A 72,089-nucleotide genomic window follows, 5' to 3' on the forward strand; every position below is an offset into this window, starting at 1 on the left:
TTGTGCCACGATAACTGATTTGGAATTCCATGATGAAACACAATGTTAAAGTATTTTGTTGATGTTTTTGAAACATAACACATGGTTTCCAGGCAGCGATATTGCCTCTGAATTTGTGTCATGCTTTAGACATTTTCAAATGTGAGTTCCAAATCAAATATAGCAGCACAAGAAGAATTTGAATGTTAAGAAAGATTTTTATGGTTTTGTTTTGAAACAATAAGACATTTTCACATCACTTCAGATAGTGAAAAAGAATTTGATTGTGTGTGAAGTTTCAGCCAATTTGCCAAAAATAATTTACCCGAATGGAACAACGTCAGTTATAAATGGCAGAACTCTAAAAAGGTCAAAGGTCAGATGTAGATTTTTATTTTGTTGAAAAATTAGTTTAGTCCTAAATTTATGTAAAATGTAAAATCAATTATTTTTTTCAAGCTGTGAATTCACAATTTCCATAGAGGGCTGAATTAACCTATTCAAGGACCCATTTGTTACTTTGTTGACAGTTTATCAGTCATCATATGCCATTAAATGTGTGAATTATCAGTTTAAGAAAAAGTGACCTTTATGTATAGGCCATGTGATTAAGTCTACATCACATGGTATGTGTACTTTTATGAGAAAATTGCACATCAATTCAACTGAAGAAACAGAAGGTTGTTAAATTTGGCCTTTAGGATATATACACACATGCTGTATTTCATACAACATTCAGCAATTTGCAGTGTTAATGAAAAAAGAATAAGCTTATTAATGCTGTTGAAACAAATCAAAGCATTTATTCTGTGTCAATTATGCCATCCATGGACCATGAACTCCACATGTATAGAATTTGTGAAATGTTTACTGTGAAGGACCGTTGCAGTCCCTAAATAGGTTAAAACATTTATAACTACTCCTTTGAGCCAAATTAATCCATATAAATATATCAATTTCAATATGGGACCACAGTCAAACAGTCGTTTTGGTGGTTTTCCCCCCATATAATTTAAATTGCTGCAAGCTGCAGCACTTGGAAAATGTTCGAGCCCACAATGCAGTTTTCTGTGCATAAATCACACCATAATACTGCCTTTAAATAGTTACAGACAGATAATTTATTCTTGGCACACACTGGACGCCATACCTATGCCAGTGCGAGTGTGAGTGTGTCATGCTTCGTTGCCAGCAGTCATTATTTGCTGACAGCTCTCGAGTCACTTTACTCTTTATTGTTCCTTTTCATGATTTAAAACACTAGTTTTACACCACACTCACGGCATGGCGATTATTCTCAAGAAAACACGGCAAGTGAAGATATTGTTAAATATGTTCGGAAAAAAGGACTCTGGTTATGACAAAATCACTACTGTTTTTTGAAAAACTGAAATGTACTAACCAACCATCATGTTTTTCAGAGCAGATGCAGATAGGACAGAATCCAAATGAATCGCTCTGTTCTGATCGGCAACTCAACTTAACTTAGTTAGTTTTTAGTAAGTATAAACATGCTACACCTAATTCATCACAACAGCTTGATTTTCCACTAATTGTGGCTATTTGTTTAAATTTTACCCTGTGTGATTTATGTAATGCTCAGGCTGGCTCGGAGTATTCTGATAATTACTCTAACATAACAGAAATCAAAATCCAACTGCGATCCCCTGCCTGCGATTCACCAGAAATGGCCTTATCCAAACTGAGCTGGCACTCATTTTCGCCACGGTTTAAATGAAAGCACGCATGGTTTAAATTAAAGCATTGTGCCCCAGCTATTCACTAAGAGCCGAATGCTAATGAAAACCAACTCTGCTCTTTTATAATTCATTTGTACCATTATCATATTAGCTTCAGCGTAATGACAGGATGTCTTTAAAGGATTTGGTCTATGACTAATGACAATATCTGTGCTCTGAAGTAGGTCAAACAAAGTAGCCAATTACGGTTCTTCCCATTACAATGATGAAAGCTAGAGATTAGCTATGCTTAGTTTTGGATAAATTGTTTACTAATAAACATAAGGGTTTTTTGAGTCCCTCTTGCAAACAATGAAACAAATAATTTAATGTTTTTTTAAATCCACTTAATGATGATATTGTGATTATGAAAAGGTACAGAACTCAATTTTTCCACCTTGGAAAAAAACTAGTTTGTAATTTTACGCACATAATTCTTTCAGTGTATTCATAAGGCCATTATATACATCCAGTAAAATAATCTATTTTGACATGTTTGTTAAGAATTTTTGAACTTTTTATGGATATTGTTTTTGGATACAGTTTTTCTTCATATCAGTTTCATCATGTGTCTCTTCAATCAGTCAGTACTTTGATCTGCCATATAAATGTTGAGTTTTTGTCCAAATGAAAAGTGTTTTTTTCTCTCTCTTCAGGTTTCAATATGAATACCTCATCATCGGTTAGAGTGCTTCACTTTTGAGCAAATTCTACCACCCATTTTTGCAATACAAGTAGATGTACATGTCCTCTGGGTGGCAGCATGTTTAGAACGTGGAGTCTCCCAAGCCTCTAAGGGAAAACTGACACACATGGATCCAATATAGGCAAACCTTCATACAGTAGAAGCAGACGACATGGAGCCATCCTTCGTTCAGAGGAGGAAGTTAGTGGTGTTCATGTCTGCTACTGTTTTTCATTTGCAGTCACAAAACTTTTGAACGACTTCCAAACAACTTCCCCTTTCATAAACGCAAAGGTGTACCTCCAGCCAATGTGATTTGTAAAGATTTTCAGATTGCAACTGATGTCTGATTATTCAAAGCAATTGCTCTTTCATTTTGCCTTTCAGAATTAGAGACATTACTTGTTAGTTTGCCTTCCTTAAGTAAATGAGAATGTTCGGCCCGTTAGCAGATTTTTACTAAACCTAAAAACTAGCATTTTCACTAGCACCACTATAAAAAGTATTTAAAAAAATTCTAATATTTATGTTTTCCTTTACTGAACATTTTCTTTGAAACAAAAAAAGAGGAAACATTTACTTTTTTTTGTTTTTAATGCAATATATAAATCTCTAAATTACACCAAACAATTTTTTTTGCAGCTATAATGTAACTTTGTTGCAGCTATAAATTCATTAACATGCATTTGCTGTAAACAGTAACAGTGATTTGTTTAGAATATAATAAAGGTCAAATAAAATGTTACTAATGAAGATATCAGTAATCTATAAAGAATATGCAGAAAAAGTGTGTCAGTAAGTGTTCAAATGCACCGTCATCTGCTGGACTGAAAATTAGGGGATTCTAAGTTATGAATGCTGAGTAATCAAACCCAATCAAATCTGGCATGAACTAAGTCCTTTAGAACTAGTAAGCATTTTCTGCCACTTAGCCCTTAATGTACCCAAAGTATATTTGGCTTTGACAATTCAATACAATCTGTGGTTTCACAGATTTACAGTGACATGTCATAATAGTCGTCCACATTAATTGGTGAGATGCTGAACAGAGGCAGACACATTTGGGTAACACATTGACTCCTAAAGTGTGGCGAGCAATTTTGCAAGGGTTACATCCATGAAGGAATGTAGGTAACATACTTGTCTCAGTCCAATGCCACAGACTGCTCTTTGACCAACTAAAACAAATAGTGTTCAACTGCTAATGTTGAGCCAGATAAAATAAATCAATCAGCTTGTTTTCACTGTTTTCACTGTTTCCACAGATTTAGTGAAAATGTAAACTTGTCTTTGCATATATTTTTGTGCCAGGCCAAGCTTAAAATTAGGGTTTACAGAATATGAAAAGGAATACCACTGTAAACACACTGAGTATGTTTAGCTCTCAGTAATTTTAATATATCTCTGACACCTACAGCAACAAAAGGTGTATTATTGCCATACTGCAGTTAACTCTGCTTTATTTGAACATCCACAATGATAGTAAAAACCAATCACAGTGTTGTGTGCCATATAAAATGTATAGTTTCGACATGTACTGCAGCGCTCTATATAGGCGACGGTGAGCACGGGCAGAGTTTCACACAGAACTCGTGTTTCTCTGTTAGCCGCAGTGACTGAGCAGTGCAGAGTTCTGGAACATTCCAGGAGAGACTCAAAGAAGAACATACACAGTGGGAGTTTGGACCCGGCCCAAGATAAATAAATCCAGGTTTACATTTTATGAGTAAATGAGATCATATCTAGTCGGCCCTTGAAGGTTATGAGACAAAAATGCATGTCTGTGCTGCTGTTAAATCAAGATATTTCATTTAGATTTGATATCTCATCATGTCTACAAGGCATATGGTTTGTGTGGGTGTTTGGGGTATAGAAATATGGCAGTGATGATGTTGCTGACATCTGTGGTTAAGGGTTTCGCAAGTGTCGTGTTGATTAATAAATCAGCTGGTTCTTAGTAGTAAATTTGTTGCATTAGGCACTTCTGAAGAGCTCTGTCTAAACACACACAAAGCATTTTCTAAACGGTATACCAGATAATCTAATATTTGAGCTTTTGAGTAGCTATTGAATGTTTGGATGTTTTTGCATTTCAGCGAATGCTCTTCATTTATGGCAGAGGGGTCAAGAAAATAAGTTTGCATTGATTTTAGCTGTGCCTGTGACGGCTACCCACCAACTGTTCAATACAGGTTTATGTAACAGTGAGTACATAAACATTTATGAGACTTGGATTTACAAGTGTCTATATGCAAGGTCAGCAATGTGTCTCACATGTTCTTTGATATTTGACATTCAATTAAATGAAGTTTCAGTGGGCATGATGAGCTGTTGTCTTAATGAGGCACATTCATGTTTTATTGATCATAAGATGCTGCAGATTATTCTAAGTTTTTGTTTACCAAGTCTCATCTTTGATCTTTAGACAACCACTCTAGAGCTTTTCTCTCCCGAAATGTTTCTATATACAAACCCTGATTACCTTGGCAACAAGAGAAGGTGCTTGATCAAGCACAAGGTCCACATAACTGGCCCCAATAAATACTTTGCAGCACTTAATTTAGTTCCATGCCGTGGGCCATTAGCTCCTACAGTCCGTCACTCAGCAACTGTGCGGCTGATGGAGAGAAAAGGCACAGCAGTGTCAATTTAATTAAATCCAGCTTGGCTGGGTGTGGCTGTTCATCAGCAGCATGTAGCACATTTCTGACAGGACCAGAAATTACTATTCATGCCCCTTTGCACAAAATGTTATTTTAGGTTATATATATAGTTCCTGAGTTTATTCTATTATTAAGATAAATTAGTGGACTCACAGTGCACAAGAACAGAAGACAAAATTTGGGAACCCTAGTATTAATTAAAAGTAAATTGACAATAATTTATTATTGTTTTAAATGTATTTATAGACAATATTTTGAAATGCAAGATAATTTACACTCTTTGACAACAGAGGCCTTTTAAGAAACATATTAAGAAACATTGTGCTTCACTCTTTCTTTTTAAAATAAGAAAAATTATAAAATGATCTGTAGAGTTAGCAGACTATGAATTACCTACAATATTTACAAGAACATAACATCACATTGTACTTGACTTCTGGGTAAAAAAATATATAAAAATCAGTTGCAAAGATAAACTGAACCAAAAACAGCATTTTTGTGTAACGAGATTGAACGCCCCCTTTTTTACTTGACAGGATGTCTTTAAAGGATTTGGTCTATGACTAATGACAATATCTGTGCTCTGAAGTAGGTCAAACAAAGTAGCCAATTACTGTTCTTCCCATTACAATGATGAAAGCTAGAGATTAGCTGTGCTTAGTTTTGGATAAATTGTTTACTAATAAACGTAAGGGTTTTTTGAGTCCCTCTTGCAAACAATGAAACAAACCGATTTAGCTAATTTAATGTTTTTTAACTCCATTTAATGATGATATTGTGATTATGAAAAGGTACAGAACTCAATTTTTCCACCTTGGGAAAAAAACCTAGTTTGTAATTTTAAAAAAGGTGATCACACACACACAAACAAAATATTATTCTGATAAACAGATTTAGAGTAATAACTCTAAGGATATATTGCTTATTTTCAGTAATCATTAAGATATCTGATAACCCTCATAACCTTAAAATAATAACCCTCATAACCTTAAAAAAGCTACAGCAACTCCATTTAAAAACATGAATTCTTCAAGAAAATACCCCGTATAAAATGACAAAAGCTAAAGACTTACCATTTGTGTATTACTGCATTTAAATATCTTATTTAAAATCCATGGCAACAACAGCACTTTTATAGAATCAGGTTGCATATATATATATATATATATATATATATATATATATATATATATATGTGTGTGTGTGTGTGTGTGTGTGTGTATATATATATATATAACACATATATATAAGTGTTACATATATATATATGTAACACTTTACAATAAGGTTAATTAGTTAACATTAATTAACTACTTTAGTTAACATGAAGTAAGCATGAACAATACTTCTACAGCATTTCAACATTTACTAATGCATTTTTAAAATCAAAAGTTGTGCTTGTTAATATTAGTTAATGCACTGTGAATTAAAATTAACTAACATTAACAAAGATTAATAGCTACTGTAATAAATGTATTGTTCATTGTTTATTCATGTTAGTTAATACATTAACTAACATTAACTAATGGAACCTTATTGTAAAGTCTTTACCACACACACACACACACACATGCATACATGTGTGTGTGTGTGTGTGTATATTTATATTCATACTTTAATACATTTCAACTTACAAATTATATCCCATAAACTTGTCTAGTTTAATGTGGTGTTTTTCAGCATGTTTCTTTATGTGCACTGAATATTTGAAATGGGAATTCTCTCTAAACAAATAATCCATTGTTTAAAATAGATTTGTTTAAAAAAGACATGTCAGACATTCAGTTGATTTACACATTATCCTCTCAGATTCCGCTAAATTGCGCTTATGTTTTACTTCTATGTTTCCTGTGTTTTTTTCAGCATAAGTCTGCTTCATAAAGTTATCAAATAAGCAACATTAATTAACTACTTTAGTTAACATGAAGTAAGCATGAACAATACTTCTACAGCATTTCAACATTTACTAATGCATTTTTAAAATCAAAAGTTGTGCTTGTTAATATTAGTTAATGCACTGTGAATTAAAATTAACTAACATTAACAAAGATTAATAGCTACTGTAATAAATGTATTGTTCATTGTTTATTCATGTTAGTTAATACATTAACTAACATTAACTAATGGAACCTTATTGTAAAGTCTTTACCACACACACACACACACACATGCATACATGTGTGTGTGTGTGTGTGTATATTTATATTCATACTTTAATACATTTCAACTTACAAATTATATCCCATAAACTTGTCTAGTTTAATGTGGTGTTTTTCAGCATGTTTCTTTATGTGCACTGAATATTTGAAATGGGAATTCTCTCTAAACAAATAATCCATTGTTTAAAATAGATTTGTTTAAAAAAGACATGTCAGACATTCAGTTGATTTACACATTATCCTCTCAGATTCCGCTAAATTGCGCTTATGTTTTACTTCTATGTTTCCTGTGTTTTTTTCAGCATAAGTCTGCTTCATAAAGTTATCAAATAAGCAAGCGTGTTCTCTTTAGTCATGGTTTGTGAGGGGAGCATATATACTGTCACAAAACACATCTTCATTCATTTAGAACAACAAACAGACATCATAACACAGTCCACAAGACTATGTAACTCCAGAGATAATGCCATAATTTGTATTCATTAACCAAGCAGGTTTGATCGTTCTTTGTTTTAACTACTTGAGTATTATGGCTGTGAAACAAGCATCAAAGCACTGTGTGGGGCCCCACAGGCTTCAGCTGTATTAAAATCACAATCTGTCTAATTACAGGTATGCACAGTGGTGAGAAAAGGAGAATGTTTTCTACAGAGATGCCTTGAAGGCTTTGTTAATACACTGACTGGAATAAATTCCTCATGCAAGGAACTCAGGTGCCACATTTCCTGTGCCGAGAGCCTTTTGAAACAGCCTTCCAGGTGAGAGTGAGACCGTGACTCAAGTTGTCTGCACTCGAGTCGTGAGTAAACATCATCTCGCACTTGATCCTGCATTAAACCCAATAATGAGGCCAAGCACTAGGCATTAAGATCACAGAGCGCTCGTCTGCCCTCAGTCTCATGCTGCACAGATTTTTGACTCAGTTCCGTGGGAGATGAGAGTGTCTGCATGGGTGCCGTTAGTCACCACGGGCAATCGCATTTACAAAAGGGGCTTTCTGAACAAACATGATGGTGTGCGGCCTATCATGCAGCAGTTTTTTTGAACGTGAACCATCTCAATTCAATGTCTCAGAGGCTTTATTTATTGGTTGCTGCCACCAAAGGATTATAAAATGTTAATGTTAATATGCAAAAAATTATCTATAAACTAATTTGTAAAGTGAATAGAATGAAATGCATCACAAAATATAATTTCCACTTTTAAAGTGTTGAAGCTGGACATGAATTATTTTGCAGTTCATCATAACATTCACATCGAGTGATTTCTTTTTCTTTAAGCTAATTTGCAAATCAGCTGCAATTTCACTCCACAAACAAAAGTCCATCTTCAACAGCTTGTGCTTTAAAAATAGTTACTTTTAGTTACCTGTTACAGATAGTTTATAGTTTGCACATAAATCGACATAGACATGAGAGATACAATTTCAGGAGCTCTTGTGCATCTTGTGCATTGTGTGACCCCGTGACTGCAGGGTTGTGTTTTTATTTGATGCTTGGGAAAAGAGCACCACTTGGGTGGCTGGAGCCCAGGCAGAATCCCGAAGTCTAACTACCCTTTAATCCTTAATCCTCAACCCAAACCTGACCCTATACTGCATTCATTCGCCTTTAGTTGTCGGATGTCTGTCTCAAACATCCTTAAAACCAAAACGTTACGATTTTCGTGTTGAATAAAAAATAGTAGCCTACAGGTTTTACGTTATTCCTAATTAGTTGTTACTATTAAATCACAGTTACTTTATTAAATATTCGATACTTATCATAATGTTTCCATATTTTTAACATGAAACAAGGGTAGTCTGCAATACCTCTCGAATTGAGTCCAAAGGCTGATTTCCTAGCCTTTCCCACAGTCATCTGCATTATTAATCTTCGATACTTTACTGTAGGTCAGATAACAGCGAATGATTATCTGTTTTCAATTGTACTGTACTTTCGACTCTTATGTTGAAAGGTAAGGAGTGTCTTGCTTCCTTTATCATGATAAAGATTAAATAATTTTAGTGTTGGGCATGAAGTGCATAAAAAAAACCAAATTATTTTAATAATCGGGTGATCTATAAACGCAGTGTTGCCTGCTGCATCGTGTTTATTTTAATTACATATATTAACTGCCTGGGAAAAGACCATTATATCAATGAAAAAAAGGAAAATAATAATAATACGTATATATAGGCCTATATACAGTGGGTACGGAAAGTATTCAGACCCCCTTAAATTTTTCACTCTTTGTTATATTGCAGCCATTTGCTAAAATCATTTAAGTTATTTTTTTTCCTCATTAATGTACACACAGCACCCCATATTGACAGAAAAACACAGAATTGTTGACATTAATGCAGATTTATTAAAAAAGAAAAACTGAAATATCACATGGTCCTAAGTATTCAGACCCTTTGCTCAGTATTTAGTAGAAGCACCCTTTTGATCGAATACAGCCATGAGATAAGTCGCATGGTAAAAAAAATATAATTTTATTACGTATAATAAAAATTATACATCAGATTTCCTTGCACTGAGTTCAGGCCCAAAGTCAGTTTATTGCTGAACTTTGATCTTTATTACAGGTAAGATGGTTATCATCAGCTCCATGTAAAACGCCTTTCATATTTCGTTGTGATTGTCACTGTATAAGGAACCACTATGATCAGGTGAGTTTCAATGAGCTTCACTGTTATATATGGATATTTGTTTTCTTTAATCTAAAAGTATGAGCTTCAACACTCATGTTTTGTTTCCCACATTAAAGGTTTTCTGTTCTAGTCTGCCTATCAGTGCTGCTGTTTAGCACTTCAGCCAAGCCATACAGGCCCAGGGTAGGTTTCACTTCTAATATGAACACTCTTAATTTACAGCAAAATATTTTGACTGTCTTAAGTTACAAAAGAAAAAAAATAAACAATGGCTATAGTCGCTTTTAATTACAACTGTTTTTTACAAGGACTGCTGCCCTGACCCTTCTTGCCATTTTGAGCAAGATGAAAAGGATGTAAAGAATTTAATATTAATTTTAATGAACTTTCTAATATATAAATCTGTGATTTCTGATTAAGCAGCACCCTTTCATCATTTAATTCAATTACTTAAAATGATTTTTTTAAATAATCCATATGCTAATGTTTGACTTGTTGCTTTTACATATAAAAAATGTATAAATTAAAAATTTACTTTTACATTTGTCCTGCAGGAAAAAGTGTTGGGCAATGCAGTTCAGAACACTATAGTGTAAGTATTGTCTTGCCTTCTGCACACTGTAAAGGGTATGTACATATTCTAGGTATATATAAAATCTGAAATTTTTTTTTTTTTTTTTTTTTTTACAAATCATTGAAATTAGATATTTGTTTTCCATTGTAGTTTTGATCATCCCAATAAGAAGATGATCCTGGGAATGAAGGAGGTGGAGCCACCACAGGACATGCACATTACAGATTTTGACATCAATCCCAACATGTTGATTTGGAAAGCCGTAAAAGAAGAAATACAGCAGAAATACGACAGACCTGAAGAGGATAAAGATGCTCTCTACCACTCCTTTGGCATAAAACATCCAGCTGATGCAAAACAGCCTGAAAACTTTCAGCTACTGGAACACAATTCGGTACGGATGTCTGACAAACCAGAAGAAGATAGAGATGATCTATACCATGGCATGTCACTGGAGAAGGATGTCATTAGAGGTAATGTAAGGCCCATGTACTCAAGCCCTGAAGTGGACAAAGACGACCTGTACCACGCAGATGTTAAAGGACATCAGTCTGACCAGCAGGCTCTTCCGATGAATATATTCCCCTTTCGCCCCAAAAGGGTGCACACAGAGCCAGAGATAGACCTGGATGACCTTTATCATAAGCAATGATAGAATAAGTCATATCATGTCTAAATGATTTTAAAACTGGATGTTAATTCATTATGCATATTTAAATGCTCTCTATTTTTTTTAAGTCTTGAAATGTGTTTTAACCTGGTTTCTTTTTAATATTGCTAATATTGAACATAGAAAAAGAAAGTTTATTGTATGTCTGTTTAGCAATTCATCAATACCAAGAAGACAGTGACCATAATTAATAAGCCATATGGATCGCTTACTGTTTTTTGAATCATTTTAAAATAAATGAGTAAATGAAATACATTTTTAAATAAAATAATTTTAAAAAAAAAGAAAAAAAAGTTGAAAGTATTTATTAAGGCAAAGTATAAGAAAAGCAAACATTTTACATTTCCATATTCCTAACGAGAAAACATTCACAGAGCTCAGTTCAGCTGTTAATTCAAGGAACAGTGGGCAATAAAATGAAATGCTGCAGGTGGGGATTGAGCTTCACACCTGTTGCCCAGGAAAAGCTACATTTGACCAGGTATATTTGAACTTTAAGATCAAATGTTTAAATGTTAAACAGAGCTGACTTTCATTTCACAAAGCTTTCATAAAAAAAAAACTAAATACATTTGATACAGTTGAAATGCATTTTCAAATTGTATTTTATTGTATGATTTTCTCTAATCTATTTATAAGAGAAATTGTCTTATTACTTATTTTGCATCACACTACAGAAAATATGAACAGAAAATTCTTTGAACTTTTTGAAAAATTATGAACAGTAATTTTTGTAATCAAAATCTAAACGGATGGCATTAAATTAATAACAAATATTTTTATATATACAATCTTTCTTTTATAAAGCTATTTTGTATATGCCTTATCTATAGGAATGTTGGTGTAATAACTCTACTAAACTGTACTAAGCAGCATTCTTTAGCGTTGTTCACCAGGAGGAATGACACCTTTCTTGATTATGAGATTTCCATACAGTGCAGTCTCCCTGTCAGACAGATTTAAAGATCATCTATTATTATTATTATTTCTTAAATATAAATATAAGATATTTTAATAGTTAAAAAGATCCACCATAGATCATAAATAAAAATGCTCACCCAGTTGCCACTACAGCAAATGCCTTCTTAGCACGCTCATAAAATGCAAAACGCTCAACAAACTTGAGGTTACCCTGAAAGAAAAAAATTAAGACTGTTTGTTAATGTGATAATTAGTGTATGGTTTATAGATAGATAGATAGATAGATAGATAGATCTATCTATTTTTTATCTGAAGTAAATTTGAAGTGAAATATTATTAAGATAATATTTTACGTCCTGGACAAATGATTTCTATTCCCTTTGTAAAACTAGGTTGGTCAAATTTAATTTCAGCAGTGATGAATAGTCCTCATCATATGAGTTATGACCTTTTATGGATATAATAGCTTACATCTGATCCTGCTTGTTTCAGGAGGTCAGAGTACTGGTCCCATACCGGCACTTTCAGCCCCTTTAATTTGTCACTCTGCACAAGGTCCATGACAGCTGCCTAACAAATCAGACCTTATTCAGTGACAGACACCACCTACAATTATGATAAGTTACATACATGAACAAACAGAGTGTAAATTTGTGGTTGAGCCATTAAAAAAATAAAAGATGCCAGAGAATGGTGCAAATGTTATCACCCACCGAATCCTCATAGGTATCAAGAGGAAAAAGCTTCAGTATTGCCTTCAGAAGTTCTGGTATACCTACACCTTAAAAAGTAAAACCACATACTTGATTAAACAACTAAATGCAAAGCTATCAGTGACAAAAATGTCAGTTGGCTGTTCAACTAATGCATATTAAGAATTATTTTGGGCTGAGTAGATCTGGAATTACAATAATAAGTTTATCAAATTGTCAGTTATCATTACTTCTGTAAAACCATACAAATTAGCGTGAGATTTCTTTCAAACAGTACAAGAAATGTGCAAAATCTTTTTAATATTTTTTTTTAACTATGAAAGAGCATGTAATCATTTTTAACAGTTTTATTGTATGAAAAATTCCTACTACATTTTGTAAAAGTATAAACATACCATCCGCTCTTATCTCCACTGGACCACATTTACAAATAGATGAGGCTGGAAAATTAGCGTCTGCAAGAACTAAAAAAAAAAGTGATGCATGACAATCCATACACGGAGTTCATTTCTTATAACTGTATTGCCCTGATGTCTGCGCTCATATGACAAGCCAGATCCACGCAGTGCTACAGCCGGACATCAGCGGGAGTCGAATATGCGGATATGTGCTTTGGCTTACAGATAATAAAAATGTGACTTTTTTATGGTTTATAGATAGATAGATAGATAGATAGATAGATAGATAGATAGATAGATAGATAGATAGATAGATAGATAGATAGATAGATAGATAGATAGAAATAAAAATGTGACATTTTTATGAGAGACAGTCTACAAAGTTTTCTGGGTGACATGTTGATGATCGAAATGAAAGCGCAAGTTGCGGAGCGCTGCAAAAGCAATATCACTTCCCGCTTTACTGCACGAACTAGGATTTATCCGTGGCGTTTTTAAATCGTATCTAACCTTGTATAAACCCATGACAGGATATATTTATCCAAACAGGTATATCGTCTTATAGACTATTCATCCAGACATCACGTGCGTGACACAAGAACGTCAGGCTTCAGAAGGTTTAGAGAAACATTGATCTGATTTCGTTTACGACTTACCAAGTTCATCTCCATGGCCCATTTGCGCCAAAACATACAATAATTCAGGCGTAAGTATGGACGGGATTCCTTTTAGTATAACCATTTCAAAGCAGTGACAGAACACGGGAGAGTTTTGGGGGAATCATGTGACCCTTTGAATGTATTCCAATTGGTTACACACAGCAAGAGCTACGTTTCTAACGCAACCTGCGTTTGGAATAGCCTACGTAATTTGCGTAGGCTACCTCTGCGTACCCATGACAGCGGCAGTTTTTTTTAAAACCGATTTCTTTCAGATTTAAGCACGACCGGTTATGCATATATCTAATGTTACTTTCCGTTTCAGAATGAGAAGGCATATTCATTTTCAGCATTGCATTGGCATATATGTATGAACTTGCTGTGTTATTTGAGTCATAACCTCTTACATTTTCAGATACCCATGCAAATAATAAAAGTTACAAGTTATCAGAAAGCGCTAAATGTACACTCACGAACAGACATGGCCTTTGCGTGAGAGGTAACCATAAACATCCACTCGCTCTGTCGATATAGCCTACCCAGTTTTATGGGGTTTTTAATAGGCCTAGTTGTTTTTGCATTTACATTTCAAAAACATAAATGATTAGTTAGTAAATTACTATATCCATTAAAACTTAAATAGCATCAGCGGCAGTGCGAGAGTAACTAATATCCGTAGGCCTATACAGATCTTAAAATAGTGCATTAGCAGATTCTATCAACAGGGGTTTTCAAAATCATTATTTCACATTATTACATGCATGATTTACAGGCATGCAACGACCAAGCATTGTAATTCTGCGCACAGTGTGAACCATTAGGCTAACAAGTTGATATAAAACTTAAGGTAATCTAAAATGTTGAGGAAAGATCCGTGTATAGCTACTCAAGCCCAGCATCTGCAGTATGACTGAAATTACAACTCTAAACTGATGTTCAAAGACCCCCGGGCACAGGCCTTCTGCGCGTGAAATTGTACGTTATTGCTCTTGACGTTCGACAACGCTGTTAAACTAAATGCCCACAAGATCCAATGCTAAACAGTAAAGTATCAAATGTCTACGCAAATTGTGTTGTCATTAAGAAAAATTTGAGGATTTTTTCCCTATCAAGCTGGGACATTTATTTGGAAAAAAAGAAATTAGAAAGCTACATGAAGTTAAACTCGCGTCTAAATGAAGAACGCCACCTAAAGACGTGCAGCTGCTGACTGATGAAGAGGAACTGCTGGTCATGTTGTTGTAATTCAGGGAAATTTGCTCCAAAAGAGGTGTGTGGAGGCTTTGCAGCTGTGAAATGTAGAGTGAAAGTGGAAAGCTGGAAGACTGATGGAAGAAAAGACATTCGGAGGAGCCAAGACTGTCTGATCAGTTCAAAGCTCTTTTCTTTTACTGAGGAACCATGCTGCTCCCTTTTTGGTTCTGCTTTTTTAAATGAGTTTATCACGCTATGAGGAGCTGCCTCTGCCAAAATGTAACGTTTTGCCCCTTTTGTCTGCGCTGAGCGCCTCAATTCGGTCTACATTTATTATTTTGACCTTTCGTTAGCAGGGGACAGACTTCAAAGTGGAACCTCTCTTTTGCTGTCTTTAAGGAGACCTTTGTGCTGTTGCGTTGTGTGGAGAGAACGTTTTTTTCTCCTCTTTAAAAAGTTTTGTTCCAGGGGCTGAGAAGAAAGCTGGAGTCCGAGGGAATATTGAATGAAAATGAAAATCAATTAGGCTATGGACGTTTGAGAGAGACGCTTGGAAAGACGCCGTGCGAAAAAAAGCCGAGATTTTTAAGTGAGAAAATGGTCCGAGTTGATGTGCAATTGAGATGAATAGGTTCTTCCTTTAATTACATTTGCTGTGGTCCTTCTGGACGCCGTATGCCTATTTCACATTAAATAGTCAGTGTTTAATACGTTGAAGTGGGTTGTAAGTTCTCTGGTGATCTTTAACCTGACAAGTGATGAAAGTTATGATTAAGCGCATTTCACTTACTCATCAGTAACTAGAAAGTTTAGCGGTTTAATTAAAAAAGCTGCGACATTTCATAAATTAATTTGCATTTAAGTTATTGAAAAACGAATAGGCCTACAAATGGCAAGCTATTTAAGTAGCCTAACATTTTAAAAAAAATAATTAAAAAGCGCATAGGATTAAAAAAAAAATCCTTGTCATTATAAATCATCGTTTCAATAGAGTGATATGTTAAAACGTGGGCCTATGTGATGACCTGGTTTCTAAGAACTAAGTTAGATGATTTTTTAAAAGAGTTTTTGCTATATGTTGATCCTGTCGTTGGTTATAAACAAACTTCACTATGCCGCACAAAACCTGCATTGCGCTATATTTATAAACACTATAATTCGTAGTGTCCCCCAAAACCCTATTTTGCACTATATCAAATTAAAACACTTAATAATATTATTTTGTCAAATATCAGATATATAATTTTAAAAATAGCACTACAAAAATATATTAGCCTACTACAGCGACTTTATTACCTCAATGATAAGCTGAACGAGAGCCTGAAAATACACCCACAGCACCATCTAGAGTGTACAAATTGGAATTGCGAGGTCTCACGTCTTTTCCCAATGAATTTCAGTCAAATAAAGGGCCATATCAACATACAAAGTCAAATCAGAGGGGTTCTGCAAAACTTTCAACAGTGTTGTACAGTAATTATACACAGTTTAGGAAGGTTGTGGCAATGGCATTTTCTCTCTCTTAACTGTTAAAGTGTAAATTAGCACAAAGCATAAACGAGTTACTGTACTGGATCTATAGAGTATCAATAAAGAAGGTTTCAAGGTGATAATACAAGACCATCAACAATACCCAGACATCGATTAGAAATGGGTAATGTATAAACTAAGCTAAATGTAAGCTCATTGAACTACATGCAAGTCTGTCAACCCAAAGGTATAGATTGGGGTGTTTTTCAGAAACACCTTGATAAGAAAATTAAGGCAAAGTAGAGTACTATAACAACAGCATTTGATCACAAACTAAACACCTCAGTATTTTCCACTGGAATTTTAATTGTCCTGGAAAGCAGCCTTTCGCTTCTCGACAAAAGCAGTCATGCCCTCCTTTCTGTCCTCCTGAAAATTAGAACACAGCAAGTTCAAGAATTAAGTAATCTTTTTCCTCAAAAAAGGAAATTAATAAGTGGAAGAAAAGTGATATACCGTTGCAAAGGTTGCATGGAACAATCTTTTTTCAAGTCGATTGCCCTCAGCTAAATTCAGTTCGAATGCTGTAATTAAAGGTCAAATAAAACTGTCAGTTTCTAAATGGATGCACAGGACTGTTTGTATTTTTTAACTCCATGAGACTAATGTAAGTCATTCATGAAACATGAGCAGAATATATATCAACAATAAAAGTATCAACTATCTCTTTAATGAAACTCTTACCTGCGTTAACAGCTTCCTTTGCCATGGCTGAGACAAGTTTGGAATTGCCAGCTATTTTCTCTCCACATTTGATCGCTTCTGAAACCAGCTGATCCACAGGAAACACTTTACTTACCAGACCTATGAAGATGAATACATTAGTCCACTTCTTTAAGTGAGAGAAGAAGAAAGAACCTGTAGTGTAGGGCAAAAGAAAGTTTGAAAGACAAACCAGACTGTTTTGCCTCCTGAGCTGAGATTCGGTCTCCTGTGAGAACCATCTCCATTGCAAGGGATTTTCCCACTGCTCTTGTAAGCCTCTGTGTGCCACCAGAACCTGGAGCCAAAGAAATCGTGTCATTTCAGCTGCCTTGTTTTTTTTAGTATTCCCTTCCCATTCATAATTATTCTTCAACAATGAATCAACATAACCAAAAAACTGATGCGTTATTGTACCAGGAATGGTCCCGAGCAGGATTTCTGGCTGTCCAAACTGTGCTTTCTCCCCAGCATAGATTATGTCACACATCATGGCCAACTCACATCCTCCACCAAGCTGGACAGGACAATCATTTTATGTTTATGCTTGAGTGGGAATAAGGTTTAAACAGTCCTTCCACTGAATGCATTTAAATCATTTACCTACCGCAAACCCATTGACAGCAGCAATAACAGGCTTTTTGACCGTTGATACCCTATTCCAATGTGCCAAGAAGTTTCCACCATAGCACTCTTGAAAGGTTCGATTCTGCATCTCTTTAATATCAGCTCCAGCTATGAAAGCAAATGTGTCAATAAAACACAATCAATCCGAAACAATTCTATATAACACACAACTAATTTCACAGACAGTTTTTACACCTGCGAAGGCTTTTTCGCTTCCTGTGACGACAACTGCTCCCACTTCGCTGTCAGCCTCAAATGCATCAAGGGCTTTGCCCACCTCCATCATAAGCCCATCACAAAGAGCATTCAGGGCCTTTGGTCTGTTCAGTTGGATGAAACCAACATTCTTCTTTTCACCCTTTTTGTCAACTAGTATGTACTGATACTGGCCACCTGCAATAGAGATGAAGGTGGGGGTCAAATTAACTCACAATGTATCCATGCTATTTTTTTTTTAATAATATAAACCAGTATTGATTTGGCATATATATTATATCACCTCAGAGTTCACAAGCGGTCCTGGCTTTTTATTTTGGAGATATCTCTACTATTCGCACTATTAGTATAGCAATATTATTATTTTATTCTTAAATATGTTTCGACTGTAAACAATCACACAAAAAATTGTAATTGCAGCTACTATAAAGCGCAGCTTTTCCATTATGAAGTGGCAGGTACTAACTAGTACAACACATTCAGCGGTCACAGAACCAGCGCAGGCAAAAGACGCAAGTTTCCAACCAAAACAAAACTCGAGAGTGACATTGAACATTAAGCCATTCATTTTACGGAGACATTATTTCGGTTACCTGAACTGCATTGCCTTGTTGCTGCGAACGCAGAAGGTATCAGTTTACTGTGTTTGAGAAGTAACCCTGTGGGTCTGCAGAGCAGCGCCATGGCTGTGTCTGTGTGTCTGTGTGTGTCTGTGTCTCTGTGTTTGTGTGTGTGCGTGCGCGTGCGCGTGTGCGTGTGCGTGCGCGCGCTGGAGTCGCGCTGGTTGGCTCTCAATGGATACGTCACTGCGCAGTCAGGATGCCAGATACTGTATAAACACCCCCTTCAGTTATTCCACAATACCCGCTTTCAAAGAGGTTTAAAGAAGAGTTAATGATTTTATATTCCCTTTTAATGCTTTGATTAGACCTCGTTTTAACACAAAGTACTATATAGAAAATAATAGATGGCAACGGTACGTTTTTGCGCGTATAGCTCCCTCTATTGGTCACTTTTGTGAATGAACTTCGCACTGTGCAAATGTACTGCCTTTTTCTGTTTTTGTATTGCCAGCAGAAAACGTATAACATACATAAGGGCTGATCTGAGGGTAATGTTAATTATAGCTTCAAAACATGTTATATTTATTTCAGTCAATGAAATGAAATCATTTATTTCTCCAGTAAAAGAAACCAACCAGTAGAGGGCACTTTATTCTTGCAATTTACAGTGTTTACAGAGTTTGATGCTATTTACGGTTTTGCGTTTTGTTTGAACTGGTAAACCGCCACGCAGTTTTAAAGATCAGGGGTGTATTCCAGAAAGCCAGGTTAACTTACCGTCACATACACCCTGAACTCTCGGTTGATTAACCCAAACCTTGCTTACTTGATAACTATTCGATAACCATTATATATGACAATAAAATAAATAATAACATTAGAATATAATATTACCTTATTACTTATAATAGTGCTTTCTAATTAACATATGTAATATTTGATAACTATAAAAATATATAACATTAATTGTGCGCAGTCCGCCACGCCCACTAGTCGATAGTTCGCGCATGCGCTGATAGCTCTGAAGCAAACTCAATTCAAAGAATAATTAGCTACTTACATACACTGAAAGTTACCCGTGTTTTTGGAACTGAAAGCGGAGTTTATCCGCTTACTAACTCACCCTTAAACATACCCACATAACCTGCTTTCTGGAATACCCCCCAGGTGAAGCTTATGTTCAGTGCTTACACAGGACACATTAAATGACTTCAGAATCTGTTGAGTTATTGACATTTATTGGTCTGCAAATCCATTATAAAAGCACCGAAATTCATACAAAATTCACAAAATTACAAAATATCCTAATCTTACCTTTAAAATCAAAACACAATGCATTGACATTAACTAGTTTATGATTACCCAGATGACAAATCTTTCACCACACGTGTACTTTTAATGCACATTTTTATTCAGGCATACACTTTTTTTTTCTTCACCCAAATGCTACCCTTTAGTTGTACTAATATATATATATACACACACACAGATAAGTATTTTACAGGGGATTCTTGATGACAAACATTTCATACCTTAGCTAATTATGGATTCATTGTTTGTTTTTATTGATTTAGTTTCAATAGAAGCACTTGTACCATACATGAAGTGCATTACAAAAAAAATAAAAGGGCAAGTCAAAATTTAACTCAGTTGGTGTAAATCATTAGTAAGAATACAATTTTAGATCCCAAACACCAATGCCATATTTCAATAGGCACATTTCTGATAAATACCAAGTTTTGAAAAGCACACTGAACCAACTCTGCAGGTCTTAATCCATGAAATTGATTGTGCAACTACATCCAACATCACAAACTAACTTTAAGTAATGGGCCACTTTAGAAATACATAAACATGTCTGAAAATCCAAATCTTACCTTTAAAATCAAAACACAATGCATTGACATTAACTAGTTTATGATTACCCAGACGACAAATCTTTCACCACACGTGTACTTTTAATGCACATTTTTATTCAGGCATACACTTTTTTTTTCTTCACCCAAATGCTACCCTTTAGTTGTACTAATATATATACACACACATAAGTATTTTACAGGGGATTCTTGATGACAAACATTTCATACCTTAGCTAATTATGGATTCATTGTTTGTTTTTATTGATTTAGTTTCAATAGAAGCACTTGTACCATACATGAAGTGCATTACAAAAAAAATAAAAGGGCAAGTCAAAATTTAACTCAGTTGGTGTAAATCATTAGTAAGAATACAATTTTAGATCCCAAACACCAATGCCATATTTCAATAGGCACATTTCTGATAAATACCAAGTTTTGAAAAGCACACTGAACCAACTCTGCAGGTCTTAATCCATGAAATTGATTGTGCAACTACATCCAACATCACAAACTAACTTTAAGTAATGGGCCACTTTAGAAATACATAAACATGTCTGAAATATTCTCTTTAAACAAAAGAACTGGCATATTAAGCTCTAAAAACAAAGCTCTGAAAAGGAAAAAGAAATGTGTACCATGCTACCTAGAATCTAAAGAAATCAACTAAAATGTTGATGAACTGGTAACCAGTGAAAACTCAGACTAAATATCACATTCACCTTACAAACACTCTTTAGTGTTAAGACATTGCAGTAGCAAAAAATACATATATTAAAAAAAATTAAGCATACAGAGGCCCTGTTTAATATATGTACATCCAAAGTTTGAAGGCTTCATAACAGTAGTTTACAACCAGGACATTCATTTTCAACCCTCATAAATGTGAATCAGTTTGAAAGATTGGTCATTTTGAGATACAAGACAAGAGACCGCAATAAAGATGGAAGCATTAGAACTGGTATCAGTAATATTAGTAGGATCATAGGGAGAAATGCAGTTTGTTAAAACTTCAATAAACTGTAAGTCACTTTGGATAACAGCGTCTGCCAAATACATTAACAAAATCTATGAATATACTAAAGTTTCTTGAAGCATAGTCAACACTATTTACATTCTCTCCTTATGTTCTTTCTCACCTGTTATTTTTGTAAATACAGATTCTCCCTCCCCATTTTTCAGTTATCCAGGTGTAATTTCACACACATTGTTCAGAGACTAAATGATGCTCAGAATGGTCAGCATTTAAATGTTAAAACAGCAGCAGACAGAATGAAGCTCACAACTTACTGATTTAGCACTTAAATAGCAATTGTGTTAAGTGTATCACATTGGTCCAGATGACCATGTTTCAGTTGCTTAGTATGTCAAATCGAAGTGCGTTTGCCACAACATGTCAGATGGGTGTGTGGTCAAGGACCATATTGCTTGTGCTGCCATACCGATTCTCAATTAAACAAAGTCTGCACAAGTTTGAGAGACAAACAATTGCAGAGGAAAATCAGCCAAGTATAAAAATGACCTACTTCACATTAAATGTACAATACCTTATTTAGCTGGAGTTTTCTATCAGGAGTACCTTCTCAGCAGAGTAAGGATCTTTAATACACGTTTCCTATTGCACTCAATCTCAATCTTCTGACTTCAATGTTGACCAGACTATGATGTGGACAAATGTTTTTTGGCTGGTCTCAAGTACTCTCTGGCATGTAATAGCATTATTCCATCACATGAAATTCAGTCAAGTTAATCGACCAGTAAAGCATACAAAAACAGCAGCCCTTCAACTTCATTCGTCACTGCCTCTATTTCAATGAGTTCCAGGACACAGACTGAGTATAAGTATAATATTAGAAAATATTACAATAGCCATAATACTGAATATACAGTAATACTGACTAATAAGAAACATTCCTGACTCTGTCACTACAGCACCGGGAACATTCATCAACACAAGAATTAATGTGACAGTAGTACTACTACATACACCACCGTTCAAAAGTTTTGGGTCAGTATTTTTTTTTTAAAGGGGTCATATGATGCGATTTCAAGTTTTTGAAAGCTTTCTCTTTGGAGTGTCACAAGCGGTTTGTGAATAGATAAGATCCCTAAAGTTGCAAAGACTAAAGTCTCAAACCCAAAGAGATATTCTTTATAAAAGTTTAGACTGGTCCACACCCTCCTAAAACGCCTCGTTTAAACACGCCCCCGCATGTCTATGTCACGATGTGGGAAGATTTGCATAACACTGCCCAAATGTTCACGCAAAGAAAGGCGGCATAACTTTATTGTTGCTACCACCACCGCCATGTTGTGAAGACACCGTTTCATTGTGAAAGCGAAACTACTTTGTTTGGCCTTCCAAAAGAGGACACGACTAGAAATCAGTGGTTAAGTTGTATTTACAACACTGTTCCAGAACAGTTCAACCCAAATATTCAGATGTGTGCAGCGCATTTTATGGAGGACTGTGTCCTGATCCTGGTAGAGTAGACTACAATGCCGGCTGTTCTGACTCACAGACTGCAAGTACGTTTTCATATTTAAAGGATTTGCCACTGATGATTCAAAAGCGAGTTTTGAGCAGTGTAGTGTAGGGCTTGTTGTTTGTCATTTCTCTGATCACAAATGCAGACATGGTTTTATGTTTACGCGGCGCAACACGCAACGCGTAGAAAGTCATTATAATCCGTAATCATGTCCCCACTGGATGCAACAAATGCCTAGTTTATAATGGGTTTTATTGTTTTTGTCTCGTCGCTCCGGCATCACAGTATGGTAGGGGCGTAACATTTCAGTCACACGCTTGAGGTATTCGGCCAATCACAATGCACTGGATAGCTGGCCAATCAGAGCACACCTCGCTTTTCAGACCGATGAGCTTTATAAAAATCTACGCGTTTCAGAAAGGCGGGGCATAGAGGAGAAACAATAAATGTACAGTATGTGGAAAATAATGTGTTTTTTTTTTTACCTTAAACCGCATAAACATTTCATTACACCAAATAATGTTCTTTTTAGCAATATCATATGACCCCTTTAAAGAAATTAATACCACTTAATATCAGTTTCCACAAAAATATTAAGCAGCACAGATGTTCTCAGCATTGATAATAAATGTTTCTTGAGCATCAAATCAGCATAACAGAATGGTATTTCTGAAGGATCAAATGGAAATTCAGCTTTGCCATCCCATCACAGGAATAAAAAAAATAAAAAAAAGTTATTTTAAATTGCACACAAACAATATTGTTTTTACTGCAGTTAGTCAAATAAATGCGGTCTAAAAAAAAAATAAAAAAAAATCCCTAACTTTTGAATGGTCATGTACATATATGCATGTCATGAAAATGAAGCAAGAAGTGTTTTTTGGATACTGTGATGTAATAAGTAGCAATAATAATCACTGCTATCATACTAATCCAATCCTACAAATGGAACTTGAGCAGAAGACAACCGAGTGGACAGCATTGTGGGTGTACAGGGCAGAGGTTCGGAACAAAAAGCACTGCTGAATACAGGAAATATGCTGACCATTCATTTTGTGTTTATATTAAGAGGAGTGACATTATGAGTACGAAGGAGGAGGAGAGAATAATAGTTTCTTTTTGAAGACTGAAGATGCTCACTTTACACCCACAGCTAAGCTATTACGAAGCCTATCAGTGGATGACGGTACATTCAAGAAACAATTCAGCCCTATTATATCTGCTCCTTCAATTTTTTTTACGAGGTGCTTATAATAAAGCGTAAACAGATAAGCAGAGTTATTTTTTTGCAAAACTGCAGCACTGAAGTCATTCCTCACAGAAAACAATGTACTTAAACATCCGTGTCCAAAAGCAATCATTTTGTTGGTTTGGTTGTCAATGATTTAACATTATACTGTTGTACTTAAATACTGTGCTGGCTTGTAAGAGAATGACTGGATGATCAAATTTCCTAAAATAAAAAAGTCCTCTATCTCAATAAATAATCCTCATGGGACATTCTACTAGGTCTGCCCTTGACTAAAGATTTTTCTAGTCGACTATTAGTCATTCATTTTTAGCAATTAGTTGACTAATCGCATGTTTATATTAATAAACCATATAATTCATAATAATTAGCCTTTAATTGCCTATAGCCTATCAGTGCTCAAGCGCACGCATAAAACTTGCCACAGCACACTGGCAGAAAAAATTATGAATGTGTCAGGGGGAAAAAAAAAAAAAAACAGCAAGACTGCCTTAACATAATAATTAATAGATAAACTAGTGTTTTCTGTATTTTCAGCTGCAGTGATGAAGTTGCCGACACCGACTTATCATCTCCACACTGGACATGCACGTTTCATACATATTACACAATCTGAAATATTTGTTCTCCATTTGAATTGGATCATTAAAAAGAAGAAATTGAAATTTCTATAGATATATTTCTCATGTCGGTGTGGCAAGCACAGAGTTTCGGTAAAATTTTTTTTTTTTTACATGCACAAGTTCACAGAGCCCTAGATGGCAGAAAGAGCACAGTTTGCTTTCATTATTTTACAAAAGCACAACGTTTTGTTATTGTGAGTGCACTGCACACAAATACAAGTAAACCTTTTACAAATTCAAAATATGTATTGCTCTGTAAGAGGCTAAGAGCAAAAATTAGTGTTAAGTTAAATGCAAATGATCGCACTGGTGCCTCCACGTTAACTGTCATGCAGTGAGCGCACTACTACTCCGCTTCCGCACGCCACTAACGTTAACCCAGAAAAGTGTGTGCTATTCAAGTGTTTGAGCAAGCAGCCATGTTGCTACTACTTGCATGTTTTAGATAAGCCACATTTGAGGTTGATGAACGAAACAAACATTTTGATGTACTGTAATTACCACATAGACCAGCTGTTAATAATCTGTCCGCCACGCCACTACGCAACTTCCTGTGGATTTTTTTTTTTCTGCAAATAAGCGACTAATAAATTTGATAGACTAAGCCTCTTCTTGTTGACTAATGGTTAGTCGACTATTAGGGGGCAGCCCTACACAACAAAATGTCAGTGTAACATATATATTTCCCAAAAATTTATAGTTGCAATGAACCGACACAGGAAAGGAAATGTATGCTATTTAGAAGTCTACCATAAACCCTGCTACACAATTTGGATATAAAATAACATCTTCCTTCCAAAATATTTTAATTATTAAGATTAAATAATGCAAATAAAACCCAGGTGGAACGGCAAATGCTGAATCTGAGATCTTATATTCTAGCAGCCAAAGCATTTCGGAGTATCTAATAAGAATTTAAAGCAAATTTATCATCAGAATGAAATGAAGTAAAATTAACTATCTGATTTCCTGAGTTTTGGATCATTTTGAAACTACACTGCTAGACTACAAGCACAAGTACATTGGCAGTGTCTATGGAGAGTAGCTAAATCCCAGTGGCGTATGTTACTACCACAGAGTGCATATCAAAGTGAGCAATCCCTGAAAAATTACTGAAGCTAAACAAATAAGCTACAATGTGAAGCAAAGACACTGGAACACACATCTGATATTGCAATCATTCACCAACCGGTTATGATACAATACTCAGAAATCATTACAATTCTAGGTTGGAGGGAAAAAGAGAAGTGAAAATGCAGATGTTGTTGATGTCTTTGTGAGAGCTGCGGCAAATGCACAGGTGCAGACGGTCACCTGTGAGAAGTCCTTTCTGGCGTGTGCTCAGGTGTGCTTGGTTAGCCCAGCTTGGTGATCTGAAGACTCCCAACTATCCGGATCATATTAATGGCCGGCAAAGACTTTACTTTGTGATAAAAGTCAAAGAGTTGGTGCCCATCCACAAAGATCCTAAAACGCTGATGCTCACAATGGATCTCAATCTGTATAAATGTGGAAAGGAGAGGAGAGAAAGAGCAAAATGAGATCAAATCAAAAGAATCCTTTGTCGGTCACTGAGAGGCATTGTGGACAATGCGTTGAAAGGAAGTACTTGTCTTACTTTGCATGACTGCTTATCTCAGCTCAACATTTGCAAACAGTGACCCATCTTTTGGTTCGCCTTCAGTCCCAATTACAAACAATCACTCTTTATCTTTGAGCATCTTTGCCCACTTTGATCATACAACTCTCTGCCATACAGAATAATTCTGTAATTGGCTATTATAAAGGAATAAATCAACATGCAAAAGCAGTCATGCTTTCTGAAAAAAATAAATGATATAGAGATAGATATATATATATATATAGTGGTGTGAAAAAGTGTTGGCCCCCTTCCTGATTTCTTATTTTTTTGCATGTTTGTCACACTTTAATGTTTCAGATCATCAAACAAATTTAAATATTAGTAAAAGATAAGTGAACACATACAGTTTTTAAATGAAGGTTATTATTAAGGGAAAACAAAATCCAAAACTACATGGCCCTGTGTGAAAAAGTGTTAACTAATAACTGGTTGGGCCACACTTAGCAGCAACAACTGCAATCAAGCGTGTGCGATAACTTGCAATGAGTCTGTTACAGCGCTGTGGAGGAATTTTGGTCCACTCATCTATGCAGAATTATTGTAATTCAGCTACATTGGAGGGTTTTTGAGCATGAACCGCCTTTTTAACGTCATGCCACAGCATTTCAATAGGATTCAGGTCAGGACTTTGACAAGGCCACTCCAAAGTCTTCATTTTGTTTTTCTTCAGCCATTCAGAGGTGGACTTGCTGGTGTGTTTTGGATCATTGTCCTGCTGCAGAACCCAAGTTTGCTTCAGCTTGAGGTCACGAACAGATGGCCGGACATTCTCCTTCAGGATTTTTTGGTAAACAGCAGAATTCATGGTTCCATTTATCACAGCAAGTCTTCCAGGTCCTGAAGCAGCAAAACAGCCCCAGACCATCACACTACCACCACCATATTTTACTGTTGGTATTGTGTTCTTTTTCTGAAATGCAGTGTTATTTTTTCGCCAGACGTAATGGGACACACACCTTCCAAAAAGTTCAACTTTTGTCTCATCAGTCCACAGAGTATTCTCCCAAAAGTCTTGGGGATCATCAAAATGTTTTCTGGCAAAACGGAGGCGAGCCTTTATGTTCTTTTTGCTCAGCAGCGGTTTTCATCTTGGAACTCTGCCATGCAGACCATTTTTGCCCAGTCTCTTTCTTATGGTGGAGTCATGAACACTGACCTTAACTGAGGCAAGTGAGGCCTGCAGTTCTTTGGATGTTGTTGTGGGATCTTTTGTGACCTCTTGGATGAGTCGTCGCTGTGCTCTTGGGGTAATTTTGGTCGGCCGGCCACTCCTGGGAAGGTTCTCCACTGTTCCATGTTTTTGCCATTTGTGAATAATGGCTCTCACTGTGGTTCGCTGGAGTCCCAAAGCTTTAGAAATGGCTTTATAACCTTTTCCAGACTGATAGACCTCAATTACTTTCCTTCTCATTTGTTTCTGAATTTCTTTGGATCTCGTCATGTCTAGCTTTTGGTCTACTTCACTTTGTCAGGAAGGTCCTATTTAAGAGATGTCTTGATTGCGAACAGGTGTGGCAGTAATCAGGCCCGGGTGTGGCTAGAGAAATTGAACTCAGGTCTGAAAAGTTTGATCAGTAAAAGATGAAGGTTTTTGAAAGAAGTGCTTACCTTACATTTATTTGATCAAAATACAGTAAAATAGTAATATTATTATAATACTATAAATACTAAAGCAGTGTGTTTTACTAGATTTTAAAATATAAAATTTATTGGCCATTACTCCAGTATCAAATCCTTCTGTAATCATTATAATATGCTGATTGATTTATCAAAAGGTAAAAAAAAAAAAAAAGGTTATATATATATATATATTTTTTTTTTTTTTTTTTTTTTTTTTGTGTGTGGTGACACGATACTTTTTTTTCCAAGATTATTTGATGACCAGAAAGTTCAAATGAATTCATTTAAAAAAAAATAAAATACCTTTACGGTCACATTTAATAAATTTAATGTATCCCTTGTGAATAAAAGTATTCAGAGATTTGCCACTTCATTTCAGATTTCCACTAGGCATCGCATTATGTGGGTACTTCCTTCTGCCTGAAGAGATACCTGCATACAACAGTGGTGTCTGTTAAGTCTGACTGACTAAGCAATGAGGCAGCTGCCATCAGTTTTGCACACAACCCTGGACTCATGTTTCGTGCAGATTAGAGATCTCAGATTAGAAAGCATGTAGATGTCAGTGTTTCAGCTCATTACCCTAAAAGGCTGGTCCGGGATGAAGGGGAAGTAAGATATGGGTGCCTCTTCCTCACTCCATTTCCCAGAAACCTGTGCATTCCTCAGGAACTGCCTTTCGGTGAATCGTGCGCGGAGTTGAAGGGCCACATCAGTGAGCTCTTCATAATCTTTCTCCTCACTGTTACCACATGTCAAACTGATGTCAAAGCTGTGCAGAAAACAAACAATAAGCATGTAAACAGCCCATTTCTGGTGCAATGCACTGCCTGAAGTTCTTGTTTTTCTAAAGATTCATTCATCTGTTCAAATACGTTTTCTATCTTATGTCATCATAAACGTATGACAAGTGTTGCATGATGAAGCATTACAAACTGTGTGCCAATTTATCAAACATTACAGAGAAATAGCATGCTGCATCTTTCCATAAATTCATAGTAATTTAGGCCTGCATTGGCATCCATCACCACCACATTGAATGAGCATCACAGTGCATTCCTAACGGATCAGCAGTCTGTTTAGAAAGGCTGAATTCCGGAGCTGAAATGACACATTAGTACCACTTAACCATTGATATATCAGGACCGCATTGGGCACGCTTAATTAAAATTGCTGCATAATTACAATTTAAAGACTAACCCACCAGTTTAACAAACTACTAAATCTTCTCAGGTCAGGAACCATTACTATACTCAAAAAAAATAAAGACCAGCACAAAAATGATTCCCAGAGAACAATACCGTCAAAATGCATACCGTTAACGCATTCCAAGTCACTTTGGATAAAAGTGTCTCCCAAATGCATAATGCATTTGGAACTAGTTTTAAAGAAACATTAAACAACTACACTACGGTTTTAAAGTTTGAGGTTTAAAAAAAAAAAAAAAAAGTATATTTATATAAATTCAATTAATATTATTCGCCAAGGATGAATTACATGAAACAAGTTAAAGTAAAGAAATTTATGTTACAAAAGATTTGTCAAAATGCAAATGTTTTGAATTTGAACTTTATATTCAAAGAATCCTGAAAGCAAAATGTAATAAGGTTACCACAATAAATTAAGCAGCACAACTGTTTTCAACTAAAGAAAATGTTTCTTCAGCACCATATCAGCATATTAGAATGATTTCTGAAGGATCATGTGACACTGAAGACTGGAGTAATGGATGCCAACAATGCAGCTTTTCCAACACAGGAACAAGTTACACTTTGAAATATATTCAAATTAAATAATTTATCCACAACATTACTGTTTTTTAGTGCATTTTGAGCAAATATATGCAGACTTGATGAGCATAAAACAACTTTCAATTAAACAAATATATATATATAAAATAAATTCTTACCAACCCCAAATTTTTTAACAGTGTAATATCACAAACTAGTGTCAAGTCTTCAGTTTTGCCCATTCTTAGGCTCTCATATGGTACATGCCAGTTAGCGCTCCCCTTCCTTACCTAAATACTTAAGCTTCAAAACTGCATATGAGAATGAAGTAAATGTACCCCTAAAGGAGTGCGTGTTATCTACACCCATAAATGTATACATCACCCTACAATAGAAGAAAATCATACAGGCTCAAACAACATAAGGTGAACGTGAACTACCTGTGAATCAAAAGATTTACCACTGATTATCTGAATCAACATACTAAAATGTTAAGTTTCCAAGACACACCCAACGCTCTCACGGCTTTGATATTGGTTTCTTTAACAGCTAATATAAACACCCATCATCACTAAGCAGTGCACACACCCATGCAGTGCATCTCAAGCAGATCTACAACCCAATGCAATCTGAAACAACAGGCTCAGTTTCTCAAAACATAGTGCTGCCTATGAAGACAGCATATAGACCCATGATGCCCAAAAATGCAGTTTAAGGGAGCCTACAAGGTTTTGAGACAGAGCTTCTGTCTGATGTAACTATTTGCAACTGCTAGAATGTGTACATTCTTAAATGTACGCAATTCTGATATGAAAACATACCTGTCTGGCTCTGGATCAATGATGCCCATTATTATGATTTTCTTCCCAGGCCTCATCCCACCTCTGATCCGTCCACTGAAAGGAACTGTCTGGTATGTCAGATGGGGGAAAAAATTTAAATTAAAAATCAATGCAACAGAAACTATAGCAGAAGATAACAACGATGCCTTTTAAACATCATCTCTACCAGAATACGAGAGATGTCTTCTTTATCAGGGGAGATAAGCCCAGAATCTCCAAACGAATTATTAAAGTGAACATCATCTTCGGTGTTCTTCAGATGAGAAAGAGAAGATTTACAAGTTAAAAAAAAGGAGTGCAATAAAACACGAGCGCTGTATTGCAGACGCAAAAGATTTTAACAATAAAACGACACGCCTTCTACATCTGCAATAAAGCTTTAAAGACTGATGAAGAAAACATGATGTGCACTAAATACATCAGAGCTCAAAGAACGCTTGAAGTATTCTTTGTCCTTACGGTCTTCCACATCTGCATTTGAACAAAATCATTATGATTTTTTCAACTCTAGGTGTGAGAAATGAACGAGTCATCTCGTCGCATGTGATGCAAACTGACTTCCACTGCGCTTCTTATTAAATTAATCGGTTTTATTAACATTTTACGAAAATCTGAAGCATTGTAAGATTTCAAAGGTATTTGTGACTTACTATCGCGTCCTTTTCCATGCTCGCCACCGCCATCTTGAACAAAATAGCATAGGATGCTTATCACAGGCGGTCCAGCCCAGAATCTGTCCGTGTCGTGGCAGACTGGACAGGGAGCTGCAAGGTGCCTAAGTTCAAGAAGAAAACTGTAAAACAAACAGAAATTCTCGAAACGAATTAAGAAACAACTCTATTGTGTAGCTACGTGTCAAAGAAATATGCTGACACGGATTATCGTCCGGGTGGAGGTTAATCCAGCCTCTATATGAAACTAATCTGCTCAAATCTCATTGGACCTGAACATAATTACCAACAGAATAATAAATGGCTACAGTTAAACGCTTTTTTTATTTAAAAACATGGCAATTTTCTTTCTTAAAGGTCCAGGATACTGTCACTGGAATTTGAAATGTTTGTAATGACTCATATTTTGTTAATAGGCCTATTACTTGAATATTTGCCGGTAGGTAAACATATTCATTGATTTGCATTAGTTTTGTTTGTTGTGTTGGTTCATTCTGAGAGAAAGAATTTACATTGTTCCAGTATGTTTCTGATCTTTGAAATGTGCGGGGAGAGGGAGACCCCTAGTGGCAGTTGACAAGAATGGCCCCGCAGTAGTGAACGTGTTATAGTGGAACACGGTGAAATAAAAGTTCAAATTTGCTGAACATTTAACTCACCCTCGGTCCATCTAAGATGTAGATGAGTTTTGTTTCTTCATCGGAACAGATTTGGAGCATTACATCACTTGCTCAACAATAATATACTCTGCAGTAAATGGGTGCCGTCATAATGAGTCCAAACTGTTGATAAAACATCACAATAATCCACACAACTCTAGTACCTCAATCAACGTCTTGTGAGGTGTTTAGTGCGTAAAGTCAGAACATGGCTAATTTTGAACGGCTGTCAATGGAGAAAGATGCTTTTCAGAAGCAGTTGGTGTAGTTACTGCATCTACCAGCAGAGGCTAACAAGGTCCAACTAAACCAGATCCTTTGTACAAACTGTTAACTGTGCAGTTAACCACCAAAAAGAGAGCTTGAGGTTTTGGTCAGAGTGTGGTTGTGTGGTGCTTAAATAACTAACTTTTAAGATAATAACTTATATAAGAATTCCACTTCCCATTGGCCCTGCATCTAAATAAATAAGTAAATTATTATTTTATATCTTCTAAAATACATTAATTGTATTTATTTATTTTATTTCCAAACCACTTTGCAGAGTCATGGTATGCTGGATCCTATCCAAGCATTTTGGGTTGTAGAGGGAAACACCTTGGACAAATGTCATTTTATATGTTATTTTTTAAATATTTATTGATTTTTATTTTTTATATATCATTTTATTTTGAGTAGGGTCATTACATCATATCCTTTTGAAACTAATGAATATTCTTTAACAAAGTGTGGACTTTTGGGTGACAGCATAAGGCTGCATGCACTGTGACCTGCACTGTCCAGAAGTGTATTTGAGCATGCAAATTTAATAAGTGTTTATTTAGCAGGGCCAGACTGTAATTAGGTTAATGCTGCAGTCACTCTGCACTGCTCTCCCAAGGCTCCATTCTCCTCATCTGCTCTGGCGGAAAGCACCACAGACAGACCTGGCACTGCCCGCCATGCTCTGATCGTGCCCGCTTGGGCCTGCTGGACACCTCACCCACTTGCCACACATGACGCCAATGTATGATCCTCTAACTGACATTAACCGTCACCTGCCAATATGACTAACTGTAGAAAATGCTGTTGGAAGTGTTCCCAGGCATTAATGGAATAAACATCCGGTGAACAGCTGTAATAAACTTAGAATTTAGGATGTCATATTCAAGATCTTTCTTTCAGTCTGCTTCCCCCATATCAATATATTGCAATCTGTTTCTTTTTCTCTGTCTCACTCCCTCACCGAATATGGCTTATTGTGTGTTTTTGTGAATGTCAAGCTCCCACACACTTCCTCACACCCACTCTCTTCATGTAACAGCTGTGTGTGGTCTGTTTCTTACTTCCAGTTCTGGCTCCTCACTCTGGGCCTTTCCCCTCAACACACACACGGTCACAAATACAAGATCACATGAATTAATGTACAATCACATGACTGCCAAAACATTGCAAACACATTCACAGCAACACACCATATAAAACTGCATTGCTTTGAATGAAATGTCTGATAGCGAATCCTATGTTATGCAACAGGTTTAAAAATCCAGAAAGTCTGACAGTCTTGGCTCCATCCTTTAGGGCTCAGCGTCCTTCATAATAATTAACTCTCCGTGACCCTTGATACAAATGTAACCCGGCATAACTCACTGTTATATGGCAAACTTTCATTCTAGTGAAACTTCTAAGCTTCTGTGGGGTCTGTATGTCTGCTGCCTTTAAATCTTACATTATCCACCATTGTTTTAATTCACAGTCCTTGTTTGTGTTTCAGGTAACTTAAAAAAATTTTTAAAATAGATTTTATTCATTTATTACATTTTATATTTATCAAGTCAAAAATATGATTTATTATGGCTAAATCATAACGAATAATTTTATTGAATTTACTTAATTCTACAGGGCAACAAATTGCAAGCTTTTTTAAATTCAATATTAACAGAGTGTATTTTGGCATTAATAAATAAAATACAAATTCAGAATTTTAAAAGGAAATCAATGCATGTTGTAACACGATAAATTACTTTATAAACAAACAAACAAACAAATAACGTGGTTATTGCATGATTGGATGGTCCTTGTTTTGAAGGATCCCACAATGGGGGAATACCCATAAGCCTTTACATTTCAAAAAATGTATTTGCTATGCTTGAGGAAGCATGGGGACTTAAAAGAGATAGTTTAAAATTCTCCTACTGCTCAGCCAGAGCATGGTGATAACAATTCCAGTGCTGTAGTGTTTTTGCCCAGGAACATACATACTGATAACATGCATAATGTAATGTATTGATTGGAAAATACATTAGAAGTTTGGCTCTATTAAATATTGCTCTTTTATTGACAATAATTGTTTCACCTGACGTAATGGTTATGGTGATTACTGTTGCTTTTGGTATGTAATGTAGATGATGTATAAGTCTTTTGCAGCTAATGCATTTTAAATTATGACAAATTGGGAAAGTTCACTGGCTAACTCCAATTCATTTGGTCAACTTTCAATCTATGCTTAATGTATCAGTATTCAAATATGTAAAACATGTATCCTGTACGTATTTTTAAATGTTTACTATTATCATATTGTTAAACATTACATTCAGCCTTACTTTCAGTCCTCACAATAGTTTTATAATGGTACAAAAGACATCTTTGAAAAAGACAACAGTGTATTATTTAGTGTAAATTGTTTAAATAACTGCTCTCCTGAAAACTGAAATTTAATTTGAAATTTTTTCTTGAATGTCAGACATTAAGCCAATGAATATCTCTCCGTGTTGAAATTCTTCCTTTATGATTTATGATCTATATCAAGCTGTCCAGATTCTGCAAACAGATGAATGTATGTATATTTATTGAATAATAATGATTCATTTATTTAACCATAACTATATGTAGTCAAGTACAGTAACATGTCATATCTGTAACATGGACACTGTAAATAAAGCATTACCATCTATTCTTCAGAGGAGGGGTGAAGATGCCGCTGTAGTGCACGATTCAAATTCCAGCCAGAGGGGGCAGCTATGGGCTGGTGTGTGTGTGTGTGTGTGTGTGTTACATAAACGTGCAACTGCTTGTGTGCCTGCTGAGCTGGGCTTGTAGGTGTGGCTTCTTTCCGTCCCACAGCAGAACAAGATCATTCAGATATTTGCACAAAGCCAACCTGACAGGGAGAAGGGGAGGAGAGGGAGGGGAGAGCAAGGCTCTTGCAGTCTCTCTCATTCTTCTTCTTTCTTCTCTCTCTTTCTCTCTATGCCTCCACAGAAACAAGGAAGACTGTCTGCCTCATGGCCTGTGAACTGAGCAGAATTAAATTAGAAATGCAGCTGTTTGGGCATGTTACTTTCTACCTCTCATTCAATTTAAAAGGATAGTTCACTCAAAAATAAATATTTTGTCATTATTAAAACTGCAGTCCATAACTTTTTTTGGTTAAAAATGATCTGAAATCAATATTTGAGCAAGTACATAACCAGGCAGTGTTCAAAACTATCGCCTTACTTTAGCCCAATTCACATTGGTTAGCTTATAATAATGTTTTCTAATTTGAGTGGTACAGGTAGGTTTTCGCGGGGAATTCGAGCATGCTGCTGCGTCATTACGTCATGTCTGTAGACATAAAGAAGTTGTCCCAGCTACTAGGCTGTCGCATGTGAGGATCCTGCAGGTGGTGGTTCATTTATAGCCTTTTCTCACAGCAGCTGGAATAATTAAATGTTTCATTTTGATGGCGGATTGTAATCCATAAAAGGATTATGTGTTTATGAAACATGTGAATGAAATTAAATTGTATTCCAGTTATAAATGTGCTTCTGATTACAGATAGCCTGGGATTGCAAAGATTTGTATTTGAAAGAAAACCAGTTCGAAGGGAGCATAATTTTCTTTTTGGGTTAAAATAATTTCTTAATATGAAATTCGAAGAGTATGACAATTAGATTAGACTGTGCAGAAATTGAAATCTACACGCTAATACACACTATATTCATAGTCACCCATGCTGATGTTGTTAACATTAATCATTTGAGAATAAAGTATAACAATAATAATAATTTGAACGGTTTGATGTGATATGAGCTAACCGATCTTTAGATTTAATCACCATTGGTAGCCAGATTTATGGTAATGCTTTTTTCCTCAGTTGGTCAGAACAAACATGGCAGACTTGTTACTTACTTGTTCAGATGGCAATATACAGTGAAAATTCTTATTTGGGTCATATTCCAAGACATAGGCTAGAACCTGTGATTGCGAAGTACAGTAAATATCAACACTGTTGCAGTGACTGACTGCCACACATACTCTTCAGAACATTAGATTCATCTGCGCTGGAGCCATGCCGACTCACAACCCACACAAGGAAGATAATGCCACACACAGCTGCAATTCCAGGTTTTCAAACAGAGATGGCGACAAAGAGGCAAAACTTTCGGACTGCAACTTTAACTCAACAGTATGTTGTTTCAGATGAATTTAGGGGAATGTCCAAGCTGCTCTTTTTCTATACAGTAAAAGAGAATGAGTAGTAGGAGTACACAGTTAATCAAAGCTCACAGTAAAATAATTTGGATTATTTTGACCTATAGCTGAAAAATCATATGCTCCCTCTAATGCTGGGTACACACCACAAGATAATCGGGCTGATTTTGGGCCAATTTCTCCCCTTCCAACAATCCTAGGTAATGTCCCGATTATCTTGGTGGTTCTAAAGATTATCTTATCACAGGGTTTCTGCATGATTTTTAAGCTCAAATCTAAGACCTTTTTAAGACCTGCTCAAATAAAATTAATACCATATAAGCAGGGTAGGGCAATGTCTATTCCATATTAAACTGTAAAATTACTGTAAGAAGCATAACTTACAGTTTAGATGATTTTATAAAATGATAAACTTTACATTTCAGCCTTTAAAACATTTTCAAAAGTATAAATTATTATATTAATTTAAACAATTATTATCAATAAATTATTATATCAATTAAATAACATAAATTAGGGGTGTGCGATATTGGAAAAAAAAGGATATCTCAATAATTTTCTGGGATTTTACCAATAACGATAATTAGACAATATTTTGCTGAGTGTGTTATTGTGCTGATATCTTACCTCTAATTGTGCTCGTGAAATTAACTTGTGATTTTTTTTATATTCTTCATATTCTGTGTGGTTAGTTCAGAGCAGTGATAGAAATTAATTATTTCCAACAAGTTTGGGCATTTTTATCTTTAAGCCATTTTTTCTAAATGTGCACAAACATCTTTTGAGTCAAATTCTTGCATTTGGCTTGTTACCAAGCAAATGAAATCAGTATCAACAAAATGTATCTTTGCAATGCAGAGGAAACACAGAAGCAGCATTAGAAGTGGTATTTAGATGTATTTACACACTGTTTAATGAAGCTCTGAGGTACATGGAATACTTTAACCTGCAGTTACAAATGCATAAATAATGTTTTGATATTTTAAACATAAAACATTAAAAACTGATGTTTGAAACTATTTTAAAAATGAAAGGGTACCTTAAATGTGAAATTAAAACTGCCAGTAGGTGGCAGCAAGTCACTGTTAGGTGAGTCATTGCGATTGAACCGAATCATTTACACCGTTGATTCATTCAGGAACGAAACACCGTTGTGTTGCTCAGAGACACAAAACAGTGCTGTGGCTGTGTTTGGAAGGATTTTTGTAGGAAAAAAATAGGAAATATGGTGTCTAAAACTAAAGTCTGTAACTTCTTGTTTATTGAACTGTTGTATAAAATCAATATAATTTGTAATCATGCTGACTTTTGGTGTGATATTAACTATATGAAATTATATAAATATAAATACATCTGCCTCATATGTTGAATTATGTGATAATTCTAAATGAATTTTAATAGACTGATTCATGCAGTGAAAGAACGCACTATAAATGCGCACACGCACTAGTCTAACCTGATAGACTTCATCATGTCATGTATGCACGCACGCACTCTGTAGGTGTTTTGTTTGCTTTTCGTGATATACTCGATCAAATCGCACATCGTTAAAAACAACAATTACGATATTATCGCAGACCATGCATATCGCACACCCCTGTTTGATTTTTATAATGCATTGTCTTCTTATCGATCCACCAGTTCACATTTAAAGCTCTGCGTGTTTGCAAGTTAAAAACACGAGTCGAGTTTTGCATTTGTCTGAACTCTGAACAAAACAACAGTTTTATTGAAAATGCTCATCCATTCTCAGCCATGTGAGACCACTTTTTTTAATGCATGGACGCTTTTTATTTAACTTATTTTGGACTGAAGCAATGCAACACCCGCTGACTGCAATGATAGAGCTTGAAAGATCAAAGACAATTTTTAATATAACTCAGACTAGATTCGTCTGAAATAAGAAAGTCATATACACCTAGGATGCCTCGGGGGTGAGTAAAATGCAGCCTAATTTTCATTTTTGGATGAACTAACCCTTTAAGAGTGACTGAATCTGCTCGGAAGAACGTCAGAGGCGCCCCGATCACGAATCGTAAATATTCAACATGTTGAATATTTACAGTCAGAAATCCTGATGTGTGGGGGGAACCCCGAGGACAAATGTGCGTATGATCTGGAGATTATCAAGTGAAACTAAACAATTATTCCACAATTCTTAAGAAATCTCATGATATTGCACTTCTTTGTTTTCCTGCATTTGTCCGCCATGGTTTTCTCAAGTCTTGAGATTTTGCGAGATTTCCCGTGTTCAGTCGGGACTCTGGTTGAAAATCTGTTGGTGTGTGGTCATCGCAGCACACCACACACTACAGGAGCAAAACGGTTCAGTTTAGGATTTTTTTGTCCTTATGTTTGTGATCTCTCACATTTTTAAAATCTTATAAGATTTAAAAAAAATATATTTGAATGTGTACCTAGCATAAATCAGGTCTCCTTTAGGACCCCCAAGTGATCCTATTGGCTGAAAGAACTTTAATGGATTACCTTTTTTAGTGCCTGATTACAATTCTACAAAATCTAATTATGGTATATGTTTCTTGAACTATGTTATAATGACCATTGATGTGTGTTTCATTTAGCTTATGTACTAGTATAGCACACAGATACTGATTAGCTTTATAGCTTTGCTTATACTATACACATTTGGATGTGTTAAGTGTTAAGGGTCCAGATAATTCAGTTATAAAATTTATTTGTTTATTATTGTTATTAATTGACAGTTTATCAAGTTAAATAAATGACATTGTGTCAAGTTTGTTTTATTATGCACTACACACTCAGAAAAAAGTACAAAAGTGTTACTGGGGCATTACCTTGAAATTATATAAATATAAATACATCTGCCTCATATGTTGAATTATGTGATAATTCTAAATGAATTTTAATAGACTGATTCATGCAGTGAAAGAACGCACTATAAATGCGCACACGCACTAGTCTAACCTGATAGACTTCATCATGTCATGTATGCACGCACGCACTCTGTAGGTGTTTTGTTTGCTTTTCGTGATATACTCGATCAAATCGCACATCGTTAAAAACAACAATTACGATATTATCGCAGACCATGCATATCGCACACCCCTGTTTGATTTTTATAATGCATTGTCTTCTTATCGATCCACCAGTTCACATTTAAAGCTCTGCGTGTTTGCAAGTTAAAAACACGAGTCGAGTTTTGCATTTGTCTGAACTCTGAACAAAACAACAGTTTTATTGAAAATGCTCATCCATTCTCAGCCATGTGAGACCACTTTTTTTAATGCATGGACGCTTTTTATTTAACTTATTTTGGACTGAAGCAATGCAACACCCGCTGACTGCAATGATAGAGCTTGAAAGATCAAAGACAATTTTTAATATAACTCAGACTAGATTAGTCTGAAATAAGAAAGTCATATACACCTAGGATGCCTCGGGGGTGAGTAAAATGCAGCCTAATTTTCATTTTTGGATGAACTAACCCTTTAAGAGTGACTGAATCTGCTCGGAAGAACGTCAGAGGCGCCCCGATCACGAATCGTAAATATTCAACATGTTGAATATTTACAGTCAGAAATCCTGATGTGTGGGGGGAACCCCGAGGACAAATGTGCGTATGATCTGGAGATTATCAAGTGAAACTAAACAATTATTCCACAATTCTTAAGAAATCTCATGATATTGCACTTCTTTGTTTTCCTGCATTTGTCCGCCATGGTTTTCTCAAGTCTTGAGATTTTGCGAGATTTCCCGTGTTCAGTCGGGACTCTGGTTGAAAATCTGTTGGTGTGTGGTCATCGCAGCACACCACACACTACAGGAGCAAAACGGTTCAGTTTAGGATTTTTTTGTCCTTATGTTTGTGATCTCTCACATTTTTAAAATCTTATAAGATTTAAAAAAAATATATTTGAATGTGTACCTAGCATAAATCAGGTCTCCTTTAGGACCCCCAAGTGATCCTATTGGCTGAAAGAACTTTAATGGATTACCTTTTTTAGTGCCTGATTACAATTCTACAAAATCTAATTATGGTATATGTTTCTTGAACTATGTTATAATGACCATTGATGTGTGTTTCATTTAGCTTATGTACTAGTATAGCACACAGATACTGATTAGCTTTATAGCTTTGCTTATACTATACACATTTGGATGTGTTAAGTGTTAAGGGTCCAGATAATTCAGTTATAAAATTTATTTGTTTATTATTGTTATTAATTGACAGTTTATCAAGTTAAATAAATGACATTGTGTCAAGTTTGTTTTATTATGCACTACACACTCAGAAAAAAGTACAAAAGTGTTACTGGGGCATTACCTTTTCAAAATTATACTAATATGTACTTTTAAAGCACTAATATGTACTATTTAGGGATAAATAAGATACAAAGATGAACTTTTGTATCTTAGGGTACCACTCCAGTGATAGCTTTGTACCTTTGTGTGTACTTGGTATAACTGATAGTTGATGGAGGTAGGACCTGGTTTGTCCTGATACTGGCCCATCAGACAAAAGAATGAAAAATCACTCTGGTGTATTTTTGCCCATTGATTATTCTTGGCCTGGGACTATTGGAGCAAGTGAAGAGGCTTGAAGACACCCCACCAATTAAATATAAAACAAAATTAGAATCATTAAAGTTATTGTGAAACGTCACAACAACATTTGTTTTATTTATTTACTTTTTTAATCTGACATATTTGTGAGCAAAACAGGATATTCAAGTGGAAAATGTAGGATGGAACTTTTATCCATCAATGACTGGATTCTGAAAAGTGAGTGTTACTAGAATTGTCACTTAAAGGGTTAAAAAGTTTGAGAAATATACCTGTCTATGTAAACATAAAATCTGACTGCTGAGAAATAAAATCAAATCTGTCAAAAAAAAAAAAAATTTTTTTTGAGTGTTTGGGTTTTCAGACATACTGTATCTGTAAATGACTGAAGTTAACAAAACTGCAAACATTGCAGCACCTTCCAGTCATGCATTACAGTGAGCTGCAGTTAGGAAACATACATAATTTTTTTTCTTTGGTTTGACCCGTTTCTTCATGTGGATAAAAGTGGGCCAATAATGAATGTTGAAGGCAAAGGACGGATACTAACCACAGCAAATTAGTCAGCTTTATGACACAGGACCCATAACACTTACTGGAAACAATACAGTATGAGAAGGGAAATATTTCAATTCACCCACTATCTGCACATGAAATATGAAACTTGACTATAAAGGGCCGGAAAGTGAAAATAAGCCCTTAATGACAGTGCAGGATTAAGGTTGTGTCCGCATAGAGCTGAAATGAAAGGTTAGAGAGAAATAACTAGAGATGTTTTAGATAAAGGAAAGAAAAACATAGTAAAAGTGAGATGGTCAGCGTGAATGATCCTACAGCTCATACACTGACTCACCACTCTCATAAAAAGCAACATGATCCACTGGTGAAAAAACATTCTTGCTGACCTGAGATCAGTTGGGCCATGTTTTGAGCCGGCCATCCCCCTACAATTTACACAGACACTGCCACGTGTTAAAACTGTCCCTGCTACACAGCTGTGTCCCAATACTGGAAATAGACTCCTGCTACCAGCTCATGAGTCATAGGTGCAAAATGGAGGCAACTGTTGATGCGGAGAAATGTCCGCTGTTTCATACAGGGCAGCTGAATTATACACCCTTACCTGTTCATTTGTGGTAAAAGAACCATTTTAGGTTCTCTAAACAACCTTTATGGAACAGTTCATAAAAGAACAATTTTTTTCTTAGTGTGAAGAAATTTTAGCAGTCCGAAGAATCTTTTACTATGAAGAATCATTTTGTGCAATGGAAAGGTTCCATGGATGTTAAAGGTTCTTCATGGAACCACAGATCCGAATAAAGAACCATCATTTTTAAGTGTCTGCACTCACTATACTTCTTTAATAGTGGCATGCTTTAGTGTGATGAAAAATGAAGAAAACAAATGCAGAATGTAATTTTTATCCATTTATTGTATGATATAAAACTAGAAAAGTAAGACTGTTTCAAATTCATAGACAAATGTCCATATTTGATGTATTCTACAGTCCACACCTTGATGCAAATACAGTGATCATCAGTTGATGGGTTATTTTTCTGAAATGAATATATTTGTAATATTGCATAGAAAAAGGCACAGCTCCAAGGCCTGAAGATACAGCCTTTCTTAATGAGCAGAAAACCCTCCACCACATGTTTTCTCTCTCTTTCACATACACACACGCACACACGCACACACACACACACACGCATACATACACACACACGCATACATACACACACACACATACACACACAGCAACTGTTGATGCGGAGAAATGTCCGCTGTTTCATACAGGGCAGCTGAATTATACACCCTTACCTGTTCATTTGTGGTAAAAGAACCATTTTAGGTTCTCTAAACAACCTTTATGGAACAGTTCATAAAAGAACAATTTTTTTCTTAGTGTGAAGAAATTTTAGCAGTCCGAAGAATCTTTTACTATGAAGAATCATTTTGTGCAATGGAAAGGTTCCATGGATGTTAAAGGTTCTTCATGGAACCACAGATCCGAATAAAGAACCATAATTTTTAAGTGTCTGCACTCACTATACTTCTTTAATAGTGGCATGCTTTAGTGTGATGAAAAATGAAGAAAACAAATGCAGAATGTAATTTTTATCCATTTATTGTATGATATAAAACTAGAAAAGTAAGACTGTTTCAAATTCATAGACAAATGTCCATATTTGATGTATTCTACAGTCCACACCTTGATGCAAATACAGTGATCATCAGTTGATGGGTTATTTTTCTGAAATGAATATATTTGTAATATTGCATAGAAAAAGGCACAGCTCCAAGGCCTGAAGATACAGCCTTTCTTAATGAGCAGAAAACCCTCCACCACATGTTTTCTCTCTCTTTCACATACACACACGCACACACGCACACACACACGCACACACACACGCACACGCACACACACACACACACACACACACACACACACACACACACACACACACATATGAATAATCCCAGTGGTCACTATCCTGAAACCATTTTAACCTTCCCAGAATGTGTGGCCTGAACCACAGGACAGTGAGATACCATTAAAAAACAACAATCAATATCATCAGAAATCATGCTGCCTTTCTTTTTTTTTTTACATTTGGCATTGAGGGTTATCAAAAGGATTTTCTCAGAAATAGGCTTTGGAAGATTGAAATTCTGACATTTGTAGAGAATAAAGTATTGCTTCACAAACCTTGCCCTAGCACACATTCTGAAATATATAAAACATTAAATACTTATAATTAAATAGGGGCAGGGAGTGTTGACCTAGACGACTAACACAAACACCACCCCAAATTATAATACAAGAAACTAAACAGACCCAAAATAATGCATTATTAAACAAGACAAAAAATGGCTTGCACCCCAAATAATAAGCAGTGATACATTCCCATAAGCATAATACATTCCTATCTCATATTCTGTACAAATTACAATCTGGATGTTAGCTTAACAAAAATAAATATATTTACACAGGAAACAAAAATAAATAACTTAAAACAAAACAAGCACTCCAAATCCAAAATCCTATAAGTAATATTAATCATAGTTTTGATTCCATAGATTTGTCCGCTCGGCTCTCATTCACTCATTCACTTGTTTTCAATTCTCAGACAATATCTCTTTTGAACTCTGGGTGGTAACCAATCTAAATCGTCACCTCTATTAGGGACCGCAGAGCGTTCTTCCGGCAGCGGGACCAGCCCTTCCAGCTTTGGGCTGCAGGGCTTACTGCAGTCTTTGGAATCCAAGGCCCCTGAGTTTAAGCTGGGGGGACACAACGGCATTTGGAGGGACACTGTAAGGGACGAAGGAGAGGTAGCACCAGGCGCTGATGTAGTTGTAGGTAAGGGTGAAGGACAGAGCTCCTCAATCTCATCCAGGGCAGAAGAGAAGCTGTCTCTGGCCACAGATGAAGGGAGTCTGGGAAGAGTTGGTGGAAGAGGAGGAGCGAGTGGAGAGGGTGATGTGCAAAGCGTGACACTGTCCTCCTCTAAAAGTGAAGCTGGGGTGAGACAGGCCTCCAAAGGCGCTGGGTTTGAAAGCCCTGACGAAGGCAATGTAAGGAGCGGAGAGGAGAGTGCCGGCGACTGAGACAGCGGCGGAGCTACCATGGACAATACACTGAAAGCAGGCTGCACCTCACAGAAACCTTCATCCACGGGGTCGTCGGGTGGAGGGGAAGGGGGGAAGAAGAGCGGCCGAAGGTTGCCCTCCTGCTTCAGTTCGTCCTGGATGCGTCTCAACATGTTGTTGATGAGTACGCGCTTTTCCAAGCTGGGCTCGGTGAGGGCCCGGTGGTTGTACAGCTTCATCAGAGACATGTTGAAGATGGTCTGCCTCTGCAGGGTGTAGGAGACCTTCGAGAGCCCGTCGGCCATTGCTCCGGCTCCGGCCCCTGCCGCCAGCGCCTTGCCTTCCTCTTCATCCTCATCTAGTTTCCGCTTTGCCCCTTTACCCAACATATATCTGCTTGGGAAGTAAATAGAGACAGAGAGCGTGTTAGCCACTCAGCCACTCGTTACTAATTGCTGTTTATCTCTCTTATGACTCAACACTTGTTCCATATAAATCTCTTGATCTACAGAAAAATAACTAGTGGTAAAAATTTAAAATATACACATTTCGAGAAACTGAGATGTTAAAGGTCTAAGTTTGTAATTCTTTCTATGGTAAAATACTTCCTCCCTGGCAGCTGAACATGCAGAGACAACAAGTTAGACAATTTTAGGTTATGTGCCCTACAAGTGAAGTTCTAAATATCATAATTATGAGTTCTGAACACGATGAATGAAGTTGTATTTACAAGTGGGAAACTAGGAATTCTACACGAGTTGCTGAACTGTGACATTGGAATGGGAGTATTCATTTGAAACATGGCAGAAGCACTGATTTACAATATAGACAACAAAATACAGTAGTAAATTTATATTTTTCATAATTTCAAATTCAGATGGGTTTATTGTTCACAATATAATTATTTTGTTTTGTTTAGGCTTCTTTCATGTTATGTCTCCTACTTGAATGCAGGACATGTAACAAATGCCTGACTCTGAGGTACAAGTTTCCCAGGTGAATTTGATGAAAGCATTAAATCTGCTGGAAAGTATAAAAGCTGTGACACTATCGAAACGTTGCTCTGTTTGTTTGAGAATTCTGACCAGTCCAACATAGCAGCACTGTCTCAACCAATGAGGTGAGTCCGGGGGCGGGGCTAGTGGTTTACCTGACTAATGGCAGTTAGGGGTGTGTTTGAGGAACCTGTTTGATTATTTTTGTTATTCTGCTGGATGCCGCTAATTCACAGAAACTGCACATTAATATTGTTTTTTAGGTTTTTCCACCTTTATTTGAAATCATAGTGAAGAAGGTGACAGGAAAGTACAGAAAGTGCAAGGGGAAACAGGACCGGATCATCACTCAATCTTGGCTCTACATTTTGATGATTCACAAAAACACCAATTTTATGTTTATAAGAGATAATTTAAAAAGTCTTGTAATAGTGTTTATAAAAGGCCATTTTCATAAAAACATGTTTGAAACTATATAACCAATAGATGAATAACAAATACAAACCAAACAGGCACAACAGTTGGTATGACCCAGCTGACCAAACAGACTTGGTTAAAAAATACAAGAAATTGTTTCGATACACAGATTTGTGGCTTGAAGCTTGGTTGCTATGACATTGGCCTGCAAGCTGTTGTCATATTAGCATTCGGTGCCGCCGCTGGAGTGAGAGTCAGTACAGTCTCTGCGAATTCATCACAAAGAGACCAAAATGCCTCAGATAAGGTAACAATATGGGAACACACTCAGATGTACATACAAAGTTTAAGCAATCACAGCATCTTGAACAGGACATATAGACAACAATATCTAAGCACAAGAATTCACCCTTGAGTTACGGGGAAAGACGTGCTGCTGGAAATAACTGTACTGCATGAGCAGCTACCACAGGAGCATTTACAGGAATACAGCTCTCACTACTCCTTCCTGAGCCGTGCTGCAGCGAGGAGGAAGGCAAATGTGTGTCAGACTTTCAGTAAGTACTCATGGTAAGAAAGTGTCACATGAGTGCAAAGCCCTGATCACTCCCTGCTTAAACACATGCTGGCTGCAGCAAGACAATATCCAGCTGAGTGTTTGGTAGAAAAGGGGTACAGAGAGGAGGAGCGAGTGTGTGACCTATGCTGAGCTTTGAATGTTAGGCAGCTGTGTTCTCATCTACTGTAGCACTAGTTTCCTGCTGCGAGATTTAAAACAGATCACACGAGGAGCCACCGTAATATTACAGTACACTAATTCACCATTGCTCTGCATGGAGAGAGGAAAAAAAGGGTCTAAGGGTTTGAGTTGTGGAGACACCATTGACAGATGGTCTGAAAAACTTAAAGTTGTACACTGGAACTTTTCACTGTGCTTACAACTTAGCGTGACTCGCATGTACGTGGGAGCTATTCAAGAAAAAGATCCTTTGATGAAAGGTTTCTGTCATGTTTTGAAGTAGTCATTTAAATCTAATTTACTCATTTGGTAGCCGCTTTTATCCAAAGCAACTTTCACTGTATCCAAATTATACCGTACATTATACGGGATGCGTGATTCCTGAGAACTGAAGCCATAACCTTGAAATTTATTGCACCATACTATACCAATTGAGGTACATTATTACATTTTATTCATTCTTTGATAATCTAGTGTGTATAGAACAGTATTCGCCAACTCTTTTTAATCCTTTAATACCACTTTGCTAACGTTCAAAAGTTTGGGGTCGGTAAGATTATTTTTAATGTTTCTGAAAGAAGTCTCTTAGGCTCCTTACGATTTTGTATTTTAACAGATTTTAAAATGTAATTTATTCCTGTGATGACAAAGCTAAATTGTCACATGATCCTTCAGAATAGGATCACGTGACAAGATGATTAATAGAATTTCCTGATATGACTGAACTCTTCAACCTCCTGTGTGTAAATGACTAAAAAAAAAATTTTTTTTTTTTTTAAATCTAACTTCTTGCATATAAAACTTTTTAATGAGGAAAAAAATACAGACTGTCCCTTTAAGACAGTACAACCAGTAATTATGGTGTTTACCAGACTATGGTTCATCTGACTTGGTGATTGTCAGCGAAAAAGAAAGCTGTCTCAGAAGTTATTACATTTTCATGAAAGATTATGAAGACCAATATTTTTTCCTTTAGAAAAAAAGCGTGCCAATGAATCACTCACAAAAATACCATGAATAAGTTTTAAAGTAAAAAGAGTCGATTTTGATTTCACAATTACTTTAAGGTCAGAATGTGGCTTATTTATCAAGTAAAACATGTACGAGTCATTTAAAACAACAGATCAGTCTTCTCTCTAGCTCACAAGGAAAGCACAGAGACAGGCAGCAAGGAGTGAGTGAGTGAGAGAGAGACAGAAAGAGAAGGAAGCCCGCTCCGGAGGCCTCAGGCCTCCCCTCATTAGCATAAAGTGAAGCCTGGTAGCGGTAGGCAGGATTGCAGTGTGCTTGAACCTAATACAGGCTGACAGCCTAACGCACCCTAGCCCTGCCTGCATACACACACACACACACACTGCGCAGACGCAGATCTGTCAGGCAGCTCTTCTCACTCAGGAAGTGCTAGTGGCTGGGCCTGTTGCCTTGCTGCCTGTTACCCTGACAAACACAGTCAGCTGGGAATCCACCCAAAGAGTTGACAAAGAGAGCGAGAAAGAGAGAGGGAGTTTTGGGAGAAGAGGGGCTGAGGAAAGTTAAAGAAAGTAATGTTTCTCTTCTTTCCCTGAGCTGCTTCTGAGACGATGAATCCAAAACAATAAACGACTAGCTGGAGAGAAAAACAGGTTACGTCTGCCGGAGATGGATGTGCATTCCAAAGCATGGCATTTACATGCAGAGCACACAAATAATTCAAAATATGGGAGGGTTTATGAACAAATAAGCAAGATTTACAATCATATGCCGTCCAGTTCAGTTAATTTAGTTGGGGGGGACAGAGTGAATTATTGAGTTTAAACATGGGCAGATTACCGGTTTCAAGGTATACCACAATTTGAAAATTTCACGGTTTCAAAACCGCTAATATTTCCCATTATATCGTTCCTGCGGTATGCGCTGTTTTTCAGGAATCCCTCAGGTTGAGTGCAGTGTAGAGAGTAACAGGCCCTCCTGTTGAGCGAGTGGTCAGTCACGTGTGTGTAGGATGGCTGAACTTAAGGAGCTTCCCCTGTGCGATCGGCAACCTGACGTTTTTTGTCTTATTGCAACTCGTCTGTTTTGGAATTGCACAAACTTCGTTGCAATGCAATCGTTTTCTAAAATGTAATTTATGTGAAAATATGAAGCCTGTAAACACCCGTTAACACAGACCAGAGACGCTGAAGACGGACGCACAGAGAAAAATACTGTAGCAGGCAGATCACTCACTGTTTATGATGCACAAACTATTGGAAGAAAATCCTCAATATTGATTTGGGGGTTTATATGAATGTGTTTGTGAGGGGAACTGACTGTCTTCCGAAAAGTTTACATGGTATTTTCTTTTAATCTCATCTCTGTATAGTTCATATTAAAGCAGTGTTTCAGCGCAGTGCTGCTTTGTTTACAGTAGTAACCAAGGAACGCAGTATCTGGTGTTCCAGAAGCGCCTCCTGCTGTCTGAGAGTGAATCTGCGTCTCATCCAGAGCTTCTGCTGTTTGCTTCTTCAGGCATGTAGTATAATTTCACAAAGCTAGTCAGAACAGAACATTCTGTTTTTGCTTCAAATTGGGTTATTATTAAATCAAATTATGTATATGAAATTATATAACTAAATGATATGAAATGATATAAATGATATGTATATGAATTATATAATTAAAATTAAATTACTGTAATTACAGATTTAGGTTAAATAAAGATGTCAGTCTTTATTTTTCTTCTTTTTAGGAAACAAATCAAAGAAAAAATAAACTAATTTTACTGTTCCTAATATTCTGTATGTTGCTCAAAAACAAAATATATTGTATTCAGCGGAAAAAAAGTTAGTTTTTTTTACCCAGTCATTTAAAAATAACACATTTTAGAGCTGTAACGGCGTGATACCGTGAAACTGTTTATTTTTCTTCTTTTTAGGAAACAAATCAAAGAAAAAATAAACTAATTTTACTGTTCCTAATATTCTGTATGTTGCTCAAAAACAAAATATATTGTATTCAGCGGAAAAAAAGTTAGTTTTTTTTACCCAGTCATTTAAAAATAACACATTTTAGAGCTGTAACGGCAACACCATGAAACCGTGATATTTTTGCTTAAGGTTATCAGACAGTCAAAATCTCATACCGGCCCATGCCTAATTGAGTTAAAGAATATCTAGAGATATATTTCAAACTATAAGCCATGAGGTGATCACTAAAACAAGATTGAAATGGTAAATAACTCAATAAATAAATAAATAAAACAGTGACATAGACATGAACACAAATTATAATTAAGATATTAAAATTGAAATGGTAATATCCATAAAAATGTTAGACTAGAGTTTTGCCAAAAAGTTTTACAGTTGAGGATGCAATTTCAGGCTGTTTTCGAGAGGTTATCTGAAGGATGAAAAACAGAAAATGAGTCCAAGAATGACTCAAATTATAAAAATACACTAAGCATCTAAAAAGTCACTACAAATTTGGGTTCAGATCTATGAGTGATTCAAAGAGGCAGACACAAATGTGACTGTAAAAAACAGGCAAAACTCATGGAGTACCACAAACTATTTAGTCTTTCGCTGTGGCTATAAACTCACCCAGAGTGGCCCTAGAACTGTATGCCATTGTCTGAAGCTTTCAAGAAAGTGTCTAGAAAATAAAGTTTTCCACAGTAATCCACACAGAGGAATGCAACGGCAGCTGAACGCGTCCTTGTGACTCACGCTGAGGAGTGGATACGACTGTCTGCAACACTCAAATGCCACTGCCACCCCACCCTACGCATTCTTTCTGATTGTGCTTCTGACTGCTTCTGCTTCGCTCCATCATTTTACTTTCATCTTAAGTGCGAAAGGCCAAAGTGTGTATCATTATTCTCCCTAGAAACAAAGTGCACTGGCCAGGGAGTTTCTAGGCCGGTCCAGTTCCATTGTAAGAATTACTTCACTGAAACATTCACTCCCTAAAAAAAAGCATCATAAAAACCAATACAGATCGACTGCCCACTATAATCAATGCTGGAAAAGGGCAAGCATGAGTATACAGTGAGTACCGAAAAGAATGACCCCCCTTTAAAATAATCACATTTTGATGCTTTGCAGCCTGAAATTAAGATGGACACAATTTTTGTTTTACCCAGCAACATCCAAGTGAAAGATATAACACCAACATGTCAGAATATTTTTTTTAAAAACAGAATCACTGAATTGGAAGAAGGATCACCCCCTTGAGTCAGTATTTTGTTGAACCACCTTTTGCTTTAATAGCAGCCTTTAGTCAGTTGAGATGTGTCTCTACTAACTTTGCACATCAGACTTTGCATTATTTGCCCACTCTTCTTTGCAGAACTGCTCAAGTTCAGTTAAATTTGATGGTGACCGTTTGTGGACTGCAGTCTTCAAGTCATTCCACAAATTTTCAATGGGGTTTCAGTCTGGGTTCTGACTAGGCCATGCAAGCACATTCACCTTTTTCTCCTTCAATCACTGTGTGGTCAGTATTGCTGTGTGCTTTGGGTCATTGTCATGTTGGAAGGTAAACCTTATTCCCATTGACAACTTTCTAGCAGAATTTGACATCCATTTTTCCTTCTATCTTGACAAGTGCTCCAGTCCCTGCTGCAGAGAAACACCCCCATAACAGGATATTACCACCTCCGTGCTTTACTGTAGGAATGGTGTTATTTGGATGAGCTGTATTGGATTTCCACCACACATTTTATTTGGTGTCGAAGCTAAATAATTCAATTTTAGTTTCATCTGCCTCAGAATCTTCACGGTGCGTTTTGGCAAAGCTCAGCTGTGACTGCATGTGGCCTTTCTTAAAGGAGACATATTATGCCCCTTTTTACAATATGTAATATAAGTCTCTGGTGTCCCCAGATTGTGTATGTAAAGTTTCAGCTCAAAATACCCCACAGATCATTTATTATATCATTTAGAAAATCCATAACCAGGAACAATGTTCGTAGTTCGGGAAAAAGGAGGCGGTAACCGGCGGGCATTTAAACAATTTAATAAAATAAACAAACACAAAACACAAAGTAAAGTCCAGGCCTGGTCCCCTCTCGTCTTTCACTGTCGTCACTCCTCCTTTTATCCTTCTGGAGCTCCTCTGTGGAACTCGAGACCGGTGAGTGGTGCAGGTGTCGCTCATCATAAATTACTCCACCGGCCTCGCTCCATTCCCACGGCTCTCGGCGCCGCCCCCACTCGTCACACCTATTTTGTGTGGAAGCAGAAACACGCTGTTTTTCGGGCCTGTCTCTTTAAATGCAAATGAGCTGCTGCTTCCCGCCCCCTTTTCCAGAATAGAGCTGCGCCATTACAGCTCGCACCTGCTAAAAACATCTGTTTTGGTTCTAATTATCATGTTTATCACGCTGAAGTCATGTGTTTTAAACCATATTAGTTTACACTTCTGATATACGGTTTTCTGAGTGCACACATCCAAAGCACACGGACAGAAAGCGGCTGTCACAGCATGTGAGTACTAAACTAAGTTCTCATTCACACACAAGTTTACGTTAAAAACACATGAGTTACACAAACAGTCGGTTATGTCTGTGAAGATAAACAGCTGGGAAATAAATTGCATGTTTATTTTAGATCTGTGTGGCAGCAGCAATATACAGTAAATAAATCAATAAATCCACTGCTCTCTTGTCTCCTCTGAGGCTGGGACTCTAAATAGTGTTCTGTGCTCGTCTGTGCAGCCAAAGACAGAACAGTTAGCGTGTTTTGCTCAAACTTTCACCATGGCATTAGAGCTGGTACAATGTTGTCACTTGCGAAATCAAATGACGGTACCGAGGGTGGACACTTACAGATTAAGGGGCGATATTACAATGAGATCCCTTTGCCACGTCACCAAGGGAGCAAAATCAGACGAGCTCATTTTCTCAGATGCTTGCAGAAAAAGGCTTACCAAAATAAAGTTACTGGGTTAATCTTTTTCACGTTTCTTTGGTTGGTAGATGCACTGGGGACCTGATTATAGCACTTAAAACCTGGAAAAGTCAGATTTTCATGATATGTCTCCTTTAAGGAGCAGCTTTGTGGAGAATTTGTGATATTGTTGTCACATGCACACAATGACCACTGGTTGTCATACATTCCTGCAACTGCTTCAGAGTTGCTGTTGGCCTCTTGGTCTCCTCTCTGACCAGTTTCCTCCTGACTCTTTCATCCAGTTTGGAGCGACATCCTGATCCAGGGAGGGTCTGTGTTGTACCAAATACCTTCCACTTCTTAATAATAGACTTCACTGTGCTTCTAGGCATTGATAACACCTTTTTTGTATCCATCTCCTGACTTGTGCCTGTCCACAACTTTATCCCCGAGATCTTTTGACAGTGCCTTGCCACCCATTGTTTGCTTCAGTTTGCTTCAGTTGCACTACCAAGGACTGAAATGCTCCAGCAAAGCTCTTTTCATGCTGAGCTAATCAAAATGACCACTGCTGATCACAGCTGAAATTCAAATGGCTTTTTGTGCCATTGAGAAGTCATTTTTAGGAGGGGGGTGATCCTTTTTTCAACTTAGTGATTCTGTGTTTTTATTGTTTTCTGACATGCTGGAGTTAGATCTTTCACTTGGATGTTATAAATACAGCTGGATAAAACAAAAAATGTGTCCGTCTTCATTTCAGGCTGCAAAGCAACAAAATGTGATTAGTTTAGGGGGGGGGGGGGGGGGGGTTTTCATGATATGTCTCCTTTAAGGAGCAGCTTTGTGGAGAATTTGTGATATTGTTGTCACATGCACACAATGACCACTGGTTGTCATACATTCCTGCAACTGCTTCAGAGTTGCTGTTGGCCTCTTGGTCTCCTCTCTGACCAGTTTCCTCCTGACTCTTTCATCCAGTTTGGAGCGACATCCTGATCCAGGGAGGGTCTGTGTTGTACCAAATACCTTCCACTTCTTAATAATAGACTTCACTGTGCTTCTAGGCATTGATAACACCTTTTTTGTATCCATCTCCTGACTTGTGCCTGTCCACAACTTTATCCCCGAGATCTTTTGACAGTGCCTTGCCACCCATTGTTTGCTTCAGTTTGCTTCAGTTGCACTACCAAGGACTGAAATGCTCCAGCAAAGCTCTTTTCATGCTGAGCTAATCAAAATGACCACTGCTGATCACAGCTGAAATTCAAATGGCTTTTTGTGCCATTGAGAAGTCATTTTTAGGAGGGGGGTGATCCTTTTTTCAACTTAGTGATTCTGTGTTTTTATTGTTTTCTGACATGCTGGAGTTAGATCTTTCACTTGGATGTTATAAATACAGCTGGATAAAACAAAAAATGTGTCCGTCTTCATTTCAGGCTGCAAAGCAACAAAATGTGATTAGTTTAGGGGGGGGGGGGGGGGTGATTAATTTCTATACCTACTGTAAATCTACAAAGACAAAATCTTATTTTTTCTAGTGTTTTCCATTAAGTACATTCTTTTTTTTCAGACAAGCACATATTTTAGAATAATTGTAGCTATAACAGATATGCACAATGGCATGCTACTCAGTGAGGCTGTTGATGAATACCAGCTATTTTTAATGTGCCATCTTGTGATCAAATCAAAGAATCATCAGTGTTTCATTGTTAGAGGATCGAAGGCCCTTGCTAGTGTCCAAATTTGTGTTCAAGATACAGTGATTCGCATCATAGGGAACTAAGAACTATGATGAGACAACCAAAGAGATATAGAAGAGAGAAGAACTTCACCACTACTGTGGCTTCTTGGTTCTCTTATTTCTTTTACTCTTTATGCTGGTCAGTTGCAATTTCCTTTAACCAGAGTGACTGGGCAACCTGTACTTTGGCTCCTGACCTGGATATACTGTACTAAGCATAGGGAGACAACAGGAGGAGCCAGAGAGGAGGAAAAAGAGGGGAATGTTGAGTTCTCCTCAGTTAGAAGTGCTGGGGTAGCACTCAGTGTTCCCTCGCGCAAAGAGACATTCATAAACATACAACCTGTCTCTTTGCTCCCTAATGCACCAGCGCTGAGCAATGACCCTGGGTGAAAACTCTCCAAGAAGAGTAAAAAACACAGCGTCAAAAAATGTCTATGGTGCAAGACAGGCTTTATAGAGTTTGACAAAATGGCTGGCAGAAGCCCACCTCTAAAGAACGCCTTCAAAAGCGCAACTTAGTCCCTGGTTGCGGCTCCAGCCAGTAGCTAAGTGTCTGAAACACAGTGCCAGGTAACGCGGCATTAGCGTAAAGAATAAGGCAGAGGCCTTTCGGGAGGAGAGCTCTGACTGAGTTGTCAGAGCCGAGTCTGGAAATATGTCAGGGCCGCTAAGTAAGCAGGCTGTACGTTCTGTTCCAATCCTACACACAACACATAGGTAAACCTTATTCCCATTGACAACTTTCTAGCAGAATTTGACATCCATTTTTCCTTCTATCTTGACAAGTGCTCCAGTCCCTGCTGCAGAGAAACACCCCCATAACAGGATATTACCACCTCCGTGCTTTACTGTAGGAATGGTGTTATTTGGATGAGCTGTATTGGATTTCCACCACACATTTTATTTGGTGTCGAAGCTAAATAATTCAATTTTAGTTTCATCTGCCTCAGAATCTTCACGGTGCGTTTTGGCAAAGCTCAGCTGTGACTGCATGTGGCCTTTCTTAAAGGAGACATATTATGCCCCTTTTTACAATATGTAATATAAGTCTCTGGTGTCCCCAGATTGTGTATGTAAAGTTTCAGCTCAAAATACCCCACAGATCATTTATTATATCATTTAGAAAATCCATAACCAGGAACAATGTTCGTAGTTCGGGAAAAAGGAGGCGGTAACCGGCGGGCATTTAAACAATTTAATAAAATAAACAAACACAAAACACAAAGTAAAGTCCAGGCCTGGTCCCCTCTCGTCTTTCACTGTCGTCACTCCTCCTTTTGTCCTTCTGGAGCTCCTCTGTGGGACTCGAGACCGGTGAGTGGTGCAGGTGTCGCTCATCATAAATTACTCCACCTGCCTCGCTCCATTCCCACGGCTCTCGGCGCCGCCCCCACTCGTCACACCTATTTTGTGTGGAAGCAGAAACACGCTGTTTTTACATACAGCACATGAGGGACCGGGTGTGATGCCGGAGCTTCGGCCCTGACTGGTGGAGATGGGGTGAGAGAATACGGCAGAAAGGATGGCGTGAGCAAGTACAGTGGAGAGGATGGAGCACAGAGCGCAGAGTTTTCAGTCATATTATGATCCTGTAACAGGATCTGCACATTTCCATGCCTGTGCTTCAGAGCTCCCCTCCCCCCTCACCTCCACACAGTGCAATTTCAGATCCGGAGGGTACTCATTCCCACAAACACACCCTTACACACTCACTCACACTATCTCTAGCTCTCAAAAACCTGCAGATATAAATGCACGAATGTAGACACATGCATGTTGCGAAAAAGTGAGATTCGCTAATGGCAAATGGGTGCATCAGACATAATGGACATAAACACCCATAAAGGACAACACCAGTCATGAAGCAGATGATGCTACTTGGTTAATGCTATTTTTCCCATAGGGATTTTTAAAAAGTCTTTGTTTAAGAGTTTTAAGCCATGAACCAAACCAACCAGCTATGAGATAAATCACAACATTACAAACTCTTATCAAAAAATATTGTAATGTTCAATTCTGTTTTTCTTAACGTCTTTAATGGGGGAAAATTGTACAGAAACATTTCAGGCACGTTTCACCATCCTCTCCACCTGGGCATTGTACTTGCTGTAATTTGTTGCAGTGCAAAGATGGAGTGTCATTTATATGGGAACTCCTGATGAACTCCTGATTGAAGTTCAATGACACTGAACAAACATGCAAAACAGTAAGAAAGCGAGACAGACTAACAAAAACAGGGAAAGAGGCAAGACAGATAGAGAGAAGGCAGTGGGAGAAAAGACAGAGAGAGAGAGGGATGTGTGAGACAGTAAATATAGAGCGATTGAGACAGACAGATGGAGAAGGCCCAGACGCCACATTCTCACACGGCACCGAGCAAAAGCTGCAGGGGTCAGACAACCGTCTGACATCTTAAAAACTAACAAAATAACATGTCTGTAAAACTGTTGCATGCTGGATCTGTGCTGTACATCAACCGTGCCTGTTTTACAGTCTTTACTGTACCACAAAGTCTTACAATACTAAAGACAGTCAAACAAGTGGACAGCATCTGTTGCTTTACTGCAGATTTTTAGAACATGATCTCACTTGTAATGCCCAAAACTGAAAAGTAATAGAAGAAAACATCAGTAACTAGGCAAGCGAGTCTCCACTGTGTAGCCATATAAAAACTTTAGAGCTATCTGTCTTTACTTTCAGAGTGTCTAAGAGAGCAGATGAAAACTCATTCTGCAACTTATGCTCATCAAATTAGCAGTTTCTCACAGCTTTTTTGGGCCATTGTGAGACATAACTAGTAATGATATGTAAAAAGAGTGTGCAATGGCTGATATGATACTGATACATTATATGTGTGTGAGTGTGTACAGTATATATATATATATTATGTATTTGAAAGATTTCTTTATTGCATTTGTTTGTTTAAAATACAGTAAAACAGTAATATTGTGAAACATTATTACAATTTAAAACAACTGTTCTTCTCACAGCTTTTTTGGGCCATTGTGAGACATAACTAGTAATGATATGTAAAAAGAGTGTGCAATGGCTGATATGATACTGATACATTATATGTGTGTGAGTGTGTACAGTATATATATATATATATTATGTATTTGAAAGATTTCTTTATTGCATTTTTTTGTTTAAAATACAGTAAAACAGTAATATTGTGAAACATTATTACAATTTAAAACAACTGTTTTCAATTTTAATATATTTTAAGATTTGATGGCACAGCTGAATTTTCAGCAGCCATTACTCCAGTCTTCAGTGTCACATGATCCTTCAGAAATTATTCAAATGCTGATTTGGTGCTCTATTCTCACTATTAACTAGCTGCTTATTACTAGCATGCATATTACTAGCATATTAACTGTTTATTAGTACTTATAAAGCACATATTAATGCCTTATTCTGCATGACTTTATTCTAGATCCCTTATTCCGACCCCATACCTAAACTTAACTAATACCTTAAAGGAATAACGCAAGTAGCGTACGCTCTTCTGTGTCAGCCGTGCTGCATGGATGCACTGTTTTCGTTCAAATCAAAGCGTAAATACACTTAGAAAACGTATCCTTGATAACGCAAGTAGCGTACGCTCTTCTGTGTCAGCCGCGCTGCATGGATGCACTGTTTTCGTTCAAATCAAAGCGTAAATACACTTAGAAAACGTATCCTTGTGTCGCGGCACTGTACACTGCTTGCGTTCAGCGGATATTCTCCAAAATGGCGCTACAGTGATGCGGAGAGACACAGAGGAGATGAATTGTTGAATAAAGTCGTTATTTTTGTTTTCTTCACATACAAAATGTATTCTTGTCGCTTCATAACGTTACGGTTGAACCACTGACGGCAGATGGACTATTTTGACGATGTCTTTCATACTTTTCTGGACCTTGACAGTGTAATTTACTTGGCAGTCAATGGGACAGTCACAAGCCTCCCGGTTTTCATCCAAAATATCTTAAATTGTGTTCCGAAGACGAACAAAGCTTTTAGGGGTTTGGAACGACATGGGGGTAAGTGAGTAATGACAAAATTTTCATTTTGGGGTGGAGTATCCCTTTAATAACTATTAATAAGCAGAAAATTAGGAGTTAATTGAGGGAAAAGTCGTAGTTAAAAGTGAATTAGCATTCCCTAATCTAAAGTGTTACCAAAAAAACTTCTTCTTCAGTGCAGTGTTTAAAACACTTGTACTGCTTAATTTTTGTGTGGAAACCATGAACAGGTATTGTCTAATGTAAATATCAACCAATTAATAGGCCTAGTGGATCTATCAATCTCTCAATCAGCATAAAACTGCAATTTTAAGAAAGTCTCTCATAATTGAAGGATAGATGGAGTGGGTGACACACTTCAGAGCAGAGCTGTGGATCTTGGTCTCAGCGAACAGCAAAGAGGCAGCACATACTCTGAGAAGCTTCTTTACGTCAGCAAGAGTAACAACACAACCCACATTACAGATTTCCCCACAGGCACTGAATGTTGCAAAGCACTGTATCATGGACTCATATACTGTACACACTAATATTGGAGATGTTCACTTTGTTGGACACCTTATGCATAAATTAAGGATGAGCATAAAACTGCAATTTTAAGAAAGTCTCTCATAATTGAAGGATAGATGGAGTGGGTGATACACTTCAGAGCAGAGCTGTGGATCTTGGTCTCAGAGAACAGCAAAGAGGCAGCACATACTCTGAGAAGCTTCTTTACGTCAGCAAGAGTAACAACACAACCTACATTACAGATTTCCCCACAGGCACTGAATGTTGCAAAGCACTGTATCATGGACTCATATACTGTACACACTAATATTGGAGATGTTCACTTTGTTGGACACCTTATGCATAAATTAAGGATGTATGAAAAGTTTGCACATATGTTTACAGAAAATACTCACAGTACTTTCACACTAAAATGATTCCCTAAAAAATACCACCGTTTTTGGAGTAACTTAAGCTATGCTGTAATATATGTAGAAAAAAAAGAGAGGAAAGATTAAGATGCCTTAAACTTCTCCTAAACGTCACACTCCTGTTAAAAAAAACAGCTAAACAGTAGCAGAGAGAGGAACGCAATTCAAACCGGTTTGACCAGAGGGGCAGAAGTCTTGGAGCACTATGTGAAAGTGTGAGATAGGCACACACACACACACACACAACACAGATACACACACACCATTTAAACGAAAATAAAACTAAAAGCAACAGGCTATGTGAAATTAAACTAATAAACAATAATTATTAGTATTCCTTCTCTTGCGTTACTAGTCCTCTTTTCATTAATCAGGTACAGTGTCATATCTCATTTCAAGAGACTAGATTGTGAGACAAGCTATTTTACTGAAATAGCAGTATACAACTGAAAATCCTTAAAAATATATAATCTCAGGAACAAAATCTAATTCACAAGACTAAATAACAAGCCCAACTTTGCAGCATAAACCTTACAGGAAAAACATGAGTGGCCCATCAACATGTACTTGTACAGAATAACTGTCTGATGTCCACTCTTCAAAGAGTCAACGAGGTGATTTCTGGACACTGAATACACCCACCTTGTGACATTTACAATTAATTGAGGGACAAAACCTAATTTTTATTCTGTGACTGTGTTGCAGGAAGGAAGTGCACATTTAAAGATGACACGGAGAGTACAACATGTAAATGTCACAGAGTCAGTCTTTTTGGTTAAAGGAAATATGACAGCAATACGATGAGCAGACTGACGAAAGCAGGGGTTGTAATCTACTTTGCTTAATGTGAACTGTGCATTCACTAGAAAATCCAACTGGACCTTGATCCTCTGAATTTACTGAGTGTGTGCGTGCATGAGTTATTCGGACTTTGAATGCCAGTGTGTCTGACAAGGATAGCAACTGCAAAATAAGTCACCACAGATTTCAGTATTTTCACAACATTGTTATAAACTTATTGCTGCAGGTTGTTACTTAAGATTTTACTTTAAACTAAAGTATATTAAACTAAGGGTGTATTCACACCAAGAAAGTCCGCTAGTTCACTTGCTTTGGTCCGGACCAAATACAATGTTGATTATTTTTGTTTGGTGTGGTTCGCATTCACACTGCCCTTTTGCAAGTGAACCAGAAATTGTAAACAAAACCACACGTGTGCTAAAGGTCATCCATTCATTGGACAGAAATTCTCAAGCATACCAGAGTTCCTCTGCAGTTTTTACAGTGTGGTTTAAAGTAAATGTTCAGAAACAGAGAGGAAAGATATTGCTCACACATTGAGACATAAAGATAATGTCCCTCACAATCCCCCACTGCCATTTTCCAGTATGTGAATTTGTTCCATGACGACCAAATAGGCCTACATTAATTTATCTTAATCAGAAGCCAAAACTAAAATAATCTACTCTGTCAAAGCCATTCAATGTCTTTTTACCATCTAATCAAAACCATGTCTAATTCAACAGTGAAGTGAACATGCAACTTTTCATTGATTTCCATTCATTTAACATGTCACAATTATTTCAGAGTTTCAACTTCATCTGCAGTTAAATTCAAAGTGGTTGGAAAGTGCAACAAGCAGGTTGTCACTTTGATTTTAGTTAAAAATCAATTTAACAAAAATTAAACTTTTCTATTTTAGCGAGTTGAAATGTTTACAGGTATAGTAAAGCCCAAAATCATGCTCTTACCTAAAAAAAAAAAAAAAAAAAAAAACGATTTCAATGTCTGTCTGGTTCTGGCTCTGTCCCAGAGTCGAGCTCTTAGGTCAATAGGATCTGTATCTTTAGTAGGCTATCAGTTAAACAGAGCGCAACCATAAAAAGCATTTTGGAAATATCAAGATGTTTAATTTGACTCAACTGGCGACTCAGATCGGCTACAGAGCGGTTCTGCCTTGGGTTGCGACATGCCTCTGAACTTTCCGAAGATCGCACCGACCGCCAGACAACAATGCACGAATACATGTATGACTGTTGCCTCTGCTATGTGCAACATCAGTGACGCCGCGGCGTTTCCACACCACTTACGTGATCTCAGTTATTTATGAATAAGCTCCGCGCTTACCTCGTCTACTTCAAGTGGAGGAATAAACTGAAGCATCGGGATGGATCTTTGTTTTATTGTTGACAGCCGGTAGCAATAAAACTCTCGCAGCTGATAAGGAAGGTCGGCAGCGAGTTTGTGGAGAGAAAGGGACAGCAGACTATTCGCGAGCCCGGAGTCAGTCACTATGACCGACACAATCGCCTTCGAAAGCGAACGACGTCGAGAGAGACTTGCGCTTGACTACACAGAGCCTGGCCTCGGAAAGGTCCAACCCCTACACACGCAAGCACACCCACCACGCGTCCACCCACTAACTCTCGGGCTGTGGCTCAAATTCTAGCATGCTGCCTACCTAGACAGCGTCACGGGCGCGTTGTGAGACACTTGCATGAGCTGAACTGACGCCGAACGCTACTATGATGAGTAGGCAGCTCAATATGTTTGGAGACACTGCCCTTTTCTATCTGTCTAGCATATAGGCAGCAGAAGTGAGACCGAGAAAAGTGCTTGTAGTCGACATGTCTTGTTTCATCTGAACATAATAGCGCCCGAGGCTCTTAAAATTTTTTACAGGTTTTGGTCAGTGAAAGGAGCTTAGTCTGCAGAAAATGTAAATCGACAACTTCAGTATGTCAAACTAAATTTAATATGAACAGTTTTATTTATTTATTCTAAGGAACTAGTAAAGGAAAATATTAGTTTGATCATTTTAGGGTTTAAGGTTGAGCATGAGGAATGCAGTCAACATGACATTCTGTGTTAAAATTTAGAAAACTGAATGAGATTATTTACTGCCATGCTGTAGGCTAAAAAGTGTTCAAATTATGTTATTATTTTACAATTTCAAACAATGTTGCATGTTTGTGTAATGGGGGGGGGGGGTCATGCTTGTAAAAGTGTTGTGTACAAACTTTGGACACCGCTAAATATAGCATTTTTGATCATTACAAGTTTATCAAAATGGTTTTTTAATGCATACATAAAATAATTATTATCTAAATAAATCTAACAGATTTCATAAATGGTTTTATGCCATGAGATACCAAAGTGTACTGTGATACAAATGGTTAAGGCTAAAGAAAACCAAGATGTTCTTCAGTGCATGTAATGAAAATGTTTTTTTTGTGAAGGGTGAACATATTAGAGAGCAATATGCATGCTTGACCCTATAGTTCCCAACAGCTTCATACTGTATGACCTTACCTATGATGCTCTTATAGAAGCTTCAAGCTATCCAACTGCCACCACATGGCAAGGACAAGCACTGCGTGGCTTATAACCGCTTTATACTGTATTCCTGTAAATTAGAATGCCATAATAACAGTTAAAACGTAGACAGTTAAATTAAACAATACAAATCAAATGTATAATAAACAGCTCAAAAATTAGTTTTCAACATCATGCCTATATGTCAAGCATATCTGATGGAAAAAAGTAGTCCTTTAAAACGGTCTAAATGATTGCTCTACCAGATATAAATACACATCATTTTAAACTGGACACAAGATGACATATGAGATCATAAAATGGCACACTTCTTTTAAGCAGTGCATCATCCCGGAATAAAATGCTTCACTGTCTGCTCTTATTTTTAGACTTGATCCACTGTATTTATGTGGCGATTAAGCATTATTTCCAAAATAAATACACAATTCAAAACACATAAATAAACTTTACTGCCTCTCCAAGGGAACCAACTAACACAGTTTGCACACTTCAGCAATGCATCACTGCAATAACACAGGGCACGTTTCTATACAGTGTTCATGTACCATCGCCAGTGGATTTGGCAACAAGGCATTACGACGGGCACAATGCTCACCTATTTTAAGTCAGCACAGTGTGCTTAGATTTAGGGCATCCAGTTTAGGATGTTGCCTGTTCGAATGTTAGAGAAGGCCTTGCATATTGCACAAACAAAACAGCGAATTGCACAAAACATAACTTTATTAAACACTAAAGCCATGTACACATCTCACACTTCTCTAGAGCCATGGCTCTCAAATTTCCCACATAAAAACACCACTAGTGAATGTGAGACAAAAAGCAGTGGTGTGAATCCATGTTCCTGTGTCTATCTCCGTGTTGTTATAAATGAGGAGGAGAGAGCGGAGCAGAAGGGTGGTTCTAAATAAAGATTTCAGGTCAAAAACAGGAAATGGCTCAGTGAGCAGTCAAGGTAGGATGGAGTAGTGCTGGCCACTGGGCGGCATCTACAACATCCCCTTTGTTCCCTCACACTACAAGCAAGGAAGCGCAGCACGTCCCATTTCTCTCTAGCTCTCCCCGTGTCTCCCCTTCTCTCTCCCTCCGGATCTCTCCTGCCTTTCTTTATGAAGCCTGTCTTATTCGTTGTGACAGTGTATGATCATTGGTTGTGGGAACCTCCCAACAATTGCCTCTTCAGCAAGAGTGCTGAACATGGCACAACAGTGTGGGCATCCATTCAAAAAGCATATGAGCCGATACCAAATAATGAGCAACTGCTTTATTTCCTGAACTAATTTGCAAATCTTTCATATTTAAAGGGATAGTTCACCCAAAAATAAAATTATCATCATTTACTCAGCCTCATTTAGTTCCAAACCTGTATGAATTTCTTTATTCTGAAGAATATGTGTAACCAAACAGTTGCTGGAAGCCATTGACTTCCATAGTATGAAGGGGAAAAGTATGTCAATGGCTACCAGCAACTGTTTGGTTGCACACATTCTTCAAAATATCTTCTTTTGTGTTCAACAGAAGAAAGAAACTCATACAGGTTTGAAACAACTTAAAACTTAACTGAGAATTAATGATGACAGGATTTTCATTTTTGGGTGAACTATCCCTTTTAAACTGAAAAACAAACAAACAGAAAACAAAGCAAGAACAAACAAACAAACAAAAACTCTTAGTAAAGGTATGTTTTATTACATACAGTCTTGAAAATAAAGGTTCCAAAAGGGGGTTTTCAGAAGAACCATTTTGGGTTCCCCAAAGAACCTTTAACTGAACATTTTTTATTCTTAGTATAAAGTACATTTAAAAAAAATCTAAAGAACATTTTACCCCTATAAAGAACCTTTAATGGAAAGATTCCATGGATGTTAAAGGTTCTTTGTGGACCCATACATGCCAATGAAGAACCTTTATTTTTAAGAGTGTACATATGAATATGTATTGATAAATATTAAGGGACAGTTCATCCAAATGTTAAAACTCTGCCATCATTTACTCACCTTCATGTTTTTTTTGCCATAATGAAAGTCAATGGGGTCCAAAACACCCTGTACAAAAAATCCTGCGACATTTTCCAAAATATTTTCATGATTCCACAGAAAAATTAAAGTCATACAGTTTGGGAAGTGTATATAGGGTGTATATAAGTGAAAATAGGGTGAGTAAATATTGCCAGAATTTTAATTTATGTGTGAACTGTCCCTTTAATAGAAAAGCCACAGATCAACAGGTCATGTCTGACTGAGGAAAAACGTGAAGCCCTCCACTCCATGATATGATGATAGATATTTGGTGTTGATACCGCCAAAAGTGGTGTGAAATCACGATGTTCTATTACACACACAGTCATGCAAACAAAAGAGCTGCTTGATTGCAGTGCTGTTAATTACAGGCCTCTTCAGGGTCCCAGTTACACAGACACACAGGGCTCTGGTGCCAGCAGAAAAAGCCTCAACTAAACTCCTGCTAAACCCTCCCCTCCACACCAGTCCACTCCACTCCTTCTCTACACTCCGTTGAGTACCCTTGGCACGTCTGACTCCCTCATTATCTAATTTGGCTCATTATCATGCAGACACACTTCAGCAGGGGGTGCTCCCTCATCTTAACGTCATAACTGATTGCGGCCATCGATAAATAGCTGTTTAAATCAATGGCCTGGAAGAATCCCATACAGCAAAAATAATAATAATAATGTTTTACGGCCAAAATATACATGAAATATATGCTAAATATATGATGTAAACAGTAGAGCTCAATGAAATTTAGTTTTGAAACTGAAAATATATTTAGTTTCAACCTTCATATACCAAAATATATTTCAAAGGGCAAGAAAATGTATTTTCCTTACAGTAACCTACATTTAAACCTAATTTATTATTTATTTTTATTCAAATGTGTTATATGTTCACACGTTACTGACAGCAAATCTTTTTTTTTCAAATATGACATGCATATTATTTTATTTATTTTTTTGATTGAAATATATGGAGGGCAAAATATATATTTTTAAATGCTTTAAAAAATATTTGTATATTTTTAAAATACATTTTCAGAAATATATAAAGACTGCCAAAAATATATTGGTCGAACTGACTTCCATAGTTTTTATTTTCCATACTATGGAAGTCAATGGCTACCAACAACTGTTTGGTTACCAACATTCTTGCAAATATCTTATTTTGTGTTCAACAGAAGAAAAAACTTATACAGGTTTGGAACACTGAGGGTGAGTTACATTTTTGGGTGAATTATACCTATAATATTGTTGTGGAAATCGTAATACACTTGTTTCAATATTTTACGATGAACAGAAAGTTCAAAATAACAGCATTTATTTGAAAGAGAAATCTTTTGTAACATGCCTTTACTGTCACTATTGATCATTTAATACATCCTTGCTAAATTAAAGTATTAATTTGAATTCAAATTAAAAAATTGGCCGTTAAGTTTCTGTGTAACTACATACGTTTCGCATATCCTTCCTTGTCTCATGACTCACGAGGTTGAGCATGTTAAAACATGTTTCAATAGTACTGGGGTCGAAAAAAAAAGTACTATTCATTTCTGTAAAACAGAAACATTTATGAGTTACAGTTAAGTTTGATTATATGCATCTATCAGTTCAAACTGTCTGTTTGAATCTATTTAAAACTGATTCAGTGACTTCTCATGACTCAAAAGAAAGCCATAAATTCTCTGACATTGTTCATAAAAAATATATGCAAGTAAATATTGCTGTATACTATGCAGTGGTATATTGCAAATTATAACAATCTAAAACATTTTTTCCTTTTTTCATTTAGAGTAAATCAAGTTTTGATATATTTTACTTATTTTAGTTATTTAAAAATGCTATATTTAATTTAAAATATTTGCCAGTAATGGCTGTTGAAATGGATGGTGCAGTAAAAAAAATCATCTTGAAAAAATATTTTCTTGGAGATTTTCTAGATTATTTTGCCCAGCCATAGTGGCCAGGGAAGGTGAGAAGTTAAAGCCGGTCTGAAATTCGATTCCCTTTTGTTCTTCATTTATTTATTTTTTGCCGTGGTCGGCCCATGTCTGAGATGCACCACGTGGCCAGGCTGTCAGACAAGCATGACATGAATCTCCACTACATGCGAATCCAGCTGCCCACTTTCCCTATGGTCAGCGTTATAGCATTTCCCTCCTGTGCCGCCTCCACATCAGAATCACTCAGACCCTCACAACCCACCTCCTCTTACTGCATACATGTGCAGAGCAATGCTACAAACCCTGAGTCATGCAACATTTCAGAAAAAGAAACCAGGAGGGAAAACTGAGAGGTATGAGAATGTGTGTATGTAACACTCTTGCTTAGCAGGAACTGGGAAGGTAAAGGAGAGGACAAGATAAAGTGCGTAAACACAAAGAAAGCAGATATTTTATTATAGGGATCATCTTAACACGAGCAAGTAAGCCTACTAGCAATGCTGTGATAACAGTTATTTTAAAATAAACAGAAAATGTTTTGGCTTGATTACAATCAGCATCTCAATAGTAAGGGAACAGAAGATAAATGAAAAAGGGTTATTGTAAGTCATCCATCACTGCTCTCCCTAAGGTGCTGTGTATTAAGCAAAGAACAACAGACCGTGCTACGAGGCGTGCTGTGCTTTAAGAAAAAAACTGAACGAAGGCTAAACTTTGTGTACACACTTGTGTTTTATCCCATTTCCATGGTGATTATGCAGAACAATATTGATTTAACACAGTGTTTTCCAACCCTCCTCCAGACATTAGTAAGTTTGCACGTCTCACATGAACATACGCTCACATAAATACACTTACACACCCCGGCTGGAGCAAAACAAACGCAGTGATGGTTGTGGTTTTGGAAGTGGACTCCATATATGACAGGACATCATACATCATCCTGTTTTTCTCTTTCATTCTGTGACTCTCCTGGCTGGGGCTGGAGAACTTCAAAACGCTCAAGATGTGTTTATTGGGAGCCAAATTTTTGAGTGGACACAAAGACCCAGAACGAGCAGAAAGGTCTGACATTAATGGCATGAAGTTTTGGCACAGAATATATTCAATAAAATCCTGCAGGAAAAGGAAGATATTTCATTAAAGGTTGGTGCCACGACTAAAAGGAAATGCTCTCTGGAAGGATAAAAAGATAATAATGCAACATGAATAAGAAGTAAAAGGGTCAATGACATGACACGTCTATTAATTTATTTAAAATTCTGTAACTCATACATGCAAATTACTTGAATGACTATAATTTTCATTTGAATACATAAAAATTTATGTTGATTCATTTTTGGGGGCATAAGGTCTTAAATGTCAGTGTGATTCAACTCATAAATAAAAAACTAATTAAAAAGATGAAACCATATTAAGCATAATCTTTTTATTATTATATCTTAGAAAATGCAGAAAAAAACAGGAAAGATATCAGTAGAGGACCCTTGTTAAAGTGATGTGACATGTGGCCAAGTATGGTGACCCATATTTAGAATTAGTGCTCATACTCAGAATTAGTGCTCTGCATTTATCCCATTCAAAGTGCACACACAAAGCAGTGAACACACACCCGGAGCAGTGGGCAGCCATTTTTTTTGCTGTGGCGCCCAGGGAGCAGTTGGGGGTTCGGTGCCTTGCTCAAGGGCACCTCAGTCGTGGTATGGAAGGTGGGAGAGAGCCCTCCCCCCACCGACAATCCCTGCCGGTACGAGACTCGAACCCGCAACCTTTGGGTTGCGAGTCCGACTCTCTAACCATTAGGCCACGATCCCCCCCCCCTGTCAATAGGTTGTAAAATGTCACGTGGTAATTCATTATATTTGTTAAAAAAAGTTTTACCTTAAAAATATTTAAAAGTACTATTGAAAACAAAGATTAAGATGCATTTTGATGTTTTACTTGAGATGGCCACACCACATTAAATATTAGATTTCATATCATTACATTTAAACTTTTCTTGGTCCACATGATAAGTACATTTCTAAGCACTTGTGTTTTAAAGAATATTTTTTAATGTTGTTGTTTTTTTATGGTCATGGACACTCTTATTTGTCATTGACACACACGTTCTCTGAGTGTGTTTGTGAGTGTGTCCACTGGTTCCATCAAAACGTAATCACGTGTATTTGTGAGTACATGGGTGAGCACGAAAACTAAGCAAGTCTTTCTGGTGTGTGTCTGTGCACTTAATGCTCAATGAATTATTGCATTCCTATTGTGCTACTCATAGACTCACGACTACTGTAACAGTACCAAACCCATGTTGAGAGAGACGCGGTAATTGCAGAAAACAAGTAAATTTTTACAGAGGTCACACTTGACGGCAAACATTTCCCTATCATGACTTGTCTTTTTTTCTCTGTCTGACTAACATTCCAATGTTGGACACTGCACTGTATACAAACTTTGAAACGGTTTTCTCTAAACATATCTGATATTTGTCTTTCTCATATCAAGCAGTTGTTTGATGGGTTACAGTTGACAACAGGCAGCACCACTGATTAAAAAAGCTTGAATTTATGAATATTAGTCATAGCTGAAGATGGCCTGAGTCATAAAAACAACAATTCACCAACATGGCTAAGTTTTCTCCAACATGGCTTCAAACTAAAAGACATGACAGACAGAAGACGAAGAAGAAGACAAAAACAGCAGGTTTCAAATGAAAAATATCGAATGTCTTGATGAAAAAAGCAATCATTTTGGTATTTAGGGCTTCTGCATGCCAGCACCTCCGTATTCAACATGTCTCTTGTGTTTTCAAAATTGTGGGCTCCTAAAGAATGTCTCAAATCCCAATTTCCATGTTCTTCTTTTTTTCTTCTATTTAATTTTGGTATTTTGTGGTCCACTGCTTAAGTTATTTTAGTTTCTGTTTACTTGCTGAAAACACTACAGCATTTGTTGCCATGTCTGCTCCCTCTGAAATGGCCTGTTGAAGAGAGTAAAGCCACAGATGTCACTAAGAACATCAAACACAGAAAAATGAAAGGCACCAGAGTGCTTAGGGTTATGGGTAATGAAATTATTGGACGGCCCTGGACCGAAGAAACTGCTGAGATGTCACTTGGGGTTAGAGCTACACCAATAATCACTGATCACAGTGTGATGTTTTCATACCAGTATAAATATTAGCCAAATTCAGAGTTTGATGACCCTATTTATGTCCTGTGAAACAGAAAAATGAGACAATAATTACATATTTGCAGTCCAGACTCCCTTGAGCCAGGACATTTATGGATACATTGTTCAGCCTGGTCAGTGTGGTTGTTCGAGGAGCACAGTGGAGTGATCTTTGCGGTGGGTGCATATGAGGAGTCTGTTTACAATGGATGGAGGAAGACCCCTATGGAGAGAGTTTGCTGCTCCAATAACTAAGGTCCAGACACACAACTCTACAACACAAACACAACATTAAGGTCACTGTGAACATCGTGCTGAACAAATAATGAAATGTTCATTTTAGTCAGAATTATTGAGCTCCCGTTAGACGTGCATGTGTGCGCCGGTACTTGTTCAGTGAAGTCTGTGAAGTTTAACTGAGACTAGCTTGGTGCCAGGATGATTCTTTATTCAAAATGAAAATATTGCTGTTGCTTTCTAACATTTACAGATAAGGATAAAACTGTAAAATGTAAGTTATGCAAAACAGGTCTCAAATCATGCTTTTTTTCCTTCTAAAAACTTCTTGGAATCAACTGTTGAAATTGAGAATTCTGATATTAGAATAGAACATGTTATTTAGGTAGCAATGTTCTTTTGCAGCAACACCAATGGTAACATCCTAAACTGTAAAATTACCAAAAAAATACAATTTAAACAACTTTACAGTTTGAATACAAATTTTGAAGAAGAAAAAAAATTATAAAATGATAAAACTCAAATTTTAGCCTAATAAATGATGAACAAAGTATATCACAGTATAAACAGTAATATTGTGTAATACTATTATTATTATTATTATTATTAAAAATATTTTTCTATCTTCTGTTTTCTGTTTTCTATTTTAATATATATCCTGAAATGTCATTTATTTCTGTGACGGCAAAGTAGAATTTTCATCAGCCATTACTTCAGCATCATGATTCTTCAGAAATCATTTTAATATGTTTATTTTGAACATAATTTTTTTTTTATTATTGTCAATGTTGAAAACAGTTGCTGCTTATTATTTTTTTGTGGAAACTGTGATACTTCTTCTTTAGGATTATTTGAGGAGTAGAAAGTTCAAAAGAACATTAATAAATACATAAAGGTAACATCATGTTTTTACTGTCACTTTTGATCAATTTTGTGTATCCTTGATGAATAACTGTATTAACTTTTTTCAAAAACTTCTTACTGGCACTATCCATGGTATATCCATGCCTTTAACTCTCTACATCTCGTTCCCTTTCTGTGTGACTACATTTCCCAGCATCCTACTCAACACAAAGCCATCTGAACTAATTTGCTTCAGCATTCACTTCTTTTTACTAATTTGCACTCGCTTACACAGTGATTACCTGACTAATGCCTCCTTCGGTTAATATCAGCCTCCTTTTCCCTCTCTTTTTCCCTCTCCTGGTACAGACACACACACACACACACATTAGGCTGCTGTATCTGTGTATATGCCTCAGGGCTTCTCCGGCAGAGTGAAAGAGAAAAGCTTTGGCCATCACAGCTGTTCCCAATGCTTTAGTCCCCATTGCTCAGCAACAGAGAACAAAACAAAAGCACATCCCTCCCCTTCAGCCCTTTCCATCTCCTCCCATCCTCTCCAGTAGCACCACTACCACATTATGAACCGTTCGCTCTCCCCCTGCTCGCTCACTCACACACACACACACACACACACACACACCCCTTCTGTCCTCATTCCCTCACCCCTCCTTACATCATCACACACAAACACCAAGTCCTTTGTCCACATTCACTTGGCAAAATATATATTCTGCACTAAGAGCAATTAGGAGTCTAGCCAGAACAGTAGTAGGAACAGTAGACAACTCATGATCTGCTGAAACAAACCAATAACTAAACAAATCAAACTAAATCTCCATACCAGCTTATCATTTTTTTTGTTGTTGTTGTTGTTGAGATTCACTTGTTGAGGAACTAAGGTAAACACATTATAACAAGTCTAATCTGTCAACATAAATTTGGGAAAGACAGTCTGAATAGTTGAGGCTAAAAGAATATAAACTTTTACACAGACTATGTCCCGACAATGGCTGCAAAAAATCACATATATTCAGCAAGTGCGTAGGCCCAGGCTTAATGTAAACACTGAGAGCAGTGAGACAAGACATTATTTTAACTGGCATGGTAAATATAACATTGGGTCGAAACATTGAAAGCATTTTAAATGCTTCTTGCCCAGTCTAAGGCAGACATATTGCTAGTCACACAAGATACAGTAAGAGTTAGGTGAGACACAAATATACAAAGGGTCAAAACTCTGACAATATTAGTATAATAAATGTAAAAAATTTCATATCGATT

At 36.9% G+C, this 72,089-nt stretch overlaps 5 protein-coding genes across 7 annotated transcripts in view; 1 reads left to right on the plus strand and 4 right to left on the minus strand.

Annotated features, from left to right (window-relative positions):
• Window positions 1-9,294: 9,294 nt before the first annotated feature.
• Window positions 9,295-31,559, minus strand: LOC107552938 (galectin-related protein B-like). Of its 2 annotated transcripts, XR_001604914.1 has the most exons (6): window positions 31,329-31,559; window positions 30,845-30,931; window positions 30,658-30,746; window positions 28,689-28,878; window positions 24,802-26,343; window positions 9,295-9,305 (listed from the first exon to the last, which is right to left on the minus strand). XR_001604914.1 is itself a non-coding variant. In XM_016234988.1 (5 exons), exons 1-5 carry the CDS (start codon window positions 31,359-31,361, stop codon window positions 26,200-26,202), a joined length of 543 nt encoding a protein of 180 aa, XP_016090474.1. In that variant the 5' UTR covers window positions 31,362-31,559; the 3' UTR covers window positions 23,767-26,199. The 2 variants fall into 2 exon arrangements, 1 of the variants encoding a protein (XP_016090474.1); XM_016234988.1 differs by lacking the exon at window positions 9,295-9,305 and having other exon boundaries at window positions 23,767-26,343.
• LOC107552937 (uncharacterized) lies at window positions 9,803-11,086 on the plus strand. The gene is made up of 4 exons (XM_016234987.1): window positions 9,803-9,878; window positions 9,977-10,043; window positions 10,415-10,452; window positions 10,585-11,086. The coding sequence occupies exons 1-4, from the start codon at window positions 9,871-9,873 to the stop codon at window positions 11,084-11,086; spliced, it is 615 nt and encodes a 204-aa protein (XP_016090473.1). The 5' UTR covers window positions 9,803-9,870.
• Window positions 11,421-14,003, minus strand: fuom (fucose mutarotase). Of its 2 annotated transcripts, XM_016234989.1 has the most exons (6): window positions 13,793-14,000; window positions 13,134-13,202; window positions 12,739-12,806; window positions 12,497-12,595; window positions 12,163-12,236; window positions 11,421-12,050 (listed from the first exon to the last, which is right to left on the minus strand). In XM_016234989.1, exons 1-6 carry the CDS (start codon window positions 13,875-13,877, stop codon window positions 11,984-11,986), a joined length of 462 nt encoding a protein of 153 aa, XP_016090475.1. In that variant the 5' UTR covers window positions 13,878-14,000; the 3' UTR covers window positions 11,421-11,983. The 2 variants fall into 2 exon arrangements, with proteins under 2 accessions (XP_016090475.1, XP_016090476.1); XM_016234990.1 differs by lacking the exon at window positions 11,421-12,050 and having other exon boundaries at window positions 12,162-12,236; window positions 12,474-12,595; window positions 13,793-14,003.
• On the minus strand, window positions 16,258-18,805 carry LOC107552936 (enoyl CoA hydratase, short chain, 1, mitochondrial). The gene is made up of 8 exons (XM_016234986.1): window positions 18,658-18,805; window positions 18,044-18,241; window positions 17,829-17,956; window positions 17,639-17,738; window positions 17,415-17,519; window positions 17,204-17,323; window positions 16,976-17,043; window positions 16,258-16,888 (listed from the first exon to the last, which is right to left on the minus strand). Exons 1-8 carry the CDS (start codon window positions 18,746-18,748, stop codon window positions 16,823-16,825), a joined length of 876 nt encoding a protein of 291 aa, XP_016090472.1. The 5' UTR covers window positions 18,749-18,805; the 3' UTR covers window positions 16,258-16,822.
• A 12,559-nt stretch (window positions 31,560-44,118) lies between the features above and the next one.
• LOC107552912 (SERTA domain-containing protein 2-like) overlaps window positions 44,119-72,089 on the minus strand; it is a 42,252-nt gene continuing 14,281 nt past the window's right edge. Inside the window, exon 2 of the mRNA XM_016234946.1 lies at window positions 44,119-44,995. Within this exon, the coding sequence (XP_016090432.1) occupies window positions 44,119-44,991 (873 nt within the window). The 5' untranslated portion in view covers window positions 44,992-44,995. The remainder of the gene's footprint in view (window positions 44,996-72,089) is intronic.

The sequence above is a fragment of the Sinocyclocheilus grahami genome, unplaced genomic scaffold, assembly GCF_001515645.1.
Source record: "Sinocyclocheilus grahami isolate Dianchi unplaced genomic scaffold, SAMN03320097.WGS_v1.1 scaffold461.1, whole genome shotgun sequence".
In the NCBI taxonomy this organism is placed as follows: domain Eukaryota; kingdom Metazoa; phylum Chordata; class Actinopteri; order Cypriniformes; family Cyprinidae; genus Sinocyclocheilus; species Sinocyclocheilus grahami.

Coding starts and splice junctions, on each gene's coding strand:
- LOC107552937 (XM_016234987.1), top strand. Junction 10,044..10,414: donor CCAAGCCATACAGGCCCAGG/GTAGGTTTCACT, acceptor TTTGTCCTGCAG/GAAAAAGTGTTGGGCAATGC. Junction 10,453..10,584: donor GCAGTTCAGAACACTATAGT/GTAAGTATTGTC, acceptor TTTCCATTGTAG/TTTTGATCATCCCAATAAGA.
- fuom (XM_016234989.1), bottom strand. CDS start 13,877: ATGGTTATACTAAAAGGAATCCCGTCCATACTTACGCCTGAATTATTG. Junction 13,203..13,792: donor GGGCCATGGAGATGAACTTG/GTAAGTCGTAAA, acceptor TTTTTTTTTTAG/TTCTTGCAGACGCTAATTTT. Junction 12,596..12,738: donor TTGATACCTATGAGGATTCG/GTGGGTGATAAC, acceptor CTGATTTGTTAG/GCAGCTGTCATGGACCTTGT.
- LOC107552936 (XM_016234986.1), bottom strand. CDS start 18,748: ATGGCGCTGCTCTGCAGACCCACAGGGTTACTTCTCAAACACAGTAAA. Junction 18,242..18,657: donor AACAAGGCAATGCAGTTCAG/GTAACCGAAATA, acceptor TCTCTATTGCAG/GTGGCCAGTATCAGTACATA. Junction 17,957..18,043: donor AAGCGAAAAAGCCTTCGCAG/GTGTAAAAACTG, acceptor TTGCTTTCATAG/CTGGAGCTGATATTAAAGAG.
- LOC107552938 (XM_016234988.1), bottom strand. CDS start 31,361: ATGGCGGTGGCGAGCATGGAAAAGGACGCGATA. Junction 28,879..30,657: donor ATTGATCCAGAGCCAGACAG/GTATGTTTTCAT, acceptor TTTTCTGCACAG/CTTTGACATCAGTTTGACAT. Junction 26,344..28,688: donor TCCCGGACCAGCCTTTTAGG/GTAATGAGCTGA, acceptor ACATTTATACAG/ATTGAGATCCATTGTGAGCA.